Below are 72,089 nucleotides of genomic sequence, written 5' to 3' on the forward strand. Positions count from 1 at the left end.
ATGATACTTACGTTACTATGGACGTCCTTTATATCTACGTTGATGATACTTACGTTACTATGGACGACCTTTATCTACGTTGATGATACTTACGTTACTATGGACGACCTTTATATCTACGTCGATGATACTTACGTTACTATGGACGATCTTTATATCTACGTTGATGATACTTACGTTACTATGGACGATCTTTATATCTACGTTGATGATACTTACGTTACTATGGACGACCTTTATATCTACGTTGATGATACTTACGTTACTATGGACGACACTTATATCTACGTTGATGAAACATTACTGTAGACGACACTTATATCTACGTTGATGATACTTACATTACTGTAGACGACAATTATATCTACGTTGATGCAACATTACTGTAGACGACACCTATATCTACGTTGATGATACTTACATTACTGTAGACGACACTTATATCTACGTTGATGATACTTACATTACTGTAGACGACACTTATATCTACGTTGATGATACTTACATTACTGTAGACGACAATTATATCTACGTTGATGCAACATTACTGTAGACGTCACTTACATCTACGTTGATTATACTTACATTACTGTAGACGACACTTATATCTACTTTGAGGATGCTTACATTGCGGTAGACGACACTTACATCTACGTTGAGGATACTTACATTACTGTAGACGTGACTTACCTCTACGCTGATGATGCTTACATTACTGTAGACGACACTTACATCTACGTTGAGGATACTTACATTGCTGTAGACGACACTTATATCTACCTTGATGAAACATTAGGAAGGCAAATTTAAACATCGACCGTTCAAACGTGTTAGGCGGGTGGAGATGGATTTCTGATTTTCCGATGGTTCTTGTTTTATGTTGGTAGTATAATTACAACTATCTGACCACAGTAAAAAGTGAGGCAATTTCTTTTCCCACTTCAGAATACAGGTGGTATCAATGGATTCTGACGAAAGCATTACGACCCTGATTCTACCTAAGCAAAATCGACGCCCTTCAGTCTACCTACCAGAGATCTTCTCAAGTCCCAACTGACACCTACCTGTCAAACATTGTCACTCGTCCAAACTGAAGCCAGGTGCATACCCCTACCGTCCCTACCTGCAAGATATCCTTTCTTATCAAACCATCTATGTATATATTTTATTTCAATGTCAAGTGTTCTCGTCACGATATGGCTGAAGTATCGCCGATGTGACGTTAAATAATAACTCACTCACTCTTATCCAACCTGACAGCTACCAGAATACACTTATATTCCATCTGAAACCCACATACAAAATATCTTTTCCTATCAGAAATGACAGCTACTTAAATATTATGAAATCCCACCTGACACCTTCGTGGAAGAAAATTTTCCCTAACCACCTGACAAATGGTGACCGGACAAAATCCATCCCAAAATTGCCAGCCCGGACAAAATCCACCTCTTCTCAACAAAAAAATGGACAAAATCCACCCTTCTCAAATTGCTATTGTTAAAAGTTTTAGTGTGTCCTGATCTTTGATCAAGTTGTTTTTCTCACGCATTGCAAGCATTGTTTTGATAGCATTTACGTTTTCCTAATTAGCTGTTGTTCCTAGATGTTGTTTCAAACATTAAAGGTTTCTCCATTTGTCACATTTTGATCACTACTTTCCTGTATCACACTTTGATCAGTACGTAATCCCCTTAAAGAATTAAGATGTTTTTGCAAGCCTGATTGGAGCCCTATATACTCATGTTTTGATATAACATACTTTTTAATGAGTTTGAGATCATCTTGTTTATTTTAAATGAGTTTGAGATCATCTACTTAAGATAAAGGCTTCAATAATATATATATAGTTTGTGTCAAAATTGCAACTTCACCATACATCATGGAAGTGATACGGAACAACAAGGGTGGTTCGAAGTTGCTATATCAGGGTTATTCATACATAAAGAAGAAAGAGAGCAAGTCTACAATTAGGTGGGAGTGTTCCCAACGGAAAGCGCTGTCTTGCAAGGGTTCAGTGACCACAGACATGGAAGTGAAGAATGAAGTACGGACAACCGACCACTGCCACACCCCAGACCCCAGCGCTACCGCAGCCCTCAAGTTGCGGTCAGAGATGAAACAGAAGGCCTGTACATCCCGAGAGACACCAAACCAGGTTCTTCTAGACTCCGCTACTTCCCATCCAGTAGAAGTTAGAGAAGCTTTAGGTGAAACTGATTCCGTCAAACGTGATCTCCGACGTCACAGAGCCAAGCAGTTTCCTGCTAATCCTACAACACTTGCAGACTTGAAAATTGAAGGTGACTTATACTTTTTATATTGTATATCATAATGTATGTAAAATTAAATCCTCCTCATCTTAAATCTCATTTTCAATTTATAAAATTTAAATTTTTATTTTAATCCTTTTCAATTTAGGTGACTGGGCATCCGTGTCTGATATATGACAACAAACAAGATTCCAACCGAGGATGGAATGGCCTACCTAAAAGACACTGTCTCAGAGGACCTTGAGCCACTGGTTGACTACTTGGACAAGACGTACGTCACAAGCACCTACCGCCAGATTCGCCATCCTGGACAGTCGTTACTGCGTTTCCGCCGCATCAAGCCGATGTATCCTCCACAAGTTTGGAACGTCCATGAGATCACTTTTCAGGGTGGTTAGTAGTATAGTGTGGTCTGTTTCCCGGAAAAGCGCCCTATGTTAAACCAATAGCCAGCTCCGCAGCCCCAAACTGCTAACCCTGCTCGCAATCTCTAAGGGTATACACGAACCAGATAAACATACGCCCAAAAGGTAAACACCACTCTCATCTTGTATATAATTGCCTCGCAACATCGAGTGATATAAAACAACAACAAAGGTTTTTTTTAGCGCTGACGTCAACGCATTGTTAAGGTGAATGATGCTTGTCATAGCAATCCACTACTGTTGTTAAGCAGGAGTCCTCATATAAATTACCATAACATTTCGCAGAAGAAGACGTTATTTATTCATCAACGGATTCCCATTCGAAATAACCACATCTTGATCACCGCAGTACATTCCAACCAAATCATAGCTGTCTACGGGTTCGTATACCAATCGTCTATATATTCAGGAAGTCTGAATATTGAACATAATGGATGTGATGGTTGTAGACGAAATCGAGACATCAATTATCAATACATGTTTCGAAAAGCTACTAACTCGTGCATATATAGTAACAATATGGAAGAGTGTGCACAAAAAGGAGATTAAGACTGATGAAGAATTATTGCATTGCGTTAGGGAAGCATTATCAACAATTGATGAATACGAAGTCACCCGATTGTGGAATACGTACATTTCTCAAACACCATTCTTACGAAATGTTTCCCCCTTGTATTCATTGAAGTACCACTGTCAAGATTATAGGGACACGAGACTGAAAACAGACCAGTGGATACTCGGAGTGGTCAAACGTATTTCACACACGAGGGAAACCGAATATTATAACTTATGAGAATGTCAACAGAGGAAGTGTTTCAACGATCTTACTTTAATCCAAGGAATCCAGGAGCATTCGCGGGATCACAGAAATTCTTCAAAAGTTTGAGAAATAATCATCCCAATGTGAAACCATACCAAGTGAGTAAATGGTTACAGAAACAAGATGCCTATAACCTTCACAGAACACCACCCAGACAATTTAAAAGGAACAGAGTTATAGTTGGTGGAATGAATATTCAGGTAGACGCCGATCTTTGCGATGTCTCAAATCTATCAGAATACAATGATGGAATAAAATACATCCTTCTTCTGATAGATTGTTTCTCCAGATATGTGTGGTTTAGCACAGTGAAAGATAAATCAGCTAAAACCATTGCAAATGCGACCGATAAGCTGCTCACTTCTATAAGAAAACCACCATTCCTTTTTAGGACTGATAAAGGATCAGAATTTCAGAACAAACAAATGAAAAAGGTATTTGAGAAATTCCATGTAAAACACTTCGTAACGCACAATTCCGATGTCAAGGCCAACTATGCGGAAAGATTTATTCGCACACTCAGGACATTAATATTCAGATATTTTACATTCAAAAACACTTACAGATATGTTGATGTGTTACCCGACCTCATTTTCAACTACAACCATCGTCCGCATAACGGATTGAAAGGTGCGAGTCCTGCGGATATCACTCCGAAAAACGAAGCCGAGATGTGGTTGCAAACCTATTCGCCCGAAATAGAAAGAACTAACATCAACGTCATCAAACACGATGACCAATACAAAACTAACACAAGGACAACAGTGCATTATAAAAGAAGGTTTAAATTTAAAGTTGGTGATTTTGTTCGAGTTTCCCTGAGTAAGAGAACGTTTGAGAAGGAATATGAACAGAAATGGTCTGAGGAAATTTTTCGAATAAGGAAACGTCGCATCAGAGAGGGACTCGCTATCTACTGGTTAGAGGATTTAAAATCGGATCCAGTAGATGGAACATTTTACGAGAAGGAACTACAGAAGTATCACAAAAATCCGAATGAAGCTCAGTGGCGCATAGAAAGGATTCTGAAGAAGAGAACGAAACGCGATCAGAACAACAAGAACATAAAACAAGTGTACGTGAAATGGTTCGGGTTTCCCAAGAAATTCAATTCTTGGAACGAAGAGAATCAACTAACCGATCAAACAGTTAACTGATCATGGAATGGATTTTTCTTAACAGTGATGATAATATGGACTATTTTCCTGGAAATAAACCTTACCAGTTTTCAGTATACCTCAAACAACCATTACACCTAGAAGGACAGTGGATAATTTCCTTGAGAGAATTCTACGCAAATACTCTAACGAATCGGAAGAAGAAAAACGAGTAGCTGAAGAACTCTTATATATAAACTCTGTCAAAAGAAACGCAACCCCTGTCCTCAGATATGAAAATTCCGTTTGAATGAAGTTATTGCTTTCAAACTAAATTTTATTCGAATGTATTGAAATGATACACGTAATTAATGAAGATTACCATCCAAACAACTGCATTTGTACGCATAAGTGTATTTTATTGCTTATTCCGTCACAACGCATGAAATGACCCTCATGGTGACTTCGCACAAAAAAACACATGCAAATCATGAAAATGGCAGTTAATGTAGGGGTGTATAAAAGCCCATGTGCTTCCGTATTATATTCATTCATTTGTCGCCGAAAAGCTGTGTTAAAAATGCCACGATTGAGTGCTGCCGACCGAAATATCGCCATTGGTCGTGTTCAAGCCGGAGAAAGTTTTGGAACTGTTGCACGGCACCTAAATGTTCACAAAACAACGATATCCCGACTTTGGAGCCGCTACAACAACTTCAATTTGACCAACGATCGCCCGAGAAGTGGAAGGCCAAGAATCACGACCCCCCGTCAAGATCGGTACATCCGGGTCCATCACCTGCGTAATCGGCATGCCCTACCAACCGTGACTGCCACACAAATACCAGGTTTGAGGAGAGTGTCAGCTCAAACGATTAGGAACCGTCTGAAAGAAGCGGGTTTACGTGCCTGTAGACCAGTTGTTGGACCTGTACTACGCCCCCTACATCGACGCGCCGACGACTCAGGTGGTGCAACAACGTAAGGATACGGACTTTACAAAACTGGAGGCGAATCTGGTTTTCTGATGAATCACGTTTTCTTTTGCAACGTCACGACGGAAGACAGCGTCTGTATAGGAGACGTCATAAACGTTTTGCGCCCATCTGCGTCCGACAGGTGGACAGATTTGGCGGAGAAAGCGTCATGGTTTGGGGAACCATCTCATACAACCAGAAATCAGACTTGGTGATCGTTCCAGGGAACCTGACAGCCCAACGTTACATCAACCACGTTAGAGCTTCACCTTCTCCCGATTATTGACCAACAGACACAGATTTTTCAACGGGACAACGCCCGGCCTCATACTGCACGTGCAACAATGAACTTTCTGCAGAATTCCAACGTCAATGTCTTGCCATGACCCTCTAAATCACCAGACCTCAACCCTATTGAACACCTGTAGGATACTCTGGATCGACGCGTACGTCAACGTCAGCCACCGCCACAGATGCTGCAACAGCTCGCCGTTGCACTGCAGGAGGAGTGGAGAGCCATTCCCCAGGAAAGAATCCCTGCGTCTTATCCGTTCTTGTCCAAGGAGATGCCGTGCAGTGATTGCAGCGCGTGGTGCTCATACGAGATACTGAGAAAGACGCCCCCTGGTGACAAACTGGTGTCTGTGAGATGACTTTGAAATGACAATTTTAAACATGCCCATCTGGGTTATTATTCTGCCAAATTTCAGACTTCTGTCTTAAATAATAAAAATGCCGTGTCGTCCTAAAACTTCAGATCAAAAATCTCTAAAATACAGGGGTTGCGTTTCTTTTGACAGAGTTTATATTGTTCCATTTGCGAACCCATTATAGTGGGTGGTAATCGCCAACCACTTCTTCGACGACTCTCACCAACGTCTAATTCCACCTGGAAAGTACTAATTTCGGAACCTTACGACATCGCACTAAGATTGGTCAATGACACCATTCAACAATTTGATATCTACATAACAGACAGTTCAGGTAAACCAGCTACATTCTTATCAGAAGTGTCTTCTTTGACTCCCTACAACTACGACGATATCCATTTATTGTTTAAATATGATCAGACATACACCGCAAGAGGACGAGGATAGTCTGTATGTTCCAAACCCATCCGTATGGCGCAAGTACTATGCCAAACTCGCTCAAGGTAAAACGACTATCTACACGAATAATGAATCTTATGGTAGTAGGATGAGTATATCCACCTTCGGAATATGCCGACAATGATATCTCTATCATCACGTGACAATGCAACAACCATGGATCTGATTCGGGTTTGAAGGATATAAAATTGGTAACACCCAGTGAACAAGCAGTAGATCAAGCGAAAGCCAAAATTGAACGGAATCCGAAACAGTTTCTCACATCGCTATAGACAAAGGAATGCGGGTTAAAAACAACGACGTAGCCAGAAAGGTGGTAGTGCGAGATCAACTTCGCACAGAGCAAGAACGCAGAGGAACACGAAGAAGAAGAAGAAGAACGTTAAACATCGAGGTAAGAAGAAGAGGAGTAGTAACAAAAGAGTGAAGTCATATAAAACGAAAAGAAGATTGTTTGGAGATATATTCGGATAACAAGAACAAGCATGTCTACATTTGTCAGCGATTCCAAATTCTTTAGCGAAACTCAACCCTCGGAATTGGACTTATTCACTTTACCACCAACACAAACTGGAGTAGAAAGGACCTACATGCAAGACTGTCGTCCTATATCTCCTCTTACTGGGAATACGCCTATAGAATTTCACATCAGCGGTCAAAATGGATTAGAATACATAGATATGAGAAGAACAATGGTATATATGAAATATAGAATAACCAAAGGAGACGGAACACATCTGGACGCAAGTGAAGAATGCGGACCCGTTAATTTGTTCCTGCATTCAGTTTTCAGTCAAGTAGATGTGTGGCTTCAGGGGCGGTTAATTACTTCCACCAATAATCACTATCCCTACAAAGCAATCATACAAACCTTGCTGAACACGAACGAGGTGGATGCTAAATCCAAATTAACTACTCAACTGTACGTGAGGGATACAAACGGTTCGATGGACGCCAATAATCCGAACGGAAACAACAAGGGGTTGTACGAGAGAACTAAACTCACATCATCCAGTAAATGCTTTGACATGGCTGGATGTCTAATGCACGATTTGTTTCACATCAATCGTTACATTCTGAATCAAGTCGACGTACAAGTTAAACTTTATCGCTCAAGGTTTAATTTCGCACTCATGGCGTCGAAACATGATCAGGAATATGCCATAAATATAGAAGACATTGTCTTGAAGGTGATGAAGGTTCAAGTGAATCCGGGGGTCATATGGGGTCACAACACAGCTCTATCAACCACGCCAGCGAAATATCCCTACAAGCGAACCGAAGTGAAAATGATGTCCATACCAGCAGGTCAGGTAGCGTTTACATATGACAATATTTTTCAAGGTGCTCGTCCCAATAAAGTGGTCATCGGGTTCGTGTCATCAAAAGCAGTTGCGGGTGATCTGTCTAAAAAACCCTTATAACTTCGCAAACTTTGGTTTGTCTGAAATAGCTCTATACTGCGATGGTAAAAGCATAGGTGAAACTGGACCAATGAAATTAAATTTCAACAAGACACAAGGTCAAAATATCATTCCAGCATTTGTCAACTTATTTCGCTACAACGGAACCTGGTTTGCGAATGAAGGTGAGGTCGATGGACTAAGCAGCATATATCTCGAAAGGGGAGACTTCTGCGGAGGCTACGGCTTATACGTTTTTCCTATAGAACCGACGTTTGGACGTGCGAATGCACATTCGTACCTAACTTTACGCAAGCAAGGTTCCATCCGACTTGAAGCACAGTTTGGAACGGCCTTGACAGAAACAGTCACATGCATCGTGTAAGCAGAGTTCGGCGACGGATTTCAGATTGACAAATCCAGAAATATTATTTTGTAAAAGTGGGGGCAGAACAAGGATGAATACTAGACAGATGGAATGTATTATTGAATGCGACCCCGTGTTGCGCGCTCGCGTACTCGGTATTTACGCTAAAAATGAATTATCCAAAGGACTAGTCACCAAAATGCGCAACCGATCACCATGCGCCATCATCGTTAATACAGATGATAGGTCATCACCTGGTCAACATTGGTTTGCTATCTATTTTTCAAACAATAACGTCGAGTTATTCGACAGTTTGAGCGAGATGTCCATCACTCGACAACTCGAAGAAGTGGGCAGATTTATCGCAGCTATTGCGAGCAAGAAGAAGGTAATTGGTTCAAATCCAAGACGTCTTCAAGGACTAGACAGCTATACGTGTGGATATTATGCTTCGTTTGAGAGGATTCCCTATGGTCGATATCGTCAGTTCATTTTCCATGATGAATTACGAACAGAATGATGGTTACGTGTGGCGATATATACATAGGAGATACCCGATATGTCTCAGTAGCTAGCTACGATGAATCGAAGTATGGATGACTCGCAAAGTGAATGCGTTGAAGCCAACAACGACAAAAGCCAGGAGGAAGAAGAAGAAGATGTGGTACTTCAAATTCTAGCTCCATCTACCATGTTCATAAGTGGTTCGACACAATCCGGTAAAACGTGGTTCACCGAGAGATTAATCGATCACGATAACGTCGTGTTTGATCAGAATGTTACAAAAATCATGGTGTGTTACTCTTTGTGGCAGGGTCTTTATGATGTGATGTTGAGGAAGAAAGGTTCCATAATCGGATTTCATAAGGGGTTACCGAATGAGGAAACTATTTTGGAATGGGGAGAAAGCGATAATGCCGCCAAACATCACAAACTGATTGTCATCGATGATCTGATTGAAGAGGTATCACGTGATCCTATCATGTGCAAACTGTTCACAACGACTAGTCACCACTTAAATATATCAGTATGCCTTCTCAGTCAGACACTATTCCCGTCTACTTCAAATGGAAAGTACGCGAGAACCATATCTCTCAATTCGCATTATATTGTGTTGCTTAAGAATCGAAGGGATCGATCTCAAGTAGCCATCTTAGGACGACAGATATTACCGCGAAGTGGAAGTTTTTTTCTCGATGTGTATGAAAAATCCACCAACAATTATCCTTTTGGCTATCTGATGATAGATCTCTCCCCAAGAGGAGATCCACAATTTCAGTTCAGGACACACATATTTCCGGGAGAAGTTTTAACCATATATTCACCAGAATGAGAAACCAGGAAGAACTCCATCGACCTTCATTACCCGACAATGGAACGTTCTTAGAGTTTATCAGAGATACAACCTCAGACAGCCAGCGAAGAGCGGTACTGCAGAGCATGACCAATGAACAGACAGATACCCTAGCTGAGATATGTTTGAACATTTTAAAAGGCAACATACCCATATCTCCCAGTCAAAAACTACAACTGGAGGCGAAAAAGTCTTTTCTACGTCGAATAGCAGACAAAAACGTATGTAGAACGTCCACGAAGAGATTGTTATTACAGATCAGGCATTTACTCCCGCTAATCATCGGATTATTAGATCATCACGAAGAAGAGAAGAGGAAGACGCCGACGAACAGGATGAACAACCCCCAGCGGTTCTCATCCCCGAATCGAGTTCGAGAACTTGTGCTAATACCTCGCACGAAATACGAAAGAATGATTCGAGAGAATGATAAAGTCAACAGTGAAGGCATGTGTCTTACTACAGAAAAGGGTAAAGTTGAAGGACGAAAGGAAAATAACACAGAACAACCAACCAGCTATGCAACACTGGATAGAATACCCAACCCAAGGAAAAGATCAACCGATGAGACGAACGAGTCGAATATCATCACAAATGCACCTGTTAATATTTGCAAGGGAAAAAAAGAAGAAAATAACAGAGAAGAAATAATCGGATCAAGAACGTGAATCATTGACTTTCATCTCTAAAAATAATAATTTCTCATGGATTCGATATTGAAAATGTATTATACGTGAATGTCGTGTGTATGATAGTCAACTCTTGTTAAGGTAAATACTAAGCAAGAGAATAATATCACGATGTCAGTTTGTATCTCGTAGAAATACTTATGTTATTATTATCTCTCCCCGGTCCATGTTATTACTCGCGATATTACTGGTATGTATATTCCTAAAATGTTGTGTAGTGAAAACCAGACTTAGTCGGATGCTTGGATGTATATTCTAATAGTAAATAATATGCTATCACTTCGCGATACTGGTTCTGTTTGTTGTAGAATACATACACATAATTAAGGTGCTTAATGTGTTGTCACTTAAAGTTATTTATATATTATATGTATCAAGCTTTGCATTGTAATATGTCGTATCAATCTCTGGGTAGATGTCTATGAGAGAAAAGATATGTATGCGTAGTCTGTGAATAAGAAGAAGATAAAATAAGGAAACATCATGGTTGTTGTTTTTTAGTTGTAGTATTTATTCATAATGATCGCTATATTCACATAATACACTTTCACCATATACAATATCTGTCACAACAACAACAAACCATCGAAGGTACATCTTAAGACACAATGCTGCTGTGTCATCTGAGTTATTAACGCGACATGTGTAGACACCCCATTCGACAAAACTCGACGCTTGATGTAGAAGTATGAGAGACCCCATCGTTTTTGATGATAGGTATACACAGTATTGTTTCTGGGTCTGAAACCGGTGTTGACTGCCGATCGAGTTTTGCGATCTCTTAAGACCAGTCGATAGTTCCGTAGCGGATCACTGATATTTTTCTTACTGAGGCCCTTGGAACTTACTTTCACGTTCTGTTCATCTTTGTTCAGACGAAGGACGTATGTTTTCGAACTGAGTGAGACCATTTCACTACCCTCGGCTTCCACCTTAAACAATCCAGGTGTGCGTTTATCATGTTGCGCATGTTGAAAACAGCACTCTCTGGGAAGAAAATGTGATTTGTTGTCTGCTTCAATATTATCCCTATCACAATACCCATGTAGCATCTGTTCAAACTCTTTCATCCTATCGGGTTTGATTACATCTTGCAAACGTTTTCCCGTGATAGCAAAATACAGAGAATCTGTGTCTGTCTGCTAAAGTTCGAAATCTTGTCGATCAATGAAACGATCTAAGAAGTCGTAATAAAATTCCAACATTCGCAATTTGGCGTATTGCAAAACATAATATCCCAGTACAATTGGAATATCCATAGAAATAGTCCTTTTGCTGGATATCACTTCAAAATCCTCATCGTCTAGTTCGTTTATAGACATGAAATTGGTAGCGTTTATAGCGCACAATGCCTTATCTTCTCCGTGCACATAATTACATTTTGTGTGACGAGATTTATCCAGTAGAATCGATCCATAGGCGCTGATCCCAATCAATTTAAACACTTCACCCATGATAGCGAAATCAGGATCTGCATCACCCAAACGCCTACATTTGGTGACCTTCTCCGTGAAGTCTTTGAAACATCTGTTTTTTCGGTATTCTTCAGCCTGATGGACCTTGGATACTACTAGTCCGTGTTCCAAATACCATTTCAGTAATGGAGTGGCCAATAATAATTGTTCAGCTTTCATTCCACCTATGAGTAATGTTCGATCGTGTTGGTTGATTTTTTCACGACGAGCATATTCCTGCATGTGATTACCTATCTTACTGAACGGTACCTTACATGTGGCGAATATGGGAGACATTTCAGCAAAATGTTCATAAAGTTCATTTGGTACATGAATGTCTACTTCCACCATTCCGAAGAAAGTACCATCAATCACGGATTCGAGAATTGTATTTCCGCTCACCCTCTCATTAGAATGTTTACCATGGAACGGATACTGTTTGCATGATAAGAACTCTTGTAGTTGAGCATCACTTTGACACATGACATTGAAATCACACTCCCACATGCAAACTAAGTCGTATCCAAGATTTCTAATGTAATTCGCTCTTTCTAAAGTCCTGGAATATCACTTTTACGACTCATCTGTTTGTTTCCTTAAACAATGATGTCCGTGAAAATAACAACCCAGAAATTCGAAACAGGTTCTGGACTGCCAATCAAACCAATCAACCAGAAAAGGACCTATTCTTTTTTCGTAACCTGAATTCATTTTATGAAGCAAAGTAATTCCTCTTTTTTGAGATTCCCAATCCAACCAGTCATAACTTCGAGTGTAGCGTTCAGATTTTTTGGGATGAAATCTATCGAAATTTTGGTCTTCTGGTAACCAACGTATAAAGTAAGCTGTAGGCATGTCCAATGACAAACAATATAAATACACTCTCTCAAAAAAGAAACGCAACCCCTATCTAAATATCTGGCATCATTTCTAGAATAAAGATGGTGAATGTAAATTAGAATTTTCTTCAAAATACTGTTAATACGTTCCCATCTGATCAGTATAAGCTCCCAAACGGAACCATTTTCACACATGATGACCTTTGTATCCGTGTTATTTGAGAAAGTGCGAAATTGTCATGTACAAAATGCTAAAAGCCTGTTGCACGTGCAAATCGTTGAAAACACAGTTCATGTAGAGGGTTTTAAAAGCATGCGTAGTTTGTAATTTTTCTCTCATAATTTCGAAAATGCCCCGTTTGAGTACAGCAAATCGAAATATTGCCATTGGTCGCATTGAGGCCGGGGAAAGCTTTGGAACAGTTGCCCGTCATCTAAACGTACACAAAACAACAATCTCACGACTTTGGAATCGTTACACACAGTTCCATGCAATTGAAGATCGTCCCAGGAGCGTTAGACCTAGGATCACCACACCGGCTCAGGATCGCTTTATTCGACTCAGCCACCTACGTAATCGGCATGCCACACCCACCATCACTGCAACACAGGTGCCAGGTTTGAGGAGAGTATCGGCCCAAACCATCAGGAACCGTTTACATGAGGCAAATTTACGTGCAAGAAGACCAGTTGTTGGGCCCGTCTTGAAATGCCAACATCGACGCCAACGTCTCAGGTGGTGTACTAACGTAAGGAGATGGACCCTCAGAAACTGGAGAAGAGTCTGGTTTAGTGACGAGTCTCGTTTTCTTCTTCAACGACGTGACGGTAGACAACGTGTCTATAGAAGAGCAAATGAACGTTTTGCACCGAACTGCGTTCGACAGGTCGACAGATTTGGAGGAGGAAGCATCATGGTATGGGGAGCCATGTCTTACAACCAACGGTCAGACTTGGTCATCATTCGTGGCAATTTGACGGCACAACGGTACATTGATGACGTCTTACAGCCACATCTTCTGCCGATAATCGACCAACAGAGGGAGTTGTTTCAACATGACAATGCCCGCCCTCATACAGCTCGTGCAACAGTGGCATTCCTACAGAATTCAAACGTCAACGTGATGCCGTGGCCCTCCAGATCGCCAGACATCAATCCTATCGAACATCTGTGGGACCAGCTGGATCGTCGTGTTCGTGCATCGTACACCACAACCGCACACGTTGGTTGAACTGGCCGCAGCACTCCAGGAAGAGTGGAGAGCAATCCCCAGGAAAACATCCGCCGTCTGATTCGTTCTGTTCCCAGGAGGTGCACTGCTGTGATTAGAGCTCGTGGCTCTACAACGAGATACTGAAGACAACGCCCCCTAGCGTAAATTGAGAGTTCGATACTGACCTGCATTAACTGTTACCTTATACCGTGCTGACCTAAGGTTCACCATGTCAAATTTCATGGCAATATCTTTAAAAATACAAATGTAATAACCAGTTAAAATTGATATAAACATTACCAAAAAAAACAGGGGTTGCGTTTCTTTTTTGAGAGAGTGTACAATCCATTGCAATCTAATCCTATACATCTTTGACAAATCCTACCCCGTTCACCACGTATACAAGTTTGCCCTTCACAGTGATAACGAGAAAATATTATGGATGGACCTCCGCATATGCCCCGTTTCACCGTTTCACAAAGATCACTGTCGCTTTCTCCGAATAGGGAAAAGTTCACACCTCGGCGTAAGGCTGTTTGAAAAATCAGTTTTCTAGCTATTCTGGGCACAGACACAGCATCTTTGAATATATCAATACCAGTTTCCGTCCAATAAAACTGTTTCAATCGATGAATAGCCTCGACCCCGGGTTGGACGTCTAGGTTGTTGCACCAGATAAGAAAGTCTCTGAGCGTCTTCATATCGTTGGTAGCCCATATGTCTTGCAAATATGCATAATTATCCTCGATTGTTGGTGGAATACTCTTCAGATTTAACGATTTCAACACCTCTTCCTCCGAGTCATTGACATGGTCTTTAATGAAATCATCATATTTCGCTCTATTCGGATCCTCGAGGGTGTTCGCATTTTTTATTGAGGTCCAAAATGCTTCAACCTGAGGAAGTTTGGTTTCACCCAACTTTGTTTCCCTATCAAGATATTCGTAACAGAAGAATCCCTTGGATTGTGAAATTTTGAAAGTTTTCAGAAATCGATCATAACTCGTTCCAACAGGTAGATACTGAGAGATATCCAGTATTCTAAATTTATCGGTAAAGATGCAAACGTACTGATTGTTACGTTTGATGACGAAATTCCCATTTTTCCCTTCAACGAGGTTAAGCGTCCTAGCTAATTTACTTTTCCATAAGTTTAGGTCATATTTCGAACTGTTAAAACCCAAAACGGGGAGTTGAGAAGAGTATTGATGCAGTTTTCTTGTTAAGGAAACCATCCCTTGGTATAACCATTCGTCAATCTCCGTCCAAGATGATGCGTCGCATTGCACGTCATCCTCCGTAATATCCTCCCACTCGTTGTAGTCAACGTGTATCTCAGACGTTTGATCCAGTTGTCGGATCATCTCATTGTACACGTTAGGTTTTGACAGTCGATTGCGCATAGCCTCGGAAATGTCTGCTTCTTCCTCATCATCTTCTTCATCGATGTTTTCTACTTGATCTTTTCCCCTTTCCTCATCGTAATCTCCCATCGCCTTGGTTCCTGTTGTATTCATTTCTCTACGATGGTGTAATTTATCCATCTGTTCTTGGAGCTGTCGTAGAGAAGGTTCGAGTCTAATCTCCGTTAGTCTCCGTGCCTCATCGCTGATCTCTGACAGGTAGTTAACGGCTTCGTCTAGTAAGGATTCCTTGTCGGATGTGACAATGCATTTGGGATTCTCATAACCTGGAACGTTGGAACAAACCGAGATGGATATAGGGTGATGACGTGCCATCCATGTTGTAGATTTTGGTTCATCTTCACCTCCGTCCTGCTGGTTTTGTTGTAGTAATAAAGCTTCACCATCAAACATGGCGTGATATTCGTATAATCTATCCTTTTCAGGTACATGAATATTGCATTGTTCTTGGAGCTCTTCAAAAATGTTTTTCCGGGGAGTAAAATAACCTCCCGGATACTTAAGTTTACTCCTCTGACAACAGTTAGACTTTTCGTGACGCCTACACTTGCTTTGTGTTGTAAAACACACATCACATAAACGACACTTATACCGTTTAGTATAAGCTTGAAGATTAGTGATGTAAGACAGGTGATTCTCATAACAATTCATGTTAAGAGTGGAACTCTCCTTCGCGGTTTTCCTTTATGAAAGATACACAGATTCACACGAGTTTCCCTCGTTACAGAGACGAAATATGTTCACCCGAACATTAAACGTTTTTTCGAATAAAGGAACATCATCAGGAACTTTCAACCCCGTAAAAGTATGCAGAGATATTTTTTTCTTTTTTACTCGCACCCATGTTCTAAACAAATTCAAGACTGAGACTTTTTTCAGGCGAGATTGTCTGATTATGACGTGATGCGTCAGATGATGGCTCAAACATCTGAAGGCGCACAATGAATCGATCTGATTGCTCTTGGTGAACAGAACGCTTCGTTTAGATTTCAACCATAGCGGTAATTCAACTCTCGGATAATGACCTAAGACATAACTAGTCCTGTACACCCAGTATGATACATTTGTGATGAAAATGCGTTTCCACCACCATGATGTTGTCGTCATTGGTGTCGCCATAATAATTTACGGTTGGGAAAGGGTTTCTGACACGTACGACATCTAAAACAAGGTTCTTTGCGCTCACTATTCCCACCACTATTCTCTTTACACTGCCTTAGGTGTTGAGCAATCGTGCGACGACTTCCGAATGTGTTACCACATCTATCGCATAAATGTATTTCAGAGGTTTGTTTTCCGCACGATTTAATGTGCTTATTAAACTTAGTCCGTGTAAGAAACGCCCTAAAACACACAGGACAGTTGTAGGATACAACGTCAACATCAGTAATGTTACTACATAATGTTCTGTGACGACGAAACGCTTCGCTGTCTTCATTATACATCATCATCCAACACAGATCGCATAAATGAATAGTTCCGACTTCATCATCTGTTTCAACAATACCTCCGGTGGTGGTGTTATAACACGTTGTTCTATGAATACCACTGGTGGTGGTGTTACAACACGTTGTTCTATGACGATAGAATGCCTTATATACTCCGTAAAATGTTTTCCCACGAAGGTCGCATAAATAAATACTTCGACGATGTTTACTGCTGGAAACATCCGTATCAGTAGTCGTCCCTCCTCGTCGTCCGCGATGAAGCATCGTTCGTTGATGATTGTCCTGATTATGTTGATTATATTTTATACATTGGGTTATGTGATAAATAAACTTTCTCCTGGTACCAAATTTCGAGTTACATTTTATACATTGAAAGTAACGTCTTTCCGCGCAAGAGCATAGCGCAAAATGCCGACTAAAAGCATAATAGCCCTCCACCAATTGTTTGCATATACTGCATTGATATTGTTTCCTCGACGACTTCTGTCTATTTTTTCTTTCCATTCTTGATTAGTTGTAGGTGAGATATTGTCTTAAAGTAGTCTTGGACCGGGAAACATATCCCGTTCCTTCTAATTCGTAGCGCGTCCCGTTTTTCCCACCAAAGGAACGAACATCAAGATACCAAAAGTTGGAGAGCTTCACGAAGGCTGCCCGATAACAAGGTCTTTTGGAGAGAAGGATGGGCAAGGTTTTCTTCACCTCATACCTCGTCTTAAATTTGTGCTGTTTTGTTTGCTTATCACAATCAATGTGGTTTTTATTTATGTAACGAGTCTATGATGTACTTCTTGTGTACGAATATTTTTACCCATGCGCTATGGGTGCGGCAGAGCTGTTGAAACCAGTTTGTTTTTTCCCCCAGCGCGAGGGGAAATTAGAAAAAACGTTTGAACTCCAATTTCGCGTTTGAGGCAATTTTTTTTTTTAAATCACGTTTTTGCTACTTATGAGTTGAATTAACATTCTGGATGATTTATTTCGCTATGTCAATACTGAAAGGTATCAGAATCTGTATTTCTGTATTCTTACCTTTTTGACGATAATGCCCGGGAAGCGTAGTCTCCTGGTTTTTCCGTCGGAGGTTCTCTTTGTTATGAAAATGAATTTAGATGCCTCATCGAATTTCACTGTTATCGAATTGGAGACTGTGTTCTTTATTTTACAAGTCGCATAATCATCCTCCTCTGTTCTGTCGGAGTCGGTATCTTCGTCGTCATCGTCATCATCGCATTCCTCATCACAGACTATCTCCACATCTTGGTCTGAAGCGTGATGATGATTCCGAATCAGTCAATATAACCGTTTCGTTGTCCTCGACCTCGTCGTTGGGGTCCCATTTTACTCGCTTGGCTAGTTTACTGTTAGTCTGTTGTTTGCCTCGTTTACGATCCTTGTTAACGATTGGAGAGGATTTTCCTTTCTTAACCGGTGTTGTGGGTAGCACAGACTCCGCACCTTTGTTAATGACTGGCGTGAACTTTCCCTTCTTGACCGTCATCATCACGGGTAACTGAGCCTCTTCACTCATCATGTCTTCCACAGCTGTGAGGCTGTCGACAGCGTATCACAAGGATCAGCGTCGAATTCGTCTCTTTGGGTGGAAATATGGGCGCATATATATACTATTCTGAAAAAATGTTATCTCGCATTTACTTAACGGTGTTTGGTTAGCTTTCCTCTTGAACTAAGAGAATGTTTTAGTTAATTAACCATTGATGTCAAATTGGGATGATTTATAAGACTCCCGGTGTAGTTACGATAGAATTGGAAATATTCATGATTGAGGTATATACATACACGATTGGTAAAATATCTCAACTCTACTTCACTTAATGGACATTCCAATCACCTTTCCCGATGTCTATGGATATGTTTTGGATAATTACTCCTTAACGTTAACTCGTAAACGATGCACAAGTCTCCTGTTGTAGATACGATAGAATTGAAACTATTCACGGATTGTAGTAGATACCTCCCCAAGGCATGCATACCGGGTAGTTAAGAAGATGAGAGTGGTGTTTTATACGCTTACATTAGAATTTCTCCTTAGTTAGGTTTTATTTCCATTCACAACTCATCTTCATTTGATGCATTAGTATTCGTCTGTTTAAAATGAGGAGGGGCGTTGCATCGCATCGTGGGATCATTCCTCCCATAACCACTATCATTGTAACGGACAGCGTTGACGCAATTGTGATAATCTCCCTCGCTGGAAATATATAATGAATGATAAGTTCGTTATAATATGCATATGTTTATCAATTATCAATGCCCTCACAGTCTCTGTCAATTTCGGAACTATTTCCATTCGAATTCACCCCCGATCTTAAAACCTAACACATTTCAAAACTTTTGGGAAGAGTTATTCGCATATGGAGGTAGCGTAATTCATTGGTGTTAGTAATAGTGTTAGCAGTAGTTCTTATTTTATTTTCAGATACCATTATGTGAACATCAACTGCACCGGTGTTAGTAATAGTGTTAGCAGTAGTTCCTATTTTATTTTCAGATAGCACTAAAAAGAATGCAATAACCACCCAACTTTTGACCACCGCCACCACCACCGCTACTACTACTACTACTACTACTACTACTACTACTACTACTACTACTACTACTACTACTACTACTACTACTACTACGCTTGCTACTACTACTATGGTTGTTAGTATTGTTAGTTCCAGTAACAACATCCCTGATTAGTAGAGGTGATTTTAAAAGAAAGTCTATCAATAGTTTATTCCCCTCCTTCGTGTACATAATTTTACAGTCCTTATGTAACGCACCGGGTTCAAGAGGGTTGTTAACGCGCGCTAGTGTAAAACTTGTGTATTACACGTTAGTCTCTCTCGACTCGGAGGCAGCACCTGGAGTCGATCATGCATTGCGAATAAACATATCAATCGTCTTTTCCACAATGGTGTGTAAGGGAGATACCGTTTTTCTAACTTGTTGTTAGCTACTCGAACATACACACCCCAGCTCATTATAGGATCGATGTGAGTGTGGTTTAAAAAAACCAAAAACAAAAACTCTCCTTTTGTGATATTTATTCTAATTTATATCTAGGCTACTAATACGTTCGTATTATTATTCGTACAACTTTAATTAAATATGTAATACGAAAGACAACTGATTTGATATTAGAGCATAGGGAGGTGACTGTGTGTGTGTGTGTATGTGTGTGTGTGTGCTCTTAATAATAATAATAATAAATGGATATTTCTTATGCGCCATAGTCCATCCAGAGCATGCTCAAAGCGCTACATATAAAAAGAGTCACTAGAGTTCAAGAGGAAGATATGACAATTAGCCAAAAATAACCGTGAGAATATTTCGCAGTTATATGTTGTAGACTTTTTTGAAGAGGAAGGTTTTGAGTCCCGATTTGAATGCTTCTAGGGATGAAGCATTTTTTATGGGAGTAGGAAGACTGTTCCATAGGGTTGGTGCTGCAAATATGAATGACCTATGGCCAAAGTGTTTGAGACGAACTTGGGGAACTGAGAGAAGATGTTGATTCTGAGATCGGAGAGAACGGGCAGGCATATATGTTGACAACATCTCAGAGAGGTATGGAGGAGCTAGGCCGTGTTTGCAGCGGAAAACAAGAGTGCAGATCTTGAAATGAATTCTTGCTTCAACCGGCAGCCAATGCAGACTCTGGAGGATTGGGGTTATGTGAGTCCATTTGGATGTTTTAGTGACAACTCTGGCGGCAGCATTCTTTGAGAGAGTGTGGTACTAAATACCAGAGTGAAAATAAAATGTAATCAAAATTTGTATTTTTTCTTATTCCTCGCGTTATCCATTTAGATTCGTATATCACTTGGTCGGAGTCTGATGACCCACTCAGTCGCTCATTAAACAGATGATACCCCCCACGCGAGCACGAGCTTGTTAAAAGCCGTGAATATTTGCGGCCTGGTCAGCCTCCCCTCCTTCACCACGGGTATAAATCAGAGGGATGTGTCCACTCTTAGCCTCATGTGATGACTAGTATATAACTTGTGTATTAACATTCAGACACCCACGGAAATAAAATAAAAATAAAGAGTTCCTGTTTGTTACATGGTCAAGCAGAGGCGAACATTGACCCCCAATTTTAGGGATCCCACACTACGAGGAATACAACTGTTTCTAATTTGATGAGATTGCTATCATTGACACATGCCAGCCTCTGGAATCTGTCACGCGCCGCGCGAAACATTAGACGAAGAGCAATACAATCCGATGATGGTGTAAGGGAGACAACTCATTATATTTTATTATCAATTCATTCCCTCACACAGAATAGGTTCAGTGACTGTTCCAATATAGAAGTAATAGTTCGTTAGATTAATACACCTACGTTTTATCATATTAAACAACCTTCTTATTATTACCATTAATATTGAGGTCACTGAGAGTATTATTTATACATTTAATCAAAGTTTATATCTGCAAATTCCTTATTCGCATCCTTCGACATGATAGAAAGATACAACTTATGATATGTTCGAGGATGAGTGATGGATATTTCTGTGATAGTTCTTTATATTTTTAAATGGGTAATGAGAGTATTGTCTTAACTGTGAATACGTCCGCTCGAACTAGTGCGATAAAAAGTAGTTCTTTATATTTCGCATTCATACCGATTTTCTCGTTGTGATATTACCTGATTTTATTGTTTTAATGCGTTCATATTATTATTTTGTACAACTTTATTTAAATATTATACGAAAGACAACTGATTTGATATAACAGTATAGGGAAGGGGTGTGGCAGGGTAGCAGCAACAGCGCGCGTGATAATAACGCTGATTAGAGCTGGGCGACATTGGTCAAAGGTGGACCACAGCATTTGACCGATACTTACAATGATGCTACAGATGTTGGGAGTGTTAGCGTTGCTAACTTTGGTTAGTTCAACAAATATAGGAATACCAAGGTGTTATTCGGATGACGGGGAGCTGGTTTGTTTTGGAAGGGGTAGTCGGGATGTCATCGACATTGTCGCGCACCCCGAGATCGTGCGAGTCACGGGACATGACTGGGATGAGCCATTCATCATTGATAGAAAATCGTTTCCTAATCTGAGAGTGATGGTAGTCGGGATGTCATCGACATTGTCGCGCACCCCGAGATCGTGCGAGTCACGGGACATGACTGGGATGAGCCATTCATCATTGATAGAAAATCGTTTCCTAATCTGAGAGTGATGGACCTCAGCAACAGCCGGGTGGACTGTGAGAAGATCACACGACCACGTTTTGTGCGAGTGTACCGAGACGGAGTTCTGTGTCCATTGAAGGTAAGTAAACATTAACCTCCATTAACCCCTCCATTATATTTATTTGAACAAACTACTACTCAGTTCCATCCAAATCCACAGGGCCTGTGATGACACCTCTCTCTCTCTCTCTCTCTCTCTCTCTCTCTCTCTCTCTCTCTCTCTCTCTCTCTCTCTCTCTCTCTCTCTCTCTCTCTCTCTCTCTCTCTCTCTCTCTCTCTCTCTCTCTCTCTCTCTCTCTCTCTCTCTCTCGTGATTATTTATGTTAATATGTTTTACAGATGATTTGATGGAAATGAAATAGATAGGGTTAGCTTGGTCCTTTGCGTGGTTAAGGGTTTATATGTTTCACCAGTAGTGGTAGTAGTAGTAGTAGTAGTAGTAGTAGTAGTAGTAGTAGTAGTAGTTATTCTCTGCAAGTAAACTATTTTCTACAACAGAGGAGGATGTAGATCTGTTGTGCGCGCGTGTTCGAGTCTTAAAATATCTGGAAAAAAGTGATCATGTTGATCGGGAGATGATGTATGAATAAGTAAACTCATTTAATATGGAGTATTAATTATTAACCTTCGTCGGAGGTAGAGAGTACTTGGTGTATTAAAGGAAGTATTGTTAATCCCAGATGTGGTCATTGCGCCGCATGTGATTGTTAGTGATTACATAATTACCTTCGTTGTTGATTAAGAGATGATATCTAGCATTTGGTAGTATATAGGATGACATTGTTGTTATTGTTTTTATTTCTGCTTGTTGTTTGATGTCATACCATGTTTGTGCTGATTTCTATTAAATTAGTCCATTAATCGTTGTTTATACGTAGTTAATTGATCTATTCATTTTAGTAAATGATTCGATGGTTATGTTGTATTGCAGACGACTGATGCATCCACTATAACAACGATGACAACACTCGATAAAGCACTTTGTAAGTATCACCTTCTTAGATAAGAGATAATGTTCCTGCAACTTGATATTGTTTATGGAATGTTTAATAGGAATGCTCTCGCTCACTACAAATGTTTATCGACCAAGTTTTGTGCGAGTGTACCGAGACGGAGTTCTGTGTCCATTGAAGGTAAGTAAACATTAACCTCCATTAACCCCTCCATTATATTTATTTGAACAAACTACTACTCAGTTCCATCCAAATCCACAGGGCCTGTGATGACACCTCTCTCTCTCTCTCTCTCTCTCTCTCTCTCTCTCTCTCTCTCTCTCTCTCTCTCTGTGTGTGCTTTGCGTCAATGTTTAATTGAAACATAGATATGATATGTTTATGATGAATAAAGAAATCGACTGACATGCCTGATTTTGTATTTATTTTTTCTATGTCTCTCTCTCTCTCTCTCTCTCTCTCTCTCTCTCTCTCTCTCTCTCTCTCTCTCTCTCTCTCTCTCTCTCTCTCTCTCTCTCTCTCTCTCTACAGCATCAGATTTTCTTCACCATAATGGTTTCAGATGAGCGCCCGAAGGACAAGACTACCTCATCGAGTGTACCGAGTTACAGTGGTAGGTTCTTTATTGTATCATTTATTGTCATCTGATAACACTAACAGTTTATGCGCAGTCGTAGTTCCTATTTTTATTTTCAGATACCACTAAAAAGAATGCAATAACCACCCTGCTTTTGACCGCCGATACCACCACCGATACTACTACTACTACTACTACTACTACTACGCATGCTGATGCTACGGTTGTTAGTGTTGTTAGTTCCAGTAACAACATCCCTGCTGCTTAGACTATTACTAACACCGCTGCAGTTGATGTTCACACAACTACCAATGTTGGAAGTACTACTGTTAAAGACAACTCAACTATGACTCTAACAGGAGGTATAGACATTAATAAGAGAGGTGTGATTAATATTTATAATTTCGGAATAAGTTTAGTTATTTGCTTTTCCTTATTGTTTATAAGCGGTATTTTATATTTTATGGTCCGTGGTTTGCGTAGAAAGTTACGGTACCTCCATATGCGAATTACTCTTTCCAATAGTTTTGAAATGGGTCAGCTTTTAAGATCGGGAGTGAATTCGAATGGAAATAGTTCCGAAATTGACAGAGACTATGAGGACATTGATAATTAATAAATATATGCATATTATAACGAACTTATCATTCATTATATATTTCGAGCAGGGGAGATTATCACAATTGCGTCAACGGTGTCCGTTACAATGATAGTGGTTATGGGAGGAATTGTTCTGGGTATTCTTATTCACATCAAACGACGTCGTCGACGATCTATGGAACTGGAAAATAGAGGACGAGGATTCAATCTCTTCACGGATACAAGCTCTCCTCCGCGTAACGTATTCGATGAGATCATGATTAACGAGGCGGAGGAAATAGAAATGTTCTCCCAGTAATATATTCTGTTTTGTTCTTTCCTAATAGATCTATTGAGAGATGGGATCCTGTGCCTGTTAGGACTGTGTCTCATTAACCTGAGACAGATCATATTTAGGATCCTCCTAGCAGTCCTCGACCTCAACAATGACCGATTCCCCCAGCAACAACCTCCCCCAGGCAATCAACCTCGCGTGGTGCAGCGAGCTCAACAACGAGACATGAGACAACAACTGCGAGGAAGAAGAGGACGACAACAAGTTAACAGGATTCAACCAGATGCCGATCCTCAACCTCGCCTGCGTCCCGTTAGAAACAGGAGGCGCCCTGAACGTCTTACATATTTTTGACTTTTTTTTTGTGCTACACCTGATCATGTAATCATCTAACGTCATCCAAATTGACAGTGCTGGTGACTAGATTGTCTAGTCCAGATTCGTTTGTTTTAGGTGTCACCGAGCTACTCATTCATGTTTATTTCAGTTTGTAGTTTTGTATATTATTGTTGTTAGGAACCCGTACTTGTTGTAAAAGGCGACTAAACCAGATCTAGTGGTTGGGTTCGATTTGCAGCCAGATCGCTGGGGTAGTGTAGTGTTGTAGCTGAAACATTGCTGAGCGCGCGACGTAAACTACACTACTCACACTAGTTTGTAGTTTTGTATATTATTGTTGTTAGGAACCCATACTTGTTGTAAAAGACGACTAAACCAGATCTAGTGGTTGGGTTCGATTTGCAGCCAGATCGCTGGGGTAGTGTAGTGTTGTAGCTGAAACATTGCTGAGCACGACGTAAACTACACTACTCACACTAGTTTGTAGTTTTGTATATTATTGTTGTTAGGAACCCATACTTGTTGTAAAAGACGACTAAACCAGATCTAGTGGTTGGGTTCGATTTGCAGCCAGATCGCCCGGGTAGTGTAGTGTTGTAGCTGAAACATTGCTGAGCGCGCGACGTAAACTACACTACTCACACTAGTTTGTAGTTTTGTATATTATTGTTCTTAGGAACCCATACTTGTAAAAGACGACTAAACCAGATCTAGTGGTTGGGTTCGATTTGCAGCCAGATCGCTGGGGTAGTGTAGTGTTGTAGCTGAAACATTGCTGAGCGCGCGACGTAAACTACACTACTCACACTAGTTTGTAGTTTTGTATATTATTGTTGTTAGGAACCCATACTTGTTGTAAAAGACGACTAAACCAGATTTAGTGGTTGGGTTCGATTTGCAGCCAGATCGCTGGGGTAGTGTAGTGTTGTAGCTGAAACATTGCTGAGCACGACGTAAACTACACTACTCACACTAGTTTGTAGTTTTGTATATTATTGTTGTTAGGAACCCATACTTGTTGTAAAGACGACTAAACCAGATCTAGTGGTTGGGTTCGATTTGCAACCGGATCGCTAGTGGGGTAGTGTAGTGTTGTAGCTGAAACATTGCTGAGCGCGCGACGTAAACTACACTACTCACACTAGTTTGTAGTTTTGTATATTATTGTTGTTAGGAACCCATACTTGTTGTAAAAGACGACTAAACCAGATCTAGTGGTTGGGTTCGATTTGCAACCGGATCGCTGGGGTAGTGTAGTGTTGTAGCTGAAACATTGCTGAGCGCGCGACGTAAACTACACTACTCACACTAGTTTGTAGTTTTGTATATTATTGTTCTTAGGAGCCCATACTTGTAAAAGACGACTAAACCAGATCTAGTGGTTGGGTTCGATTTGCAGCCAGATCGCTGGGGTAGTGTAGTGTTGTAGCTGAAACATTGCTGAGCGCGCGACGTAAACTACACTACTCACACTAGTTTGTAGTTTTGTATATTATTGTTCTTAGGAACCCATACTTGTAAAAGACGACTAAACCAGATCTAGTGGTTGGGTTCGATTTGCAGCCAGATCGCTGGGGTAGTGTAGTGTTGTAGCTGAAACATTGCTGAGCGCGCGACGTAAACTACACTACTCACACTAGTTTGTAGTTTTGTATATTATTGTTGTTAGGAGCCCATACTTGTAAAAGACGACTAAACCAGATCTAGTGGTTGGGTTCGATTTGCAGCCAGATCGCTGGGGTAGTGTAGTGTTGTAGCTGAAACATTGCTGAGCGCGCGACGTAAACTACACTACTCACACTAGTTTGTAGTTTTGTATATTATTGTTGTTAGGAACCCATACTTGTTGTAAAAGACGACTAAACCAGATCTAGTGGTTGGGTTCGATTTGCAACCGGATCGCCCGGGTAGTGTAGCTGAAACATTGCTGAGCGCGACGTAAACTAACTACTCACACTCACCTATGTCAGATTGAAAAATATCCATATATTTAACCTTCATACATATTACAATCATTGGAATAATAAAAGACCTTTACTCATTTCTGATGTTACAGTGGTATATTTAAAATAGTGGTGCTTCAAATCATCGCATATGACGTTACAATTCAATCATTCACACCGAGCGTTGTCTCTCGTTAATCTGGATGTATTTCCTCGATCGGCATGCTTCGTGTGGGTATTATTTACCGTGCTGCTAACTCTGAGTTGGATTGTTTACCCACTGGAAACCTGTAAGGATGAAAAACAAACAAAGTAATACAGCGCATTAGACGCGATTAACACAGTATTATTGTTCTTTACATTGTAAGACGCAACCCGCTTCATGGTATTCGAGTATAGGATTACTACCACCCTCTCACCAACATAATCTTCTTGTACATTTGATGTTTCATTTAGTAATTACTGGTTAAATAAACCCTAATGGAATCTTACTCGTTGAATAGTAGCTAAGTATTGACAACACTTTATCAAAGCGAGACTAGTTGAGGAGTTCATATATAAAAGAGAGTAGATGTATCTATCAGTGAGAATAGTTCACACATAATCCCACCTGAGTAGTATGTCTTGTAAAAAATGCGCATGTCGTTTTTCTCATTTTCCTCTGAGCTTGGATCTGCTGAAAATATTGAATTTGTTAATTATTTTATGGTTAGTAAATGATACATACTCTATATAAATTCTCGCCATCGAATGATATGTAAGGTATTTTACTGGATGTTAGTGGAGAGCGATGTGTGAGTTGACTAAACCATCGTGGGTAGTTATCTAGCAATGTTGGTGTTTGGGATCGAGTTCAGTGTGACTGAGAGTAATAATCTTGTAGTGAACTCTGTTGTTACAATCCTTGGAGTGCAGTACACTTCTTTTGATACTACATAACCATGGTGTATTAGACAAACCCGTAAACACTTAGTACATTTGTGGATGCGACGATGCTTAGTGATCTTGGATAAGTGCATCGAATATGGGTTGCAGTAAGTTGGGGTTCAGGAGAAAGACCATACGCTGATGTATTGATATGATATAGATTGGTGAATTGTAACACGCGGTATACGATCTTCATTATATCCTAACTACTCGTAATATAATAAATTATGAATAATTACAATTATCAACAATAAATAGAATAACTACCTTTCCAGCGACTTTGTTGGGTGGGTGATCATCAATGCGTCGGAGGATGACCTTCGGGTACCTGCTGTTCACTCGCATGAACAGTGCATTCACTATTCTACCCACTCGCATAGTCTTTTGATCTTTTGTGAGTAACCGCGTCTTCTTCTTCACATCGAACATGTGATTTAGAATTTTGTTAATTTTCACAGTAGCGTCGTTCGAGATGATGAATACGGTTAATTGTATGATGTGTTTATAATTCTCGACTTATATAGTGCACAATGAATATGAGATATTTACATAAGACAAGTTATTGTCAATCAATAATATATTAGCGCTCTCCTGAAAGAGAATGGACGTCTTGGTAGTTTGCGATTTCGAGTCCGTTGTTATTGAATGTGTTATTAGCATTTTTCCGTGACCCCAAACTTCGTGGTTTAAGTACATTAGTGTTACTGTGGTATTAGGTTTCTGGGTCATTTGTTCTAGATGAGGTGACTAGTCTTCAGGTACAGTGATTCTTATCGAACACGTGTGATATATGTTTACCTTTTGGGTGTATGTTTATCTGGTTCGTGTATACCCTTAGAGATTACGAGCAGGGTTAGCAGTTTGGGGCTGCGGAGCTGGCTATTGGTTTAACATAGGGCGCTTTTCCGGGAAACAGACCACACTATACTACTGTGGTTCTCGAACAAACAATGTGTGCGAAGGTTGGAGCCACGCGTTCAAGAAACTGATAGGACATTCCCACCCTACTGTGTTGAGACTCATCGACTGTCTGAGAAAAGACAACGGTCTTGCATGTACAGCCATCTACAGGTCCGAAAGAGGTCAGCCCCCAAAGAAAAGAACCAGAACAACCACCAAGCGTCTCCAAGAACGCCTTGAAGGTCTGTGCAAGACCTACGCAACGAAGGACAAGACACTCGAGGCTTTCTCCACGGCGTCGGCCGTTGTTTGCGTTTTTGAAATGTGGCAAGATGTTTAGTCTTAGATATGTCTGAAAATATATGCTGTTATCATATTTATATATGTATTGATGCATGAATGAGACATAAATGTGAAATGTGAAAATGTGTCATATTTATATATCCAAAAATGTGCTTACAAAATGTGCTTACATATGTATTTTGGTTGTTTTTGTTAACAATTATGAATGACTGATATGAATACAATTCATTTCTGTGACTAAACATGTCATTAGTTTGGTTTTTTTTCTTAGGGTGAATTTTACTAGGGGTGGATTTTGTCCGGGTGGATTTTGTCCTAGGTTGCAATTTTGGGGTCGATTTTGTCCTGGATTCCTGACAAATACCTGAATCTTTACGTAACTGACACCTGCCTGAATCTTATCTTATACCAAGTGACACCAACCTGCACATTGACACTACCATGAATTTCTTTCTTCCAACAGGCTGTATCTCCTCTCATCCCAAATAACACTACCACCATGTCCTCTTCTCCTTACTGATACTATCTTGTTTCTTTTCGCAATCCAGAAGACATTACGAGGGTTTCATTTTTTCCTTACTGCCACTATCTTCATTTGCTCTCATACCACCGATCTTCAACTTCTGGTTCCAACTTACATTGCCAGCGGATATTCCTATTTTAACTACTTGCATCTGTTCATGTCCTAGCTGGCACCTACCTGAACTTTATCTTATCCCAACTGTCACTTCCAGGATCTTCCAAACTGACACTACCAGGATCTTCTCTTATCCCAACTGACATTACCCGTATCTTCTCTCTCCAAACTGACAATACAGCTCATCTCATCTTATCCCAACTGATATTACCGGGATCTTCTCTCTCCAAACTGACAATACAGCTCATCTACTCTTACCGAAATCGCCACAACCCACATTATCTCTTATCCCAGTTACCTATCGAAGATCTAATCCCAAATGACACCAGATTGATCAAAGAAATAGTATGATGGCTTAAAGGTCACATGCAACCAAAAAATCAAACATAATTAGAACACAATTATCACTTATTCATGACATATAATATACATTGTTGATTATGAAAAAACATATAAACAATATTATAAGCGTACAATCGCAAATCAAAAGTGCACTAATTTGTACTTGGGTTTACTTCCCACGAAACCTAACCCAGTCAGAGCGGGTGGGTCCGCACTTAAGTGTAACGGCTAGTAACGGCTGGTTCATTTGCCGATGCCCTCGCGGCTCATTGTGTGTGTGTATATGGAGATGTTGGGTTTTGTAAATACATGCTCATTTTTGTGTATAACACTTAACAATCAACAGACATCATAACATGTCATGTGTACAAGTATCACACCTGCCTGTCTGTGTAATTACATAATGTGACAGAGACCGAACTCGGGCCATAAATCAATGCATTTTGTTTATGGTGTATAGCCTGATTGGTGTTAAGTTCAAATTGCATGTGGTCAGTGATCGAAGTTGTGTATTAAATATTGTCATTAGCAGACAGGCAGGCAGACACATAGGTGTCAATAAAACAGACATTGAGTTTTGTCTGTGACAACGACATATGTATATCACAGTTAGAAATTCTGTCAACGCTAAATAATGACATTGCTTTTAAGTATCGAACTGAGAAAGTGATTCGGTAAGAAGAACGTGTGGTGAAATAGACAAATGAAATTATATAAACAGTTAAATCGGTAATATACTGTCATAACATATACAAAGCTCGCGCCTGCGAAATATCAACAAAACATAGCTCACATCAAAGCCTTCACCGACTATTCACCGCCAGCGTTCAAGGTTTTCCGTCTTAAAATGTCGAACGCCTCACTGAGTAGATCTAGATCCTTACAAGGTTCTTTTATGTAACGAGTAGATTATTTACTATTTATTTGAGTACACAACCAGGATTAGACTACTCCTGCTCACGACCTTATAATCCGGGCATGCATCCTGTTTCAAGCTCCGCGAACCTATTCAGTGCGCATGCGTTAGGAGCGCAGCGCAGCATAGCTGTTGAAACCACTTTTTCCCCCCAAGCGCTGGGGGGAAAATTAGTGAATCGTTTGAACTCCGATTTCGCGCGGTTTTATAAGTTGAATTTGCATTTTGAAGATTTGTTTCATACCGAAAGTTATCAGAATCTGCAAAGTTGTGTTTTACGTTGCATGTGACCTTGAACTATTGTTTAGTGTGGCGCTTAGTCCAACACACTCACTACAAAATACAAGATTTAGCTGAAGGTGTCGATGAAATGATTATATATTATACCATTATACATTTGAGAACATTCTTGAAATAAAAGCGTAATCCCATTTCCCCAATACGTTCAAGTTTTTTTCAAGTTTCAAGTTTCTTGCACAAATGATCTGATGCACTCAAAATAATATCCGTTTTTACAACACTATAGATCTTCATTATCGATTCGGTTATCTTCATTAGTACTGCCGCCATTTAGGTTGAAATCAAACGCAAGTAATGAAAGGTAAGAATGTGAGAGGAAGAAGGCGCATGACTCATCATAGTCAGTGGCGCTTAAGAACGAACCATGAAATACCACAGTATTACTTCAAGGGAGGAAACTGACCCGTTATAGTCATTTAAGATCCTTGTCACGCGTGAAGATCTGGGTTAGAATTGTATTTCAGCAACCCATATATATTGGACTTTCATATAGTATAGGAAATATTGTAGTCATGATGTGATGGGAACACGATATTCTTTATATATCAATTGTGGACAAATGACTATAAAAAGGCTGGTAAAGTATCATGTTTTGAGCATGAAAGTAACCTGATGACATGCTAAACACATTATTAAGTAGCATTTCCTTCGGGTTAGAACTGGTCTTCAGCAAACCATGCTTGTCGTAAGAGGCGACTGACGGGATCGGGTGGTCAGACTTGCTGGCTTGGTTGACACATGTCATCATATCCCCATTGCTTAGATTGATGCTCATTGGGCCAGTCACTGGATTATCTGGTCAAGACTCGATTATCAACATACCGCCGCCATATAGCTGGAATATTGCTGAATTGAACAAAAAAAAAAGAACAAGCAAACAAATAAGATCCTTCCTTCGAGAGGATAATATCGGACTTAGGATCTTAACACTATACAAAACAAAACAAAAAAGAAACTGATGGTTTTGGGCTGTTTTATCAAAGACAGTGCCTGTAGTGCATCTGATGTCCGTTTGATAGAATCCTGTTCTGGATTTTACCAAATCTTTATCCTCTTCCTGTTTGGTGGCTGCTCCAGTAACCTGGGGGACGGTGGGGTAGTATGTATAAAGGTTAAAGCGTCTGCTCGTTCCGCTGAAGACCCGGGTTCGATTCCCCACATGGGTACAATGTGTGAAGCCCATTTCTGGTGTCCCCCGCCGTGATGTTGCTGGAATATTGCTTAAAGCGGCGTAAAAGCAAACTCACTCACTCACTCTATTGCATGGCCATCTTGTGTTGATTATCTGGTGACATGAGTGTTTAACTTGTGTTTTATTGTGCTAATATACTCAGATAACATGCCGTCGTTTACTATCGGCACCGTATTCAGGCATTTCATACTGACTAAGGGTCGACCAGGTTTTGGTTTATCTCCTTACCTTACAGCAGCAGGCTCGCGGAGATGAGTAACAGATTTTAAAGTATTTTGGTATTCCGCTTCCAAGTGGTAGAACCTTTGACCCTCCCTCTATAATTCGAGGTATTTAGACGATCTCGAGCGAGTGAATACTGAAGCCATGAGTATACTCTTTGCTGTGCGTTGGTATCCAGATGATGAACTGTAGTTAATCCAAAAATAGAAGTGTTTAGTTAAATATAATATTGCAGATGCCAATGAATAACCTGTATTTCATCATGTTTGAATTTGATTTATTAAATAATTATTAAAACATAATGTTTTGAAATAACAAAAAGTGAAACTTCAACATAAAAAATCCTAAGAACCCCGGAAAAGTCATTCAATGTGACCTTGAACAATACCTCTTCACTGACGTAAAATATCTGCTCTTGGTAGGCGATATACAAACCCTTTTATTTGCTGTGACATTAACCAGAAAGATATTCTGTATGCCTGATCATTACTTCAAAACTTTACGCAGGGCTAAAACCGAAACATGGTATCATAAACAATACCACAGGCCGTCGATATACACGTTATTAGAAAAATAAGGTGTGACGGCGGTTCAATTCTGACAAAACCTCAGAGAAACTCCTGCTTTCTGGTGATTGGCATCTTAGAAGTTACTGAATAACAATGAAGGCAAGATAATTTTATGGAAGTCTATTATGAAGTGAAGCTTCGGTAACGTTCCTTATACCGTTGTCGCGTAAGGGCACTACGGCATAGTACATACTTATATACATCTAATAGGATTTAAAGGAGAATACCAACGAAATTATTTTTTTTGATATAGGAAAGAAAGCACCCTTAAAGTCACTTTCTGTTTTTAAAATTTTACAAAATGTTTGTCAAATCGCAATAAAAACGTGAAAAACGCCCTCGAAATTCCGCCTATTACGGAAACACCCGACAGTTAATGAGCAGAGGCTGGTATCACGTGACATGACGTCACATGTGCCGGTTGCCGATGGCTTCCTCTTTGGTTATGTTTGACAGCTTGAGATTGACCATGGATTCTGAGGCACTAAATGATGTTCCCGAAGTCATTTTTGACCTGGATGTTAGACCGTACCAATACGAGCCAATTTTACATCATGCAAGAGAAACTTCCAGTGAAGATGAAGGAGAAGAATCCAGCGACACGGAGGCACCACTTGATGTCAACATCGGAAGACTCGGGAACACAGACTGGTACGTTCGTCATATAAACAACGTTGAATAATCGGTTTTATTGGTTCGGGTATATTGTTAATGTGCCAAATTGTGATATATATAAACTTTATTCATGAAGTACTAATTGCTGTCTAGAAGCAGTTTTGTTTATCATACGCTGTCGGCACTTTGTCACTTATATCCCGGATACATCGTTCATATGAATTCGTTTTGTTGTAACAAATCGTCTTGTAAATACACGGCTTATAGGATATTTATTTATAATAACATTCGAAGCAATAAGCACGTTTTTTGCTTGATTGATAAAGGCGTGTATATTGCCGGCGCTCGGCTCAATTGATTCTCAGTTTAGATGTTTTAAAAAAACTTTAATATATTTCTTAGGTGTGACTGTGGTAAGTGCATCCCGATGCCAACTGGTCTTGAAAGTAAGTGTTGCCAGGAGATTCAGCAAACGGAACACATGTGCGATGAAGCAGCTGTGCAGTGTATCACTGAGCACTCATATTTTGTGGACAATTGTCTGAGGAGAGGAGTCGTTTGGGTTTCATTACTGGAGTTTGTTCAGCAGGATGGACCACTTGACGACAACGAGCCAGTACATGAGTAAGTTATTGTTATAAACTATTTGTTGTAAAGTGGAAGAATGGGAAATTATAGTTAACATACTATTGGAGCATCTCGTCTTGGTAAAGGTACATTTATGAAAATATTTCCTCGGGAGATTCATAGATTACTTTTTAAAATACAATTTTGCCAAGGCACCTACTAAATGAAAAGGTGATATCACTTTTGTTCAATTACAGGGCATACAGATACTGTTCATATCGTCGCTTCTCCAGACTGGTATACCATCGTCTTCCAAAGAATGTAGGAAAGTTCATCCTTCATGTTGTGAAGAAAATTAGAGAGGCATTCCCAGCAGAATCAGACTCATACACCGGGTTCAAGTATGCAAAGCCATGACAATCTTTCATGTACATACATTAATTTCCAACCTCTTTTGAAATATATTTGAATGAATATGTGGAGTATGAGCTAAGTGAGAAGACTTTCATCTTATCAGGTCTGTAGATAAGATTGTATTTTGTCAGTGAAATAAGTTGTATGTTTGTTTACCCAAATAGATTATATTGTCATATAAATGCCATGTCAGGTTCAGATGTCCCAGTCCAGTGGGGTTTTTTTCTGTCGGACAAACAAATTTGTGTATATCACACTGTACCAGTGTATAGCTGACTTTGCAAAGGTAAGTATGTTGTTTATTTAAAAAGTGATCAAGAAAATCAATCCGCATAGTGGAAAAATTATCAGGCCAAGTGATTTTACATGTGCCACTGTACTGGAGTACAGTAGCAATTTTTAAGTTATTTCCACCCCCGAGGTTAATCCTGTTCACCTGCCAGATGTCAATGGTTTTGTATCATGCCTTTTCACACAGAAACAAATACTCTCCACTGCCTAACAATATTACTTGTATGCATGTACTATGGGTATGTGAAGTGCAAATAAAGATAAAGTCAAAGGTAAAGTTCACAAATTTATTCATTTGCATAAAACAACCTAAACATGTCATTTTCGGGTTTGAGGATGTCTTGTAATCTGAGGCCAGAGAAATAACAAGAAAACATTGCCAGATCATTTTCAGTAAGGCATAAACAGTGATTCATTTTGCTCTTCATTACCATGAGTCAAAATGACTCGTCATAACTTGAAACACTGAGTCAAATTAGATCAAAGTGAGTCAATATAGTTTGCTTTCAACCCTTGTTGTTGGAAAAAACCAGTTTGAAGTTTTACATTATGATGTATTATGAATTTATATTTCCAGATGACTCAGATTGTCAAACAAACAATTCCAAACTATGTAGCAAGTTGTAACACATGTTATATTTGGCATTACACTTTCTTAGTAAAGTACAAATTACAAATTACAAGTACAAATTCTAGTACTTTGGGGGTTTGAGTCCCATTTGGGATTCGAACCCACACCAGAGTCAGGTACCAAATCGCCAGAACACAAAGTCAGTCGCCTAACCCGCTCAGCCATGTGAAGTGTGATGCACTTGCACAAAATACTGTTCAATTATAGATGCTGAGCTAAGCATTCCTGGGTTTTATGTTGAAAATTCTCCTGTGTTTTATATTTTTGATCCGAAGGAGGGCTTCTTGTAGAAGCTCACTTTTGGACAGACAGGTGGTTTTGATGGTCATCAACTCGTGTTGTTTGAGTATTGTGAGCCTGTTCCTGCTCTTTGAAAGAATTTGGTTTTGTACCGAAAATCCTCTCTCACAGCCTGCAGTATGCACTGCTGATGTTAGAGCAAGCTGGGCCAACTTCAGCATGTTGGGGAATTCAGGATGGTAAAGTCTGACGCACTGCCACAGCTGCCACATTTTATCCCTGGGGTACTTCTCTGCTTTTACCACTTGTTTCAACTGAAACCATTCTTTTCTTGCACATTCCTCATCTAATAATGCTTGTGAAGTTTTTATTTTGGTCTCTCCATTATCAATCCACTGAACTGATTGTGGTTTCCCATAGAATTTCAGGAGTTCTTCCACTTCAGTATTTCCATAATCCTCTAACTCTGGCGTTGAAAGGAATGAGATTGGTCTCATTCCCAGGACATTCAACGCCTGGATTAAGTCTGTATCTGGAAATCTGCAAAATAAGTTAACAATTAAAGTATTCTTTACAAACAAATTTCATTTGTCTTTTTTCATTATCAGTAACTGATTTAACCAGGTTAAAATCATTACACTAAAGATACAGGCAATGCATTACTCTATGATAAAATATTAAATAAGTTTTATATCAAGAATGCAAAATTAACAATGTTAGTAATGCATCAATACCTTGAGGTAATATTTTTCACCAATCCATGCAACAAATCTGGAAGTAATTTCTTGAAGGTTGAAGTTGCTTTTGGTAATATGGTGATGGCCACGGAAGTTGTCTCCTTGGAGATCTTCCTTCAGTTGTAACAGGTAAGCAGAATTCATACTTTTCACTTGTTCCAAGTCTTTGAGGCAAAGGTCAAGTTTCACCTACAAAAGGAATTACCTAAAAACTAAAATTTGAACACATACTAAACATGCTACAATTAAGAAATGAAAGTTAAACGTTAAATTTCCATTTGCCATTCCTGAGAAAATAATGAAATAATTAACCTGTTAATTTTACTGTGTGTTCCCTTTTGTTTTTTAAATATTTAAGAATGAAAGTCCCCGACTAAAGTCTGTGGCTCACCTTCACAAGTGCTATGTCAACATTTTCTGTTTGGAAAAATTGTGACAAAACAGTAACAGGTGCCATGGCATCCATCATCATATAGGTGATCGAAACAAAGCTATCTGTAGACATCTGAAATGACAAAAGTTGCAACTAATTAACTATCGGAAGTTTCATATATGATATGCAGTATTATTTTCAAATTGCAGTAACAAACATGTTACTGATTATAGCGATACACAATATAGTGATACACGATAAAAACATCATGATCATCATCAGCCACATAAGCATGAAAAATACCTTTTTCTTTAGGCCTGTTGCCTTAGCATCATTGATTTTAGACTCTGCTAGATAGGTGAAAATGCTGTCAAGGATCCGGTAGACAGAAGTTAGAGCATTGAAGTAGGACAACCATCTCACAGAATGGATTTCCTTAACAGTCAGCTTGGGATCATCAAGAATGTCTTGGATTTTATGGAGGTGACTTTCACGTTTACTGCTGCCCTGTAGATAAAATCAAAATCAAATATTATGAACAATCATTTTATTCTGTTGTACAATATAATAAAAGTATGTTGTATTTCTCACAAATTATGATTATCTTATTAATATCAAAATGCAATTATTTTTTTTTAGATTATTACTGTTTTTTTAATACCTTGAAGTAATAAAACAAATCTGTCAAAATTTGTTGATGTTTCTGTAGCTGTGGAATATGTGCAGCAGCCTGAGATGTGCAGAGAGCCAAACGATGGGCAACGCAGTGTACATTCACCATATGAGGATTCTCACGCTTCATGATAGCAGCAGCACCTAGAAAATACATGTTTTGTTCACAACTTCAAATTCATTTGAAACATTACATGACTTAATTGAATCAATGATTTGGGCAATTTTGTTTTTGAAAGCTAACATTTTGCCAGCCAGCCCAGTTAGCGAACATACTGCTTGTTTAGTTTCTTTACTGTTTAATTGCATATATACTTGAAAATAATATAGGGCAGTAGGCACTTACATGTTACATAGCCTTCTTTCTATATGGACCACCGCCATATAGCTGGAATATTGCTGAGTGTGGCGTAAAACTAAACTCACTCACAGTCACTCTCATTCTATGTGATCATACATCGTGATATTAATTACCGTTATGTTTCCCAGTCATGACCGAAGCTCCGTCAGAACCCAAAGACATCACCTTCTCGGCAGATACCCTTCTGCTTCTCAGTTCTTCCAAAATAGCCTGTGCAATGCCCTTTCCAGATGTATCCTTGCATTCTGTGTTGCAGACATATACTGTGACAGGCTTCATCTAATATCTGTGCATAAACAACCAGCCTTTTGTTGTTACAAATGTCTGTGCTTTCATCACTGAGAAGAGTGACAAAGGGTGATTTATTCAATCTCTTATTCACATCGTTTTCTGTTACATGTGCGAGACTATCAACCAATTCAGATGCTGTATATTCTGAGTCATACTGAAAAGGTAACTTCTTCAGAATTGACAAGTCTGGAACAGACAAGTCTGGAACAGACATCTCATGCATAAGGTCTACCATGGACTTGTACTTCACAATTTTCAGTACACATCCAATGTATGATTTTTAGAAGAGAGTGTAGGGCTTTATCCTCTTCTGAAGACACGTCGTTGAGTTTGTCAACATTCCTACGCTGAAGGCGGGCTTCAATACCAAATTTGTTGTCGTCAAGAGACACATGTCTCGTCAGTGTTGAATTTTGGAAGTTTCTGTTTTTGGATGATTCATGCAAAGCATTTTGTTTATGGTTATCTGAACACAAGATGCAGTACATAAAGTCTTCATTGTTTTCATCGATTTCATGCCTGAGCCACGCGTATTTATCCAACCATTTTCTGTTAAACTTTCGTTTAAACTTGGTGACCGCTACCTCAGATTTATCCTCAGTCTCGCTGACACCTTCATTTGTGTCTGTCAGTGTGTTCTCTGTTTCCACTGCGGTAGCCCCCCACAAGGACGTCAATCGTTTCTGAATTTTAATTTTTTTCAACGGCGGCATGATTGTATATTATACAAAAGCCGTCTGCTTGAAATATCCACCATTTTCTTTGCATGACAGTGAGTAATCCGACTACGTTTGTAAACTCGTTTTCTATTGGTCGATCTTTCTAATTGTCCAATGAAATCAAACATTCCAGCGCAGCGATGACTTAGCATAACCTCGCTACCACAGTCTAATTATCATATCACGTGACTGGACGTTTCCTCTTGTTCGTAAACAAACGCGCTCATTCGTAAGTAAGAAGATACTGGCCCAACGCAAGCGATTCGGCGAGGTCTTCATAATGTTTTACATTGTTACATAAATAATCTTCTACAACTGCGACAGTAAGGCTTATGACAGTGCATATTTATATACGACAGGGGCTGGATCGTTAGTTTTCGATAAGGCTTCGATGACAGCACGTGGAGCCCTACAACCCATGGGATAAAAGGATCGCTGGGCAAATCGAAATAGTGTTAGACGTTTTAGGATATTTTCTCAGTTAAACTAAACCATTCTAACTATGTTTAATTTGATGTGTAGACTCATAAAAAATATAAGAGTTAAGAAATATATCCATTATATTGAATGGTGGTAGAGGTACTATGCTGGCTGACCGCATGGAATTCTGGGTAGGAGAGTGATGAAATCTGGCCAGGGCGTCTATAACGTTTTGCAGGACTTCTCTCGTAAATCTTTATTGATTTTTCTAAGATGCCTGGCGACGAGAACACTGTTTATGAATGTTTCTATATGTTCGATATGCTAGGAAACGTTGACTGTTCGAGGTTTTCTTTCAGTTATTGTGAACAGGTATGCAATCGACACTTAATTTATCGACTAGTCCGGTGTGTTATTTTTACTTGCTTCAAATTGAGGTCGGAATTGATTTGCATATAACGGAATTACCCGAACGACCTCAGCGTAGGTTTTAACCAATAAAATAGCTCATATATCACAGACGGTAAGTACCGAAGGTAAACATATTTTCGGAAATACAAGTCAGTGAGAGTCGATAATGTTATGTCAATGAAATGAACTGTGAACAATGAATTTCACGTTGTGCGTCCCAGGTACGCACGCTAATTAAAATATTTGCGTCATTTGATAAAATATTGCGTAATTTACGCATGACGCAGGGCAAAATGAATCCCTGCATAAATATAAACATCTCAAGTTTGTAACAATCACGGTGCAAAGTTATTCATGAGATCACTGTGAAAAATGCTCATCATTCTTTTATATATGTTAGTTCCCTGTATATTTCATGTAAATAAATCTGTCTTTAACGGCCAGTGGTCTCTTGTTCTACCTGACTAAGCTACACCTTATTATACATAAAAGATATCATGTACAAGGAACCAGACAGCAGGTAATGACGAGGTCATAGACGTTCCATTCACACCCACAACAGTAATGCAAATGACATATTGAAAAAGTCAAGCAGTCTGTTGAAAGGCTTGTCTTGAATTTATTCTATTTGGGCATACAGAATCTTGACTTTTGTTGGGTGACCAAGTCTTCCTTAACAAAGGGTTTAAAGCTCTTGGTAAGCGGCAGAGGTGTAGTTTGGAAATGCTTGTCTGCATCTTTCTTTGCTGATGGGTAGTTTGGCAAAGCTCTTCTTCTTTCCATTACCGCCCGCTGCAGGTCTTCAGCATAGTCTGCATGGTACAAAATACGAAAATAACAATTTCACTGTAAACAATTATAGAAAATACAGGCAACACAACACAGGATATATTGTTTTCTGTTTGTTATCATGTACAGATTTTTATTATGTATTTTAGTGCATAAGATCAAGAGAAAAATATCACATGCTGAAAAAGGCCTCTCTGAAAATTGAAAGTATAATTCAAACGAAATTTGGTATCAGACAAAAGGAATACATTTGCTCCAATCCTACTTATGTATGTATAAAATCTGCAGTTCTAAACTTACTGAATGTAACTGGTTGTTTAACAGGATTGACAACGGCATCCTCTCCTTTCTTTGATTTTGGATACATCATCTTCCATCTTGAATTGCCCTCATGATCCGTTGCTTGTTCACGGTTTCCATTTTCATTGAAATGGAGAGCAGCGAGGAACATTCTGAAATGGTCAAATTTTGCTTGATAACTGAAAAATATATGTCACTGCAATGGTTATTGAACATTGTAAACCAAAAGTCACTGTGTTCTTTGATCTGATTGGTTGAAAAACGTGATCAAATGATATTTGATTCCCGGAAATTCGCTGCGTATTAATACATACAAACATCGCTCACACCATTGTATTGTTACGTCGTCAGCTGTGATGACGTCATTATAATCATATTGAGACGTAAAGTCCAAATGACGTCACAAATGAGCAGTACCAGATGCTACCATGGGAGACAGCCGAAACGGCCGGCTGATGACATTTCACTGCTGTACCCATACCCGATGTCAATGAGTGCAGACACAAAAACGTGTGTGGACCTTCTGGTTTACTTTTGTGTTTACAATGTCGATAAACATCATGTGTTGGCCAATTTCCGGGTGTTATTGAGTATTTGAAGCACGGGTATATTTCATTTCAAACCTCCGGCTAACGCCGTCGGTTCCAAATGAATTCCCGTGCTTCAAATACTTAATAGCACCCGGAAATTGGCCAACACATGATGTTTATCTCCGAATACTTCTACAAAGTGTAAACCAAACATCACAGGTTCCATCTAGAACACTACATGGCAATTAGTGGCTTCTTAATGTATTTATTGTAGAAATACTAAGTGAATATTATGAAATATTGTATGGGTTCTCTGCATATCTCACCTTGCCATCATTGCAGCATAAAAGTAGTGGGTGTTCTGTGGAAAACCTCCAATGCATAAGTGCGATACACTCGAGACAGGTTTGGCAAATCTCTCACAAGATAACCACTGCTGACAACCTCCATGAAAGCTTTGTATGGTTTAGAACCTGTAAAAACAAAATTGCTACTTCATTCATGTTATCATGGTCAATGACATGTATACCTTTATAGTATAGTGACACTCACTGTAAATTAATGCTGGACTGTGTGTATAACCGATGAATTGGTCACATGAAATGCTGTTAATGTTCAGGGCTCGATTTAGTGCTTTGTTCCTTACACTGGTGCTAACCAATATTACAAAGTGCAACCTAGTCTAAATTTTTGAGGGGGTAAACTCATAAATAAAACATCTAAATAATTCAATAGCATATTTCACTAATTACATATTGCAATGGAATTTGGCTAGTGCAACCTTTTATCTTAGGTTGCACCTGGTGCAAGTAGGTTAACAACTCTTAAATCGAGCCCTGATGTTAAAGCATATTTTTAAAAAACTAACCTTCTTTCAACCATAGTCTTTCCTCAGTCAGTGGTGCATGCTTGAACTTGGCTGAGTGTCCTTCATGTTTGTTTGCAACATGGTTTGTCACTGACAACCATTTATCGACTTTCATATCTGGATCATCTTTACATGATGCTGCTACCCAGTACATATGGTTTGTCGTCGACTTGATCCAAGGACGGATTGCAGCACATCCACTTTTTCTGGCTTCCAGTTTCTTCCCAACTCCTGTCATCAATTGGAATATGTAATTTAGTGGTAGATAACAGTTTTCATATCCAAATAGTCCACAGCACATTTCACAAATTTACATTGGTTTATGTAAAATACTAGTAGCTAACCCAATTTTATCAGTTGTATTTTTTATGTTAACCATATGATCACAAGATAAATTTATGAATGCCGGCAAATAGTAATTGATGTATATCATCCAGAATCTGTATCATAAACAGATTAACACAAAATATATTATGTGTATCCTTACCTTTGGTTACATGCCAAACATCAAAGTAATGTTTCTTGTCTTTATGCTCCTCTCTCATGTATTTCTTCACTGAGACATGGCGATCTGTGATGACTTCCTTAATGGCACACCCTTTCTGTTCAAGAAATGACAATCCTCGCTTCAGTCCCTCAAGTTCCATGTGATGTGAATTCTTCACTTCATTGCTCTAAAATAAAAACGAGAACATATCAATCACTGAATTGTCTGCTCCAGATTTGATTTATTATAGGCTGCAGTTATATATAGCTGGAATAGTGCTGCAAGCAGCATCAAGCACAACATCTCTTGTCAATATTGCTACCTTTTATACAAATCTTTATAGCATGTGCAGCAGTGTCTTGGGGTCTCGCTTATTTTCGCTCACCTGGACAAGCTGTATATCCAAAATTCTTCTGTCGCGAAGATCCATCAAGGTGTATGTGCCATACTTCGCACAATGTCCTGGTGTGTCACATCTCCCATCACCTCCCAAAACAAGTGGATTCCCACCAACACGCTCCAACAAGCTGGACTGATGTTCATGCCAAACTTTTAGACAAGATGGTACTGTATAGCATCGCTGTATGTTGATGAAAGTACCCATGCTAAAAATTGGCATTTTCATGAACTTGAACATTCTCAATACTTGGGTGGCACATCCCCCGCTCAACAGAATACTGCTGGCACACAGAAGATTGCCCCAAGGCATTGTCCCATGCATTGACTGACTGTTCCATCTTGTAGTGTGCACCTTCAAGCATTTTGTCTCCACAGTTATCATAACGCCTTGATGTTGCATCAGTTTCACTTGACAAGTCATGCCACAAAATGAACTTGAACCTGACTGATGTGAGCAATACTGGAATAGTTTGGCAAGTGAGGTTTCAGAGACAAGAAACTGTCTTTCAGTCTGGGGATTTGCTGACGAGTAGAGAACTGGTTCAGTTTCGTCATCAGTATCACAGTCTGCATCAGTTTCACTTTCATCCAACTCTGAGTATTCAGAAGGCATGTATTCCTCGTCACTTGTAAGAAATGTGTCCTCACAAGCATCAATATCCTCCACTGCTTGGATAGGGACATTGCACACCTCATGCTGTTTAGATGCAACTTGTGATATGGGTGCACATTTAGATGAAAATAGCTTTAGTGGTGGCAATGATACAAGATCACATTGAATTTCTGTGGAAATGGTAGCGACTGGCTTGCACTGGCAAGGACTTGTAACTTGAATCCTCCGTGTACGTTGTGATGTAACTTGTTACTGTGAAATAGTCTGGATTTTCTGGTTGACAAAACGCGAACTAATGTTCAAATTAGTGGAAACACTGGCAGACGCTCCAAGTTTTATCTCATTAGTTGATGTGGAATCTTGTCCATGAAACTGTTCATGTTCCTTTACCTTATCTAATTCATAAGGCTCATTCCTGTCTCCATCAAAGGCTTTGGGTGGATTTGTTTCAGTGGTTTGTTCATCATTGAAGATATCCCTCGGGATCTGCGAAAAATAGACAAATAAAAATAAAAATGTTCATGAAAATCACAGCTAACCTATTATTTCAATACATCATAACTTTCAATACTGCCGCAAGTCTGATGCCGACACGAGTAATATGGCAAAATGGAAAACAACGAGTGAAACATGTACTTCACCCATATTTAAAGATAAGGCCAAAGATAATTTATTTTCCGGGTACACTGCAATAATTTGGTCCACAAACCGGAACGAACGTTATAGAAAAAACATTTGCGAGCTCAGGGGAAGCCACTTACTGATATCAATAACAGGTCCATATATTTGATGACAATCGGACTTGATTTATTCAATGTTAAAATATACCACTAACTGCAAGTTCTAACATGTAATCATGGTAATGGTGCAATATAAACGGAATATTCTGGAATGAAAATCTCCGGTCAACGGTAACAGTATGCATATCGAAATTTGCTTACCTCGTCCGTTTGTCGTTTCCTAAATGCTCCTCGTGTAACACTAGGTAAACCATCCGCGAAACTTTTTGTCTTGAATCTCATGGGCACTGCGTCCTTCTTCAGCCGAGCTTTTGGATTTTCATATCCCAATTGTGCAAGGCGAAATGGGTCTCTTTCGAATGCGTCCGACTCGAAATGATCGGCACACAGTACTGCATTCTTGCTTGGCTTCCAGTTTTTCTCCCCACGTTGACACCTATGAATCCAAACTTTCCTCCTGTCTATATCTGTCTTTTCACTTGGAAATCTGAAGAAATGGTGGTTCTTTCCCATGTTGGATGATGCTGTGCATCCCCAGGCAACGCAATACACCATCGTACCATTCAAAAAACCGCCAGCAACAATAAAACTTGTACTACTGCAGCGCTTGGTCTTTGGCAATAAGGCGGACTCCAGGCACATATGACGTCACGAGCGGAAAGGTCACGTGGGTTCCAGCGAAATATGCATAATGGCCGAAGCCGAGATTTACAGAAACTGTTTTCGCGATAAAAACATAAGTATACATAATTTTTATTTGAAAATTTGGGAATATATTTCTGATGACTTTATCTTTCACCCAGCAAATTATTGCAATTCACTCGTATTCTCCTTTAACAAAGAAACCTTAAGGCCACACATGAACGTTATTAACACTAGTTAATATTGGTGATAAATACAATTAAAACTGGAGGACGTTGGCTGTGCGTGAAGGACGGGACGAAATATACAATAGCTGGATTGTTCTGTCGTTTTAGCACTTCATTTGAGGCAGATGGAATTACAGACCATCGTGTCTTTGAGAAGATTTTTATAAAATGTTTTTCAGATGACCCCCCCCCGATTCCAAATGGTTCACAGTACAATTCATCATGATGCATTGCACTGTGAAGCATTTCGAGGCGGGTTTTATCTCAAAAACATTTTTTTAAATATTTAATCTTCGCAAAGACACGAGGGTCTGTGAATTTAATGATGTATCTTTGATCTCTCACAACTGAGTGCTTGTATTGGAGGATTTGATCTGCTTCTGCACGTTTTCCTTAGGGACAGCCCTGGAGATAGCACTGGATTGCACGTTCAATAATATATTATTTACACAGGATGGATCTGTATGGCATATCCGTCTTGTGTGTATCTTGAATAGGATTGAAAGATGCTGTGTTTTCAAGGTTCAATCTGTTTAGCTAACTTTCCCTTCTGTTCTTTGGATGGTTTTGCGAATGTGATGTTTACCATTGCCTTAGGTGGTGTGTGAACGTGAAAATAGGGCATTTTCCTGGAAGCTTTGATACCGACACACGCCGTCTTAATATCGTAGATATCCCCTTGTTTAGATGCAGTATATAATATGTTATGCGTCAAGTCCAGGATAAAACCAAAACGAGCTAAACCTTTTGCCTTCAGAACCCACAGTAACGGTTCGCATGTCTCAGGAATAATCGTTGCTGTGACCACATGTCCTTGAATGACATGCATGTATATGATATTGCAGATGTCCTTACGTTCATAACTGGTCTCCTTCGGGGAAACATAAACTCTAAACTTAATATCATCCTCAATAGGGATCCATGTTATTTTCAGGTCAAATATTCGCAGGTCATATTTGTTCCTCGTTAGCCTGGCATGAACCTTGCATATAGTGGCAGCATCGAATACATGGCAGCCTTCATTTCGCGTCATAAGTTTGGTGCCTGAAATCGAAAAAGGTAAGCATAAACAAAAGCGATTCATACCATATGTTTATCTACATGTACGTGAGTTGGTTCCAGTGCCGCTACCCGTGGAAATCTGGGCTAGAATTGGTCTTCAGCAACCAATACGTGTCTAAGAGTCGATCAGATGGTAGGGTTCACTGAGATGGTTGAGACAGGTCATCGTATCCCAATAGCGTAGATCGATGCTCTTGCTGGTGATCACTGAATTGTCTGGTCCAGACTCGATTATTTACAAACCGCGCCATATAGCTGGAATATTGAGGCGTGCCAGAGTGCGGCGTAAAACAAGCAAGCAAGCAACCAATCTAATGCCGCTTTGACCATGTCACGGCGTGTTTGCAAGCAAGAAATTATGTCGGTCTCAGACATTGACCATTTTGGGCAACGCACGGGTGTGGTTAAATGGAGGATTCCTGGGGTTCTGCTGTGCACAAGGGACACAACTCTGCCCAGAAACATTCTGCGCCTCAGACTACTTGGCCACCACTGGTCTCTGAAGCACTACACTTGCAACACAAACAGAAATGAACAAGTCAAAATGTATTAGGAGAAACAGCCTTGGTGCTCGGGTAACGGTCACACACAAGCAACAACATCATTGAGTCCGACCACGGCATCGGTTTAAGTGGACACACATTTGACACTTTCACTTGTTTTTCCACTGTGAAAAAAATGCAAAGAACATTAATATGAGTGGCATAAATTGTGTCTGTCGTCAAACGCCGACCTCAGCAATATTCTAGCTCTAAATAATGGAGTTTGGACCAGACTATCCAGTGACTGACATTATGCGCCTTTATCCATGCAACTGGGATGCAACGATATGTCAACCAAGACAGGGAGTTCGACGACCCGAGCCAGGATGCTGAGGACCAGCTCGGACCCAGATCTTCAGTTGTGACAATGTTTTGAATTAATTGACTCCAGCAGTTCACGACTATTAGTCGTCAACTGCTATTTGTTTTGTTTGCTTTTATGTATGAATCAAGTGTAATGAGATGGCTACAAAACCTGTGTTGAGTTCTGATTAGCAAGTACTTAAAGTTTAAGAAATAATGAAGGCGTCACCCAAAATTGCCAACCCTCAGATACCCACTTAAGGATGTAAATGACAAACGGTGAGTGAGTGAGTGATTGAGTGAGTTGGCCTTAACGTCACTAAAACGACATTTCAGTTTTATCACGACGTGTAAGCTTGACGTTGGATTTGTTTGCTGTAAACACCTCGGTGATATTCCCGCTACATGATGGTGGTCTGTTGATAATGGAGGGTAAAGACAATCCTGTGATTGAAATCATAAACATCGATCAACGCAGTTGTGTCTACGTAGTCAACGAGCCTTACCATTTGTACATTTCAGACCTAGTTCTACATTTATTTCAATTGACGTGAGTGTTGGGAACTGAACTTGGTGTTGGGGTCTCCGAACAATTGACCCAGAAAAGGCTTTCCGCCCTACTCTGTAATGTTGAGAGTCGATGGGGTAGCTTAGTGGTTAAAACGTTCGCTCGTCACGCCGAAGACCCGGGTTCGATTCCGAACATGGGGACATTGTGTAAAGCCCATTTCTGGTGTTCTCCACCGTGATATTGCCGGAATATTGCTGAAAGCGGCGTAAAACCAAACTCACTCTGGAATATTGACACATCATCGTGGCGGTATCTAAATGACATAACCACGACAAAACAAACTTGATTTCAAGCATCAGCACCGCAGAATTACACAAATTGTAGCCACAAGATTGCGATTTGTCACTGGAGTTACTTCCCCTTAGTATTTTTTGACAGGACGACAAGCTTTGATTCAGAGTTTCTACCTGATATGATTGTTTTTCTTATGAAGATGGAGTTGACGTTGGGTAGTTGTTGCGAGTCGGAGAATTCACACTGGGGCTCGCTGTCACCATCCTTTGGTTTTCCTACGCCATTCTGTTCTCCTACAATAGAGGTTCATTTCCATGTACATGTTATTGGCACGGATGAAAAGTTACCTTCTGTAAGTCTCATTGAGACGTAACTTTATACTACATTTACAGTTTTACATAGTTTTCAGTATGCAAAGAACACTATATCGTTGTTACGCCTTGAGAAGGATTTTGTGCCAATTATTGATAAAACTAAAAGATGGAAACCCATACTTTCCAAGAAAAATGGTCATGGTAATTTAAAGAACACACTTGCAACACGGAATGCCGGATTATCTGACCCACGTTTGTTTATGCTGGAACTCCCTCTTCATGTCTCTCTACAACAATAACTTTGGCATTGTCGATACAAGTTAACAAGGCGTATATCTGTATCAGACAAGCGTGATGTATTACAGAGCTCCAGATAAGATTTAGCTCATGTGAATACTGTACCCACTGTATTTGTTTGGAGTGGGTATTATGAATGTTGAGTGGGTATTTCTTTTTCTGTTACCCACTGCTTTCAAATATGTGTGCGTATTTAAGTCACTTTACTCACCTAAGTATATGCCATTGAGTAAGTTTACTAAGCAGGTATGTTTTGCCTTATGTCATACCTACCGTCTATAAGCCGAATTTTGAGGACCAAAAAAAGCAGTCTGTAGAAGGGGGTCGTCTTATCCATGGGTTACGCTTTCATCAAACTTTTTTCCAGAGGTAAGAAAACAACATCGTATCACTTCGCGTGAACAAACAACAGAAGACGACTTTGTCAGTAGAGACGTCAAATTGGCAATTAAACATCACTAGACAAGATTATTTACATTTTAAGTCCTAAATTGTTTTGTGCTGGGCATTGTATTATTTGCAGGGGTTAAGATATCTGAGCCGGAAATAGCAATCAGCTGTGCACATGTTTCCCGGCGATCAAGTTCAAACATGCACAATAATATAAACGGGATAAATTCTGACGCAGTCATCAGTAAAATATAATACAGAGTACTATTATTTAACCCAAAGAAATATAACCTAGCATTGTGTAATTTTAATTACAGTTTTTATGTAAAATATATATAATCAACACTAAGGTTATACGGCCCCTCATGAACGTGGTAAGCAGAAATTGTACGCACATGGAATGGGGTAAAATACGGAAGCCATTTAAATTCACACATTTTTACCGATGTTACTGTAAACTAGCAGTCAATGGAAAACGAGGCGGTAATCAAAACCAACTTAAATATAATGGAAATGATTTCATAAAAAATCACTCATCCTATACTGACAGTACAACACTTGTCCTATACTAACAGTACAACTTGATAGCAATCGATGTCTTTTTCATTACGCAAGCGATTTTTATAAATATATTCCGTACGCATTTGTTTTAAACTTTCTGCGTATCTAACATTTTAAATGCGTAATTGGTACGCAACAATTATTTTTCAATGCGTAATACTATGCGTATTTTACCCGGATACGCAGCTTATCTGGGCCTCTGCAGTATTTATGTGCAAACGATTGTGGCTGGACACATGACAAATTAATGTACAATATTCAGAAACGAATCGTCTGTGTATTGTCTTTATCCCACATTAGTAGATCGATGCGGATGTTGTCAATCCCTAGATTGTCTGGTCCAAATTCTATTACGCTCATATTTACAGACCGCCATCACATTACTGCAATATTGCTTAGGGAGGCTTTAAACATCGTTTTGTATTGTAGAGATAATTGTTTTATCTGCTGCATCTGTACAAATTAATGTACACTAATGGAACACACGAATTACCTATTTACTGTTCGGCTCCGCACTATATGGTGGCTCTCTGAACGTAACATAAGGCGAGGTGAGGTGAAATTGGGTTTAACGTCGTGGTTGAGAATATTTCGCTCATATGACGACGAGCATGCGTGTGTATGTGTATGTGCGCCTGCTTGTACTAGCCCAGACCGAAGCTGGTTTTATAGTGCTAGCCCATTGACATACCATGCCGCAGTGAAGCATGGATACCCCACTCAGACACATTATACTGACTCCGAGCTGACTCGTCCTTGTACTCATTAATGCCGAGCGCCGCGTAACATAAGGGCAATTAAAAACTGTTGTAAAACTAAACATTATAAGTGGTATTACATAATAATAATAGTCCATCTTAAATTCATTTCTAAATTCAAAATAGAAATATAGTGAATTTCTTACCAATTATTAGAATTTCCGAGAGACATACATGATCAAGATGTCTATTAAGTATGGATATCGTACCGTTAGGACAGGAATTTCTCACGTTGACACCATCGTTCACCTACAAAATATATACTCTAATTTCAGCCATTGTGGAAATAATAAATGAGTACTCTCATCTGAAACGTCTCAGCCATTGTTAAAATAATTGAATAATCACTCTTCTGAAACATTTCAAGGCACCCATGAAAGGCCACCTCCTCGTGGTGGGTGCTGGGTCACGCTAAGCGCCTTTCAACCCCCGTTGTGGACCCGGGGGATATTTCAGTCCACCAACCCGTTTGCCGTGGGTTGCGCCCCTGTGTCGGTGGAGGACGGGAGGCTGGTGGTAGAGGGCACTGGTTCCAGGAACAGTGTTCCCTTGCCCAACACACCACTTCGCCCCTTACTTCACCCTAGACGGGTGGTTGAATGGGCCCGGTTCAACCAATCGGCTGGTCATGCCGAGCCCTGAGCACTCTACTTTCATTGCTCACTCACTTTTTTGGCTTGGTATTTTTATACATATTGTTAAACGTATTGTGCTTGTTTATTATTCTACATTGCTTTTTGAAACATCTGAAAAGTAGAAATTTGCCTAGATGCTGGTGCCAGAAGGCGATGGCTCATGGGCCAATCTGGTGGAAAGATTAATCTTTTAGTTTTTCTGCTTGAGTATATCATCCGAGTATCCTTGGTGCTGCAAGCTGGAGATCCACTTGTTTTTAGCATTGTCCTTGTGATACTCCGTGGTGGGTGGGGAGCTCGGATGATGAACCACTAAAAACTAACCATGGCTTACGAAACCCCGATTACCAAAAAAAAGCGTCCACTTGACACTGAGTCAGATGATAACGACCAACGACTGTCCACGTTTACTGGCCACGCTTCTTAGTGATGGAGACAAAAGATAACACCAGACTGAAGTTAAATCCTTTTGCTATACAAAAGGCATACAAGGCATAGCTGGTGATGTTAAAAACATCAAACGTTTACGTTCAGGAGCACTGCTTATTGAATGCAGCAAAAGGGACAGGCTAATAACCTGATGAGTACTGCAACGTTCGTCGGCATTCCGGTTTCGATATCTCCTCACAGAACACTTAATACCAGCAAAGGAATTGTAAAGAGACCGAGATCGATTGTTCACCGACATGTCTGAACTTGATATTGTTTCAGAAATGAAAGATCAAAGGGTCTTATATGTAAAGCGTTTTACAACACGTAAAAATCAGGAAACCATTTCAACAAACACTTATCTGTTTTCATTTTCTTCTCCAACTGCTCCAAGATCACTAAAGGCAGGGTACTGTAACATTACTGTCGACACGTACATACCAAAACCCACTGAGATGTTTTAAATGCCAAAAGTTTGGTCATGGTGTTAGTACTTGCACATTGTCTGTTGTTGTGTGCTCACTGTAGTGAGAAGACACATACAACAGAAGATTGTGTCAGTAACTTTAAGAAGTGTACCAATTGTGCAGGTGATCATTCAGCATTCTCAAAAGACTGTCCCATTTGGAAACAGCAGATGGAGATAATTAAGATCAAGTTTACTCAAAATATCAGTTTTCTGATGCCAAAAGCTCGTCTTGAGACCGGAAATTAAGGAAACTTATGTCTCCAAAGCCAGAACATCTTCAGAAACAACCCCACAATAACTAAATCCACTGTAAGCTGTCAAACGAACTTGACTTGGATCAAAACAGATTCTCCTCAGATTTTGTCACCTGCAATATCTACACAAACTGCAGACCCACTTCCTGGTACACCCTAAGTCCAATCAGAACCATCTTCTGACCGTGACACTTCTCAGTCAACTCAAAGGCCTAAATCAACGTCAAACGTTCAACCTATCGTTAAGAACAAAGGCAAACCGAAGCCAGATTCAAAGAAACAAAGTGGTAGCAGAGCCCCAAGGAGTCAGATGATAAAATCAAGTTATTTAACAAATACGGATCACTTGAGGACATGGACGTGTCCGAAAACGTCCATTCTAGGGCACATAGCTTGTCGCCCTCGAAAACGGTGCGGGGTAGATCCCCAATTAATCCGCCTAAAAATAGGTCTATCTACCAATATTGTGCAGTGGAACTGTAGAGGACTCCGTACAAATTTTAATGAATTACAGCTTTTAATCCAGGATTTAACACCATCAGCGTTCTGTCTGCAAGAGACGTATCTGAAACAGACAGAAAACTTTAGCTTACGTCAGTTTGATGCCTATAATTATTTTTCCCCTCCAGGTGATAGAGCCACTGGAGGTTCTACTATCCTTATACGACAGAATGTAATTCACAGCCCTGTTACTCTTAACACTAATCTCCAAGCTGTTGCAGTGCGACTTACTCTGGGTGTAGCATTTACGTTATGCTCTCTGTATATTCCACCGTCATCGACACTTCATCTGACTGATCTTCAATCACTCTATGATCAACTCCCGAAGCCATGTGTTATCATGGGTGACCTAAACAGTCACAATCCACTCTGGGGCAGTACTAACACTAATACTCAAGGTAAAATAATTGAAGACTTCATTTCCAATAATGACCTGTGCATATTTAATGATGATTCAAGCACCTATCTGCATCCTGCAACTGGCACTTATTCTTCTTTGGATTTATCTCTTGCAGATTCTAACCTCCTGAATGAATTTGATTGGTCTGTTCATAATGACCTTTGTGGAAGTGACCACTTCCCAACTATCCTTTCAGAAATAACTCCATCTGATTCTCCTTCGTACACAAGATGGAACTTTTCGAAGGCTAACTGGTCTTCATTTCAAACTAACTGTAAATCGAAACTGCGACCTGATTGTTTCAGTGATATAACTGATCCCATTCAAACCTTTTCTGATGTTTTAAATGAAATAGCTGATGAGTGTATACCCAAGTCCTCTACGATTCCACATGTACGAAAACCATGGTTTAATACAGATTGTAGACAAGCCAGAAAAGCGAGGGAAAAGGCAGAGCGTTATTTCCGCCATCATCCAACTGTCCATAACTTAAATAAATTTAAAATACTCAATGCAAAGGCGCGTCGTACCTTTAAACAAAACAAACGACAATCTTGGAGAAATTATGTCTCCAAAATTAATTCGCGCACGCCTATGTCTAAGGTTTGGAACATGGTTCAGCGAATAAAAGGCAAAGGTTCAAAATCAGCTGTACACCATCTTAAAGATGGTGATAACTTGATAACTAATAAAACTGACATTGCAAATAAAATTGGCGAAACCCTTGCCAAAAATTCATCATCGGCAAATTATGTCCCTGAGTTTCAGAGATATCAGAAACAACAGGAAAAGACAAAACTTAATTTCGAATCAAATAACGGTGAAGATTATAATGAAGTGTTTTCATTACATGAGCTACATACTGCTCTTGAGCAAGCTCATGACACTGCAGCGGGTGATGACAATATACATTACCAGCTACTGAAACACTTACCGGAACCATGTCTGATGACACTTTTAGATATATTTGACAAAATATGGACGTCTGGAGAATTTCCTCCTTCATGGCGTAATGCCATTGTAGTCCCAATACCAAAACCTGGCAAAGGATCATACAGATCCGTCTAATTACAGACCGATCTCTCTAACTAGCTGTGTTTGTAAAACCATGGAACGTATGGTGAATAATAGACTAACTTGGTATCTTGAAACCAATAACCTTATAACCAATATTCAATGTGGTTTCAGGAAAAATCGTAGTACCATTGATCATTTGGTACGCTTGGAATCCTTTGTTAAGAATGCTATAGTAAGTAAACAACATGCTGTATCAATTTTCTTTGATCTTGAGAAAGCTTATGATACGACCTGGAAGCATGGCATTTTGAGGGATTTACATGACTTTGGTTTGAGAGGCCGTTTGCCTCTTTTATATCACAGTTTTGAAAGACAGACAATTTCAAGTCCGAGTGGGTTCAACCCTGTCTGATCATTACAATCAGGATCAGGGTGTCCCTCAAGGCAGTATTTTGTCTGTCACTTTATTTAGTATCAAGATTAACAGTTTATCCAAGGTTTTAAACGATTCCATTGATGGATCACTTTTTGTGGATGATTTTAACATTTCTTGTCGTGGTAAAAATATGCATACTATTGAACGGCAATTGCAGTTGTGTTTAAATAAAATAAATAAATGGTGTCTTGAAAATGGTTTTAAATTTTCCAAATCCAAAACTAATTGTCTACACTTTTGTAGAAAATATAAACCGCATAAAGATCCAGAACTATCTTTAAATGGCACTCCCATCAAAGTTGTTAAGGAGGCCAAATTCTTGGGTCTAATTTTCGACTCCCATTTAACTTTTTTGCCGCATATTAAATCACTTAAAGCCAAATGCCTGAAGGCTCTCGATTTGTTGAAAGTTGTTTCCAACTCAAAGTGGGGAAGGGATCAAGCTACCCTGCTCCACCTATATCGATCATTGGTCCGCTCGAAGCTTGATTATGGCTCCATCGTATATGGTGGAGCCTGCAAAAGCAACTTAAAACTTCTTGATTCTGTCCACCACCAAGGCCTAAGACTTTGTCTTGGGTCCTTTAGAACCTCTCCTATTGATAGTCTATATGTTGAAGCAGATGAGCCTTCTCTTACACAACGTCGGATAAAATTATCCTTACAATACATTACTAAACTATATTCTAGCGAGTCTAACCCTGCATTTAACTGTGTCTTTCATCCCGTCTATGAGGATTTATACAATCAAAAACCTTCTCTTGTTCCGCCTTTTGGGCACAGAATTAAGCCTTTCATTTCTGCAGCCGGCATTGAGCTGGAAAATATAGCTCCTTCCCGTCTTCTTTCTTCTCCTCCTTGGCAACTGGTGAGGCCTGAAGTTGACCTAACTCTGACAAAGTTTAAGAAATCTCAAACTAATGAATTACAATATAAACAAGAATATAATCAATTAAAAAATAAATATAATACACACAAATCCTTATTTACAGATGGGTCCAAGGATGGTGGCGCGGTGGCATGTGCCACTGTCATTGGATCCAGAACAATCTCCTCTCGTTTACCAGATAACAGCTCTATTTTTACAGCTGAAGCAAACGCCATATTAACAGCCTTAAAGTATATTAAAAAAACACACTAAATATCGACAATATATCATCTTTTCTGACTCTCTTTCTTGCCTTCAGGCTATTAAAAATATTTCTTGTAAACATCCACTTTTATTAGAAATTATTGAATTATATAATGAGCTTGCTACTGGCCAATGCGACATCGTCTTTTGTTGGTTACCCAGCCATGTTGGCATTTCTGGGAATACAATGGCCGATCTTGCTGCCAAGGCAGCACTCAACAAATCTGTGACACCACTTCTTATTCCTTACTCTGATTACAAAGCTGTTATAAGATCTTATATCCGTGATCTGATGCAAAAGAAGTGGGACACCCAAGTAGGTATTAATAAATTACATGCAATAAAACCCTACATTGGTTACACCTACTTGGGTTGTCAGTCCAGATTTGAGGAGGTCATTATGCGACGATGTCGCATTGGCCATACCAGATATACTCATGAATATTTATTGAAAGGCGAAGATCCTCCGTTTTGTATCCCTTGTGATGAAAGGATCACAGTCAAGCATGTCTTGCTTGACTGCATTGAATATTCCATCACAGGGATATCTATTTCACATCCAAAACACTGAAGGATCTTTTTAATAATGTCAGTTCTCGTTTAATTCTTGCATTTTTAAAAAAACTAGATTTGTTGACTGATTTGTAAATAGGTATATATTTTATTATTGGTAGTTTAGATTAGCAACTGAGATTGTTAGTGGCTGTACCCTCAAAGGGGGTTGACGTAGCGTAAAATTATTGTCCTCCTGAGGGGGGTGCGTAAGTCCCAAAACTTTCAAAGTCAATTTAAGTGTACCTGCTTTTTAATCGTAGAATAAGTGTGTTTTTAATTTATGGCTAGATTTCTCTTCTGTCGCCAATGGCTGAAGGGATGGTGTAAATCCAACTAGGGTCCATGCAGGTAGCAAAGGCACTGTAAGTCCCCATGGTCTCTAGTATGGTGATCTACCTTCAGTTGTTGGCGATCTATAGCCCATTTTTACATTGTATTGTCTTCTTTCATTGGAATTTTTTAGCTTTTTTCGCTAGTTTTATATTAATAGCTGTGATTATCTAGTATTTTTACTGTCCTTCGTCGGCAGGTTTTTTATAATATACATATATTTCATTCTAATATCGCATGTTCTCGTCACGATATGGCTGAAATATTGCCGATGTGACGTTAAATATTAACTCACTCACTCACTAAAAAACCCCATTAAATCAACACTGTTTTCCCGATGTATCCATAAACTGATGACACAATACAAATGGGGCAACAAGTTTGGCTCGATATGTTAAGGTCAGTAGAGTTCTTCTCAGTTAGACTTGACTTATGGGAATTACAGTACCGTCGGTTCCATGCAATCAAAGACAACACTTAGAGCAAACATTATAGTCATATCGGCAGTATTTCACCATCCCTCTGGCTACAGTTGATTGGAGACAATTAAGCCAAACAGTTAAATCGAACAATTGACGATGAAAAATGTACTCAGCAGCAAAAAAACCCACGTCAGTATGAATTCAAAATGAGATAGGCACTATTATCAGATGTCATTACAGAAATGGACATAATAAGCCGATTAAGCAGCACAGTATCTATGCATGGAGTGCACTAATCGATTGATGAAGGCCACTGGCACCTGGCACGGCCTGGCACAATAAATCGGCTGTGTTCGACCTTGGTATGACATTATTCAGTCTCCGCTGAATTTCATCCCAAAGATGTTCAATTGGGTTTAAATCAGGACTAAGGGCTGGCCTCTGCATAATGGTGACACCGTTCTGCTGCAAAAAGTCCCGTGTAGCTCTGGCAGTATGGGCCCGGGCGTTATCATGTTGGAAAATGTTGTTCGGTGACGTGCGAAATGTGGTATGACGTGGGTTCTGAGAGCTTAGTCGATGTAGCGCACCGCTGTGATGCCGCTTCCTCTCCCCGGACCAAGGTTCTGGAACACCACAGGACCCACTCTCTGGTTCAGGCATATTCCACCCCATACCATGATGCTTGCACCTCCCCATGAGTCTCTTTCAATAACACATTGGTCTGAGTAACGCTGGCCACGACGTCGCCATATTCGTGTTCTGCCATCTGCAGTTGATACGCAGTACCGACTCTCATCTATGAACAGAACAGTTCTCCATTGCCTGTATCGCCAGTTTTGGTGTTGTAGGGCAAACTGTAGACGTTCACGCCGATGACGAGGGGTGAGGATAGGTCAACGGTAAGGTCTACGGCAATGGAGGTTCCCGCAGTACTGTATCAGTACTGATTGGTCTTCCGTGTGTTCCCACTGTCTGGCGTGCTGTTTCGGATGTCTGCATGAAGGGATTCTGTACATGCTGTCGCACAACATGGCGGTCTTGTCGTCTTGGGGTCATCCTTGGTCTGCCAGTACGGGGGCGATCATGTGTGGTGTTGGTGGCCCGGAAACGTTGCTGCAGCCTATAGATGGTCCGAACGTTGACCTGGAAGTGATTGGTAACGGCTTGTGCAGTATGGCCAGCTTCAAGTCCTCCTAGCGCCTGGTTCTTCTGAGCTGTCGTGAGTCGCGGCATCCTGCTGACGTTGTAATGTGAATGTTTCAACCAGGTTTGGGGGTGCATTCTATAGGGCTGGTCCTTGTGAACAGCACGTGCAGCATCAGTTGCATGAAATACATAGAGAACACCGTACCATCACCGAGATCAGGTTGCGTTTTTGAGACCATTTCCTGGGTTCCATTCTGAGTTTGGGAAGGAATGTCTTTGCTCAGGTAAAGTTGGCGATGTTGTCAAAAATATACAATCAAAACATTAAATGAGTTTACAGTTATCCGTTTCTGCGAAGGAAAATTCCAAACTGACGTTTCTTTTGCTGCTTAGTATACTTTGAAAGCAAATTACCTTGAGTACAAAAATCAAACATAATATAGAACGTCACTGCTAAAGAATACCGATTCCTCAGTAAAACTAAGTCCAGTGTAAAGGGACAAAATACCCATAAAATGCAATGAATGAATCCCTGAAAAATATAGGTGACATCCGGTGTTCGCGACGAGAGTGAGCATGTTCCGCCCAAACGGTAGCTAAACAAATACCATAGATTACATTTTGTGAACGAATGACCGAGTAATGGCCAAACAACATTTCAGCTGACACAATGGCTGAAGGACAAAAGCAAAACAAAGGAAACTGTACAGATATCGCAATAATACAACATATGTATGCACATCCAACTACCGACATTGTAAAATTGCACATTACATTCTGAACACAAACCTGGTTTACCTACCCCTAATATGTCAGCTTTATCATACGTCACCATCAATCCTGACGGAAGGTTCTGCGTGTCGAATATGTAACATGCGAGCGTCTCCACATCATACTGCAGCGTGCCACAGCTACCGAGGACGGCACATCTGTACTTGCACATCTCTATGCCATAGTATCTGACTCGTGTGATGAACTGTCCACGTGTTCTAGGCAAACATATCATGAAGACAAGCAAGACCGGCAGAGCTAGGAAATCCATTGTTAAGCTAAAAAATTTCGGTCGGGTATGAACGAAAATATTGCAACCATTCTCTTTCAGCTACGCTCATAAGTTTTTTGTACTACATTAAACATGCGGCACATCTTATTTTACTTTCCAGATAGTTTGTGAACATATATTTATGTAGGTTTTACAAGTGTTGATAAGCATATGGGATGCTGGTAGCTGTCAGGTTCTTTCAAAATTGTATTGTAGTATATTTGATTACATCTTCGGAAAGATGTTATCTTTAAGATACATTTCGTTAAATTGTAAATGAATGACAGATATTCTTCAAACCTGAAACTAGACGATGAAGTGAAACATAGAGTGTTATGCAACCCCTGATACGCTGTCCACAGAGACATATTGCCCTTATACCGATTCATATGCATGAAGAAACTGATCACTCACGAGAGGCATAATTCTGGCTTTAAGGCTATATGCTTAAGTCCACTTATGTATTATAACATGTCCAATATTTCACACGCTGTCAGTAACTTCTGGTGACATTTGCTTTCAACTTTTGACAAAAAGTCTAAAACCTAAGAATGTATTCTGAGCTCAAACTTACAACACTGTTAGTGACTTTTGTTTGTAGATATAGTTAAGTGAGTGAGTTAAGTTCAGTTTTACTCCGCTTTAAGCAATATTCCAGCAATATCACGGCGGAGGACACCAGAAATGGGTTTCAAAGAATTTTCCTATGTCTGGATTTGAACCCGTGGCGTCGGCAGGACAAAGGAAAGCTTTAATCACTAGGCTCTCCCGCCGCCTCATGACAATAATTAACAAATTGGGAACACATCACAGATATCATGGACGAATGGAGCAAGACGAGAAATTTCATACGAACGGGTAGAATGTAATGCCGACACGATTTTTCGCAGCATTCAATCACTCGCGAAGGCGTGACATCTCACAAATTCAGTTTTGGTGAGTATATCCAACTCCTCTTGCAGCGCCTGGCAAAGTTCAGTCAGGGTGGTCAGCGGCCTATATGACGGTGACGCACACAATTCTATGTCATAATCAGGGTGGAAAGGTCTGCGTTCATTACTGGTCGTGGCCTTCAACAATTCTTGCACAGTGACTCACGGGTACGCCATTCCTCGGTGAACAAGGATAATTGACGTTGACTGGTCCAGTAATTGAATCTCATCCCATACACTAATGGCGCACTGTTTGTTTTGCTTGAGCGTTAATCAGGTACACAACAAACAAACAAATCCGCCAGCGTTGGTTTTCAAGGATCTACAGATGTGGGAAAATAAACTCTGTCAAAAAGAAACGCAACCCTGTATTTTTAGAGATTTTGATCTGAAGTTTTAGGACGACACGGCATTTTATTATTTAAGACAGAAGTCTGAAATTTGGCAGAATAATAACCCAGATGGGTATGTTTAAAATTGTCATTTCAAAAGTCATCTCACAGACACCAGTTTGTCACCAGGGGGGCGTCTGTCTCAGTATCTCGTATGAGCACCACGCGCTGCAATCACTGCACGGCATCTCCTTGGACAAGAACGGATAAGACGCCGGATTCTTTCCTGGGGAATGGCTCCTCCTGCAGTGCAACGGCGAGCTGTTGCAGCGTCTGTGGCGGCGGCTGACGTTGACGTACGCGTCGATCCAGAGTATCCCACAGGTGTTCAATAGGGTTGAGGTCTGGTGATTTAGAGGGTCATGGCAAGACATTGACGTTGGAATTCTGCAGAAAGTTCATTGTTGCACGTGCAGTATGAGGCCGGGCGTTGTCCCGTTGAAAAATCTGTGTCTGTTGGTCAATAATCGGGAGAAGGTGAAGCTCTAACACGTGGTTGATGTAACGTTGGGCTGTCAGGTTCCTGGAACGATCACCAAGTCAGATTTCTGGTTGTATGAGATGGTTCCCCAAACCATGACGCTTTCTCCGCCAAATCTGTCCACCTGTCGGACGCAGATGGGCGCTAAACGTTTATGACGTCTCCTATACAGACGCTGTCTTCCGTCGTGGCGTTGCAAAAGAAAACGTGATTCATCAGAAACCAGATTCGCCTCCAGTTTTGTAAAGTCCGTATCCTTACGTTGTTGCACCACCTGAGTCGTCGGCGTCGATGTAGTGGGCGTAGTACAGGTCAAACAACTGGTCTACAGGCACGTAAACCCGCTTCTTTCAGACGGTTCCTAATCGTTTGAGCTGACACTCTCCTCAAACCTGGTATTTGTGTGGCAGTCACGGTTGGTAGGGCATGCCGATTACGCAGGTGATGGACCCGGATGTACCGATCTTGAAGGGGGTCGTGATTCTTGGCCTTCCACTTCTCGGGCGATCGTTGGTCAAATTGAAGTTGTTGTAGCGGCTCCAAAGTCGGGATATCGTTGTTTTGTGAACATTTAGGTGCCGTGCAACAGTTCCAAAACTTTCTCCGGCTTGAACACGACCAATGGCGATATTTCGGTCGGCAGCACTCAATCGTGGCATTTTAACACAGCTTTTCGGCGACAAATGAATGAATATAATACGGAAGCACATGGGCTTTTATACACCCCTACATTAACTGCCATTTTCATGATTTGCATGTGTTTTTTGTGCGAAGTCACCATGAGGGTCATTTCATGCGTTGTGACGGAATAAGCAATAAAATACACTTATGCGTACAAATGCAGTTGTTTGGATGGTAATCTTCATTAATTACGTGTATCATTTCAATACATTCGAATAAAATTTAGTTTGGAAGCAATAACTTCATTCAAACGAATTTTTCATATCTGAGGACAGGGGTTGCGTTTCTTTTTGACAGAGTTTATATAGAAGGGATCATGGAGGAGCTGCTGCGGCTGAAGACTCTCGGAAACACACCAAACCCTTCCAACAACTGTACGAACTTCCTTCCAGCGAGACCCGTGAAGATCCGGGTTAGAATTGATCTTAAGCAACCCATGCTTGTCGTAAGAGGCGACTAACGGGATCAGGTGGTCAGGCTCGCTGACTTGGTCGGCACATGTCATCGTATTTCGATTGTGTAGATCGATGTTCATGCAGCTGATCACTCGATCGTTCGGTCCAGACGCGATTATTTACAGACCGCCGCCCTATAACTGGATAATTACTGAGTTCGGCGTAAAACTAAACTCACTCCCACACTCAATCTGAACGTAGGTTATTATCCTTCTTGGTTTGTCAGTTACAAACACATTCACTTTGTATATCCCCCATAATCGAATTCTCCCAACATTCAGAAACAATTCAGGAACATAGATGACATAAATGCACTACCAGAAACTCAAGAGATTTCACTCAAACTCAATCCATTCCAAACTCCAACCTGAATAGACCCAAACAATTATATACTGAATCTTCTACCGGGCACTCACAAAACATCAGAGTTGGCAATTACATCGCCCCGTCACAACAAGTACAAGGAACTAAGGAAGTGATGGGGGAATGGCGACATATCTATGTAAAATTCATTTCAGGCGTGACGTTCACTCTCTGGTACTCTTGATGTAGTTACGGTTGCCAGTGGTATTAACCGGCGATGCCGCCTGGAATACGTTGGCAGATGCTGGTTCTCAGCATTCATTCTCCGCCTGATCAAACACCCCAGACGCTGGGGGGATCATGTTTGGTAACTTGGTCAAGGGACTCCAATGTTCTTATGCCTGCGTGTCGGAGAGACATGGGCATGATGGTGTCTATCATTGTCATCATGCAAACAAGATGTCCAGCGAATGGATAACATAAGTAAAAAATACAACAGAACGTCCATTGCCAACAACCAACAAAACCAGTTCCTCTGTTATGTTAGATACCGCTGGACCCGTGACGATCCGTGTTAGAATTGATCTTCAGTAACCCATGCTTGTCGTAAAAGGCGACTAATGGGATCAGGTGGTCAGGCTGGCTGACACATGTCATCGTATCCCAGTTGCGCAGATCGATGCTCATGCTGAAGTACTAATGTACTTCCATAGAAAGGCTTTTGTCATCGTGTTCACTAGATTGGCTGGTCCAGACCCGATTACTTATCTATATAACTAGAATATTGCTGAGTGCGGCGTAAACCAAAACTCACACACTGAATCTTTGAGACAAGCGTATGATTTTTGGCAGGATCAAACCAGATGAGCGTCACCTTTTCTGGGGAATGCCGATCTGAAGTTCCGGTCTATTTCCAGGACGGCACGGCACTGCACTGCACTGAAGTAATTTACGTTACTTTAGTAGCATAGTTCGCGCCATTACTTCAGACGAGTAGCTGACGGTATCCGATGGAGTGGTTTTCAATATTTATGAAAAGGTTGTCTGAGTCAGAATCGATTACTTTCAAACAACTGTATTTACTGTATCACTGCCCAGTGTGGCGTTAAAGGAAACGTTTGAAATAGGACACGATCAACCACTCCTTGAGTCGATGGTGAATATTAATTGGACTGCAGTTCTTCAAGCTGTCTAACCTGGAGGATATTCTAATGTTTTTGGTTTCGTTTGCTTCCAATTACTCTTCTTGCAGGAAAGACTGTTGTCAGGGGACTTTTTAAAGCATTGGCAAGGATCCACGATGTGGAGATTAATCCCCGGCTAAAGAATTTGTAAGTTTCCCAAAGGAGATTCTACTGCATTACAACAGAAACGTTCACAATGAGCAAATGTTTAGAATACTGGGTATCAAGCTTCTGATATCTGATACATAACATACCAGGCACAGCAAGTCTCGTGATAATATGTAAATGGATATACAGTCGAGCACCGTTGTGTCGAACTCTGATAACTCGATATGTCGGTTGTCTCGATATATAACATCTCAGGCCCGGCAAAATCCTTCATAATTTATCATTATTCAAGCTTTTTAAACTCGATACGGATGTCTCGATGTTTCGGATATCTCGATATAATTTCATGGTCCCAACAAGTTAAATTACCCTTTTAACTCGATATTTGCAAAGAAACTCGATATTCACCTACCTTTCATAGGCAAGTATCCCTCTGAACTAAGGTTGTTTACTCACGTTTACACACGGTGCGGCATGAAGCAAAGGGATGCGGTAGCGTAAACTAATTAGGGTTAATTGAGTTGAAGGTGTCACTTGATGTTATTTAATTAAGATTAACTAAAAAGTAATTAATTAGGAAGTACTCACTGTTACGACTAAACACTACTGATAACAGATTATCCAATGAGGGTTTTGTGCAAACACGTGACTAGCATGTGATTGTTGAGTTGTTTCTAAATTGTGGACTGAGAAACATGGATTAGGAGTCAATTTGAAAGCTATTGTTTTGTATCGAGAGTGGTTAGGTACTATCGCTTTCATGCCACCACCAAAGGTTGGTCAACCTAAACTTTCAGAACTCCGTTCGTCCGTTGAATAAATCCAACCTTTGTATAATTCAAGATGGACACTATAACATAAGCTGCGATCCCAGTGAGTAAATATATATACATGAAATGAACAGACATGAAATCTACTTTTTGTTGTGTTTTCTTTCATAGTGATGTGTGATGATATGCCCTGGTCGGATGTCTCGAAATTCGGATCACTCGATATTTTTTCTTGGTCCCATGAATATCGAGACAACGGTGCTCAACTGTATATATTCCCTTTGGAGGTTCTTTTCGTGGGAAGCAATATCATAGAAACATACTGTTCTATTGGCTGTTATTGTGTGTGTACTGCGGCTTTCAGGGATGCATAGAATATTAAAGCTTACATGTACGTACTTATTGCTGTGCGCGAAAGTTAAAGCCTAAAGTTACTTTTTAGAAAGTATATGATCCATATACACTCCACAGAATTGATGACATCCGTGTTGTGGGATACCGAGTCTGTCATCATGGTGGACAAACATTAAATAGAGCATATTCTGTTGCACGTCTGAAGCAATTTATGGGTATGAAGCTGAGGAAACGTGGCCTTTCATCAATCGTTGCCCTACAATCAACGAGTGTGGCCAATATTTTGTGCTAGTGTTATATATTGAGTGATGTGCTAAATTTAAACTTGTGCCATATTTAGACAGAGTTCAAGAAGGTACTACAACCATATGAATAAAGCCACAGGCAGAACCAAAACCAATTTTGGACAGCCAAAAACACGTTGGCAAAAATACGTGGAAGAGGACTGTCGTTTTAGAATATATACTGAACCACAAAAGAAACGTCGCCTTTCAAAACCAAATGCAATATTTTGTTCTTACGAAATGGTGTTTTTATTATGATTGTATCGTTTTGTTAACATGTTTTTCAATCCAAACTGACAGTTACTACCAACATCAGTGTGTTTTCTGATGAAAAAGCATTTCCACCAAACGCACCTAAAGAGGCAGACGTGGTAAAAGGTTCCGTGTGACATTCATGAAAATGAAAATGCACGTGCATATTGTGACAACCCTAAACATAAAAGCGAGTCCCAAACTCGCCTGAAATCATTTATGTTTTGACATAATCGCGATGGCACGACCTACAAGAGATCAGAGGAACCAAGTCTTTGGACGATTGCAAGTTGGCCAGTCTGTACCAAGAGAAGCCAATCATTTTAATGTTCATGTTAGAGCCAATCTACCGACTGCAGGAGCGGTATCAGGTTACTAACAGCATCGAAGACCGTCCACGCAGTTGGCGACCTTCAGTAACATCATAACGTCAAGACCGACAGATTGTGCGCCACCATCTGCAGGATCGCTTACAACAGACCCATCAGTGCCGATACAGTGCGTCGACGTTTGCGCGGAAAGACACTAGAATACATTGGTTTGGAGTAATACATTAGGTATAATACATAAAGGCTTTGGAGGAGCATTCTACTGTCTCAGACCATATCGTAGACCAAAACCGACTGCAACAGGCAACTCAGCATCGAAATTGGCGTTATGGTTTAAACATATTTATTCATTTAATCATGACGGAATTGGCGTTATCAACAATGGAGAATTGTGCTGTGTTCTCATGAAAGCCGATACTGTGTTTCGACATTCGATGGCAGAGTGAGAATGTGGTGAAGGCGTGGGGAAGTGTTTTCCAATGAATGTATTGTTGAAAGAGACTCGTGGGGCGGTCCTAGCATCATGGTATCGGGTGCAATCGGTCTGAACCAGATAGTTAGCACCGTAGTGTTCCAGAATCTCTGTCCAGGATGAGGAAAAGACGTGACAGCTGCTCGCTATTTTGACCAACTCATAAGACCCCATGTTGTACCACATTTTGGACGTTACAGAAATCACATGTTCCAGCAAGACAACGCTCGTGCCCACACTGCTAGAGTAACATTGGACTTCCTAAGACAACATGGCATCCAAACCCAACAATAGTCTGCGCTCAAACCGGAATTTAGTCCAATAGAACACCTTTGGGACGAGATTCAAAGAAGACTGAATGACCTCCATCCAAGGCCGACAACAGCTGCTGGACTCGATCAGGCATTTCGCAGAGTAGGAACCCAAGTGCCTATGGCCCTCATCAACCGGCTCATTCATTCCATATACCGATGATTTAACGCTTTCATTGATGCCCACAGATGCCATACACAATACTGACTTTGGGGTATCTTAACGGTACCAGTTTTGGTGATTTTGTTTGTGTGAACTCTAAATGTACTTCCCAAATATGTGTTCACCATACTTAATGCATTGTTCACTATTGATTACGCGCAATCTTCAAACATTGAAGATGTTATATTATAAGAAGGACCGAAGTCATGAAACTACAACGTTCCCTCGAGACTCCAGATTTCTCCGCGCAGGACACCCGAGCAGGACACCCGAGCAGGACACCCATGCGTCAAGTGAGAGGCCTTCAGTCAAGTCACCTTGACTCAACTGTCTAATGTAAACAAAAAACGATTATGTATGGATAGATAACGTCTTTATTCCAAACGTTGCATCCATTGCAATAAGAATAATTCCTGTTCATCATACATAAATGTGACTCAAAGAAATGTCCAGTGAACGTTTACCGTAACTACATAGGGTAGCGGCGTAAAACTAAACTCACTCACTCACATAGGGTAGAGACAGTATCCTGATAAACTAAACTTATCAATACACGATTTTAAACATCAGTAACATGTTCCCAACAGTCATATCTGTGTAGTATAGAGGTAATGTTGAAAGTCCATGGCAGAACGTGCATTTGAGTAAACTAATCGTCAATCTGGGACGAACTATAACCCCAAAATCTTTTCCCAACATACATTATCCTAAGGTTCAAAATCTTCTGTGTAAGGAAGATTAATGATTAACCGATAAAGCTGATATTGTCAACTTGATGAGACTTAGGACAAACATCAAGCTGATGTATGTCATGATTACACAATGCCATTTAGAAAGTGGTCAAATGTAACATATGTTATATTTGGGATTACACTTCCTTTGTAAAGTACAAACTCTAGTACTTCTTGGGTTGAGCCCCATCCGGGATTCGAACTAACACCCTCAGATTCAGGCACCTAATCGCCAGCACACAAAGTCAGCCACCTAACCCACTCAGCTACCGCGACTTCCACAAAAATGGAAGTCGGACAACTGGTAGTCAGAGGGGTACACAAAGCAGGCAGTCTAGACTACCAGTTGTCCGACTTCCATTTTTGTGGAAGTCGCGGTAGCTGAGTCAATCTAATCGTCAATCTGGGACGAACTATAACCCCAAAATCTTTTCCCCACCAACATTATCCTTTATGATACCAAAACAAGAGCAAAGGTTCAAAATCTTCTGTGCAAGGAAGATTAATGATTAACCGATAAAGCTGATATTGTCAACTTGATGAGACTTAGGACAAACATTAAGCTGATGTATGTCAGCCGTAACTAGAAACAGGGGCACTGAGAAGGGAACTGGACACATGGCCTTCTATGTATCATTTCATCAGATAAAGCATGCATGTAATTGTCAGAAGCGACATGTTCTATATGTCCCCCCAGATGCACTTTCGTTGGTAGTGATCATAACGGTCATTGTAGATATGTTTGTTCTCAGTTACATCAAGCCACGTGATTGTCTGAGTGTAGCACCCGTTGAGTCTGGTGTCTGTTTCAAATGATCTACATACATACGTTGAAGCTTCATTGCATAATTGAACACATTGTGCTACAGGATATGAGGAGGGGTTTGACTCTATATCTTCACTCCAAATAGCCTGTCCTGGGAAATGGATGTATTCTGTTCCGAAGGTGGTACACTCTGAAACAACGATGGATTGTTTGTTAGACTCTGTCTGATCATCGACTATCTCACAAACGTCATTAAGAACTGATGTGCAAGTAACCCGTCCCTGAATAATGCTGAGTGCGGCGTTAAACATCTAACAAATTCATTGCTTGTTAGCTTTCTTTGTATTTCGGGGTTTCGGGGTTTATCATATTACCAATATTGTATTGTCAACAGTACCCGATAAATCAGGGGAGGGTTTCAACCATCTTCTGAATACACAGTGAATACACAATGTTATTTAGAAAGTGGTCAAATGTAACACATGCTAGATTTGGGTTTACACTTTCTCAGTAAAGTACTGATTCCAGTGATTTTGTTGGTCAGGGATTGGTAGTCACGCTCTCAGAGTCAGGCACCCAATCGCAAGAACACAGTGTCAGCCATCTACCCACTCAGCCACCTCGGCTTCCACTAAAGTACTGTTCTGTTCTACTGAACATGGTGAATCCGACTGTAAGGGCCATAATCTCACCGAGTAAAAGACAAGTCAGCAAATGGAATCTTAAGAATGTGCTTATGACACCAATCCTCCAAATACTGTAAAGTAATGCAACGATACCTCTTAAGTCCCTGCAAACTGCTCTAGCAACATCCAGATCGTATCCTATACCACATGTACAGAAACCAGCACGGCAACTTGTAGTCGGAAATGCACTGCAGTCAGAGTCCCCTGAACATGAGCCATCGGCTGAAACATAACCACAAGTTATACTACATCATGGGGACTCCAAACACTGGGCCATTAGCACTGTTTGAAATATGGATCGAGTGTTTGGGCACAAGCTTCACCGCCTATGTTTGACTGGTTAATTTCAATGAGATTTTAATCTCCGATACGATGTTGGTCGAGGTGAAAATCTGAAATACTTCTAAAATGTTACCTGTAGCTGTTGTTGACGTGTCACGTGCTTGAGCAAAGTTACTGTTAGCTGTTGTTGAAGTGTCGCTTGCTTGAGCAAAGTTACTGTTAGCTGTTGTTGACGTGTCGCTTGCTTGAGCAGTGTTACTGTTAGCTGTTGTTGAAGTGTCGCTTGTTTGATCAGAGTTACTGTTAGCTGTTGTTGAAGTGTCGCTTGCTTGAGCAAAGTTACTGTTAGCTGTTGTTGAAGTGTCGCTTGTTTGAGCAAAGTTACTGTTAGCTGTTGTTGAAGTGTCGCTTGCTTGCGCAAAGTTACTGTTAGCTGTTGTTGATGTGTCGCTTGTTTGAGCAAAGTTACTGTTAGCTGTTGTTGAAGTGCCGCTTGCTTGAGCAAAGTTGCTGTTAGCTGTTGTTGAGTGTCGCTTGCTTGAGCAAAGTTACTGTTAGCTGTTGTTGAAGTGTCGCTTGCTTGAGCAAAGTTACTGTTAGCTGTTGTTGATGTGTCGCTTGTTTGAACAAGGTAACTGTTAGCTGTTGTTGACATGTCGCTTGCTTGAGCAGTGTTACTGTTAGCTGTTGTTGCAGAATCGCTAGCTTGGACGAGGTTATTGTTAGCTGTTGTTGAGGTGTCGCTTGTTTCAACAGTGTTACTGTTAGCTGTTGTTGAGGTGTCGCTTGTTTGAACGAGGTTACTGTTAGCTGTTGTAGACGTGTCGCTTGTTTGAACGAGGTTACTGTTAGCTGTTGTTGAAGTGTCGCTTGTTTGAACAGTGTTACTGTTAGCTGTTGTTGAAGTGTCGCTTGTTTGAACGAGGTTATTGTTAGCTGTTGTTGAAGTGTCGCTTGTTTGAACAGTGTTACTGTTAGCTGTTGTTGAAGTGTCGCTTGTTTGAACGAGGTTATTGTTAGCTGTTGTTGACGTGTCGGTTGCTTGAGCAGTGTAACTGTTAGCTGTTGTTGACGTGTCGCTTGTTTGAACGAGGTTACTGTTAGCTGTTGTTGAAGAATCGCTAGCTTGAACGAGGTTATTGTTAGCTGTTGTGGAAGTGACAGTTGCTTGAACAAGGGTATTGTTAGCTGTTGTGGAAGTCTCGCTTGTTTGAACGGTGTCCTGACTAGTATGGGTGGTGGAAGCCTCGCTACTAGCTTCAGGGTCACCGACAGTAGTGATGGAAAGGACATTTGAAACAGTTGATATTTGCTGGTCAGATGGATCGGTCCGCAGGCATATGTGTGATGTAGATCCCATCACTGGGACACAGATGTCCTCGACAGTGCAAGGATGATGTGAACAAGGATGAGCCTGTTGGAGAAGCAGAGCAATGAATCATAATTAGATCTCAGTATAGCTGATGCTCACCTTCTTTCTGAAGCACAATTTTACATTTGTAGATTTGTAATGCTAGACCAGCACCTTTCTTACTGCACAAGGTGGCTTGTGAATATTCGAGTGAGTATGGTTTTGCGCCGCTTTTAGCAATATTCCAGCAATATCTCAGCGGTGGACACCAGAAATGAGTGAGTGAGTGAGTTAATATTTAACGTCTCATCGACAATATCTCAGCCATACCGTGACGAGAACATGTTTGACATTTAAATAGAATATATGTATATGTTAAAAACCTGTCTACGAAGGACAGTAAGACAACTAGAATATCACAATTACAACTAAAACTAGTTTGGAAAGTTAAAACTAATAACACTATTTGGACAATTACAATATAAAAACTGGCTATAGATCGCCAACAACTGAAGGTAGATCACCAACTTAGGGACCATGGGCACTTACATTACTTTTGCTACCTGCATGGACCCTAGCTGGATTTATATCATCCTTCAGCCGCTGGCGATTGAAGTCAAATTGAGCCAAAATTAAAATGACAAGAAAACTACATTTAAAACAGCTGGTAAACTTAAATGTCCTTTGAATGTTTCAGGACTTACGTACCCTCTCAGGAGGACAATAACTTTACGCTACTTCACCCCCCATTTGAGGGTACAACACCAGAAATGGGCTTCACACATTGTACCCATGTGGGCAATCGGACCCGGGTCTTCGGCGTGACGAGCGGGCGCTTTAACTACTAGTCTACCCCGCCGCCCCTGTGAATATTCGAGCCAGACAAACCAGTGGCTGAGTTTATTATCAATGTCCCACGCCGTCGAAGTACGATCGAAATCACCCCAAATCATTGAGTCTGACCACACGTTCCTAATGAGTCGTTTCTTACCACACCTTGCCAGTGTAGATGGTTTATCCTCAACTCGAGGTCATGCTCCGGTGGAGTGGACCATTAGTGGACTGGTGTTTTACATTAAGAACATATCTTGTGCGGAAATGAGGGAAAATACAGCACTCAAGAATAACATCCCTTTTCTTTGTGCTTTACCGTGCACTTGACGTGTTTTCAGTACAGTGTGTTCTCGAGAAGGACATTTGAATCGCAGACATTACCTTTGCGCGCATTATTCTAACTCTTGTGGCTGTTGTGTGGAAACACTACGTACACTTATTAATCTTAACTATTGTTGCATGTAACATTGTTCCTCAATGGCACATTTACGAGGGAAAGGATCCACCCACCAGAAAGGAAAGGACCTACAAGTATCTATTCCCGTGAAGATCCGGCTTCAAATTGGTCTTCAAATCCATCCAGTAAACCCAAACGGAAAAGGATTTTCAATCTCTCTTGCACTCAGCAATATTCCAGCTTATATGGTGGCGGTCAGACATGAGAGGCAGATAAGACATGAGAGGCAGATGTCCGAGTGACATCTAACAAGTATCATTCTTACCTG

General features: G+C 40.3%; 2 protein-coding genes and 2 long non-coding RNA genes across 4 annotated transcripts in view; 1 reads left to right on the plus strand and 3 right to left on the minus strand.

Moving 5' to 3' along the window:
• Positions 1–26,936: 26,936 nt before the first annotated feature.
• On the minus strand, positions 26,937–28,060 carry LOC124266323. The gene is made up of 3 exons (XR_006895733.1): positions 27,990–28,060; positions 27,406–27,468; positions 26,937–27,083 (listed from the first exon to the last, which is right to left on the minus strand). It is a non-coding gene; the product is annotated as an uncharacterized LOC124266323 (long non-coding RNA).
• Positions 28,061–33,416: 5,356 nt separating this feature from the next.
• LOC124266330 lies at positions 33,417–34,702 on the plus strand. The gene is made up of 3 exons (XM_046701133.1): positions 33,417–33,754; positions 34,121–34,342; positions 34,543–34,702. The coding sequence occupies exons 1-3, from the start codon at positions 33,516–33,518 to the stop codon at positions 34,700–34,702; spliced, it is 621 nt and encodes a 206-aa protein (XP_046557089.1). The 5' UTR covers positions 33,417–33,515.
• A 33,140-nt stretch (positions 34,703–67,842) lies between these two features.
• Positions 67,843–69,497, minus strand: LOC124266322. Its single transcript, XR_006895732.1, has 3 exons — positions 69,313–69,497; positions 68,991–69,119; positions 67,843–68,401 (listed from the first exon to the last, which is right to left on the minus strand). It is a non-coding gene; the product is annotated as an uncharacterized LOC124266322 (long non-coding RNA).
• Positions 69,498–69,692: 195 nt separating this feature from the next.
• Positions 69,693–72,089, minus strand: part of LOC124266331 — a 4,257-nt gene continuing 1,860 nt past the window's right edge. The window contains exons 3-5 of the mRNA XM_046701134.1: positions 72,087–72,089; positions 70,186–70,593; positions 69,693–69,737 (exon numbers count right to left, since the gene is read on the minus strand). The exon at positions 72,087–72,089 is cut by the window's right edge and continues 224 nt beyond it. Coding sequence (XP_046557090.1) covers positions 69,693–69,737; positions 70,186–70,593; positions 72,087–72,089 — 456 coding nt within the window. The remainder of the gene's footprint in view (positions 69,738–70,185; positions 70,594–72,086) is intronic.

This window comes from Haliotis rubra, unplaced genomic scaffold (genome assembly GCF_003918875.1).
Source record: "Haliotis rubra isolate DU_JTF1 unplaced genomic scaffold, ASM391887v1 Scf1249, whole genome shotgun sequence".
In the NCBI taxonomy this organism is placed as follows: domain Eukaryota; kingdom Metazoa; phylum Mollusca; class Gastropoda; order Lepetellida; family Haliotidae; genus Haliotis; species Haliotis rubra.

What these genes read in the sequence shown, in the direction of transcription:
- LOC124266330 (XM_046701133.1), top strand. Translation starts at nt 33,516, where the DNA reads ATGTGCCGGTTGCCGATGGCTTCCTCTTTGGTTATGTTTGACAGCTTG. An exon ending in AGACTCGGGAACACAGACTG is followed by an intron (nt 33,755 to 34,120) that starts GTACGTTCGTCA and finishes TATATTTCTTAG; the next exon opens with GTGTGACTGTGGTAAGTGCA. An exon ending in GACAACGAGCCAGTACATGA is followed by an intron (nt 34,343 to 34,542) that starts GTAAGTTATTGT and finishes GTTCAATTACAG; the next exon opens with GGCATACAGATACTGTTCAT.